Source organism: Phyllobates terribilis, unplaced genomic scaffold, assembly GCF_046119375.1.
Source record: "Phyllobates terribilis strain yellow unplaced genomic scaffold, ASM4611937v1 Scaffold_12__6_contigs__length_324123572, whole genome shotgun sequence".
NCBI lineage: Eukaryota > Metazoa > Chordata > Amphibia > Anura > Dendrobatidae > Phyllobates > Phyllobates terribilis.
Window position 1 is genome coordinate 219079661 of NW_027362772.1, and position 72089 is coordinate 219151749.

General features: G+C 47.1%; 1 protein-coding gene across 1 annotated transcript; it reads left to right on the forward strand.

The window, feature by feature from the left end:
- Positions 1-8472: 8472 nt before the first annotated feature.
- Positions 8473-31980, forward strand: TRAPPC4 (trafficking protein particle complex subunit 4). Its single transcript, XM_073656675.1, has 5 exons — positions 8473-8704; positions 24998-25172; positions 25317-25420; positions 28558-28684; positions 30351-31980. Exons 1-5 carry the CDS (start codon positions 8530-8532, stop codon positions 30427-30429), a joined length of 660 nt encoding a protein of 219 aa, XP_073512776.1. The 5' UTR covers positions 8473-8529; the 3' UTR covers positions 30430-31980.
- Positions 31981-72089: the final 40109 nt, after the last annotated feature.

Below are 72089 nucleotides of genomic sequence, written 5' to 3' on the forward strand. Positions count from 1 at the left end.
CACTACATATACGGGCACTGACACTACATATACGGGCACTGACACTACATATACGGGCACTGACACTACATATACGGGCACTGACACTACATATACGGGCACTGACACTACATATACGGGCACTGACACTACACATCCCAGCACTGACACTACATATACCGGCACTGACACTACACATCCCAGCACTGACACCACACATCCCAGCACTGACACTACATATACTGGCACTGACACTACACGTCCCAGCACTGACACTACACGTCCCAGCACTGACACTACACGTCCCAGCACTGACACTACACGTCCCAGCACTGACACTATACATCCCGGCACTGACACTACATATACCAACACTGACACTACATATACCAACACTGACACTACATATACCAACACTGACACTAAACATCCCAGCACTGACACTATACATCCCAGCACTGACACTACACGTCCCGGCACTGACACTGCACGTCCCGGCACTGACACTACATATACCGGCACTGACACTGCACATCCTGGCACTGACTGACACTACACATCCCAGCACTGACACTACACATCCCAGGACTGACACTACACGTCCCGGCACTGACACTACACATCCCAGCACTGACACTACATATACCAACACTGACACTACACATCCCAGCACTGACACTACATATACCGACACTGACACTACACATCCCAGCACTGACACTATACATCCCAGCACTGACACTACACATCCCAGCACTGACACTACACATCCCAGCACTGACACTACACATCCCAGCACTGACACTACATATATGGGCACTGACACTACACATCCCAGCACTGACACTACACATCCCAGCACTGACACTACATATACCGGCACTGACACTACACATCCCAGCACTGACACTACACATCCCAGCACTGACTGACACCACACATCCCAGCACTGACACTACATATACTGGCACTGACACTACACATCCCAGAACTGACACTACACGTCCCGGTACTGACACTGCACGTCCCGGCACTGACACTGCACGTCCCGGCACTGACACTACACATCCCAGCACTGACTGAGACACTACATATACCGGCACTGACACTGCACATCCCGGCACTGACACTACACATCCCAGGACTGACACTACACATCCCAGGACTGACACTACACATCCCAGCACTGACAATACACATCCCAGGACTGACACTACACGTCCCAGCACTGACACCACACATCCCAGCACTGACACTACACATCCCAGCACTAACACCACACGTCCTGGCACTGACTGACACCACATATACTGGCACTGACACTACACATCCCAGCACTGACACTACATATACCGACACTGACACCACACATCCCAGCACTGACACTACATATACCGACACTGACACTACATATACCGACACTGACACCACACATCCCAGCACTGACACTACATATACCGACACTGACACTACACATACCGACACTGACACTACACATCCCAGCACTGACACCACACATCCCAGCACTGACACCACACATCCCAGCACTGACACTACATATACCAACACTGACACTACATATACCGACACTGACACTGCACATCCTAGCACTGACACTACATATACCAACACTGACACTACATATACCGACACTGACACTGCACATCCCAGCACTGACACTACACATACCGACACTGACACCACACATCCCAGCACTGACACTACATATAACAACACTGACACTACATATACCGACACTGACACTACATATACCAACACTGACAATACATATACCGACACTGACACTACATATACTGGCACTGATACTACACATCCCAGGAGTGACACTACACATCCCAGCAGTGACACTACACGTCCCGGCATTGACACTACACGTCCCGGCACTGACACTACAAGTCCCGGCACTGACACTACAAGTCCCGGCACTGACACTACAAGTCCCGGCACTGACACTACATACACCGGCACTGATACTACACATCCCAGCACTGACGCTACACATCCCAGCACTGACGCTACACATCCCAGCACTGACACTACATATACCGGCACTGACACTACATATACGGGCACTGACACTACATATACGGGCACTGACACTACATATACGGGCACTGACACTACATATACGGGCACTGACACTACATATACCGGCACTGACACTACATATACCGGCACTGACACTACATATACGGGCACTGACACTACACATCCCAGCACTGACACTACATATACCGGCACTGACACTACACATCCCAGCACTGACACCACACATCCCAGCACTGACACTACACATCCCAGCACTGACACCACACATCCCAGCACTGACACTACATATACTGGCACTGACACTACACGTCCCAGCACTGACACTACACGTCCCAGCACTGACACTACACATCCCAGCACTGACACTACACGTCCCAGCACTGACACTATACATCCCGGCACTGACACTACATATACCAACACTGACACTACATATACCAACACTGACACTACACATCCCAGCACTGACACTATACATCCCAGCACTGACACCACATATACCGACACTGACACTACACATCCCAGCACTGACACTATACATCCCAGCACTGACACTACACATCCCAGCACTGACACTACACATCCCAGCACTGACACTACACGTCCCAGAACTGACACTACACGTCCCGGCACTGACACTGCACGTCCCGGCACTGACACTGCACGTCCCGGCACTGACACTGCACGTCCCGGCACTGACACTACATATACCGGCACTGACACTGCACATCCTGGCACTGACTGACACTACACATCCCAGCACTGACACTACACATCCCAGGACTGACACTACACGTCCCAGCACTGACACTACACATCCCAGCACTGACACTACATATACCGACACTGACACTACACATCCCAGCACTGACACTATACATCCCAGCACTGACACCACATATACCGACACTGACACTACACGTCCCAGCACTGACACTACATATACCAACACTGACACTACATATACCGACACTGACACTACATATACCGACACTGACACTACATATACCGACACTGACACTACATATACCGACACTGACACTACATATACCGACACTGACACTACATATACCGACACTGACACTACATATACCGACACTGACACTACATATACCGACACTGACACTACATATACCGACACTGACACTACATATACCGACACTGACACTACATATACCGACACTGACACTACACATACCGACACTGACACTACACATACCGACACTGACACTACACATACCGACACTGACACTACACATACCGACACTGACACTACATATACCAACACTGACACTACATATACCGACACTGACACTACATATACCGACACTGACACTACACGTCCCGGCACTGCACGTCCCAGCACTGACACTACATATACCGACACTGACACTACACGTCCCGGCACTGCACGTCCCAGCACTGACACTACACATACCGACACTGACACTACATATACCGACACTGACACTACATATACCGACACTGACACTACATATACCGACACTGAAACTACATATACCGACACTGAAACTACATACACCGACACTGACACTACACATACCGACACTGACACTACATATACCAACACTGACACTACACGTCCCGGCACTGCACGTCCCAGCACTGATACTACATATACCGACACTGACACTACATATACCGACACTGACACTACACGTCCCGGCACTGCACGTCCCAGCACTGATACTACATATACCGACACTGACACTACATATACCGACACTGACACTACACGTCCCGGCACTGCACGTCCCAGCACTGACACTACACATACCGACACTGACACTACATATACCGACACTGACACTACATATACCGACACTGACACTACACGTCCCGGCACTGACACTACACGTCCCGGCACTGACACCACACATCCCAGCACTGACACTACACATCCCGGCACTGACACTACACGTCCCGGCACTGACACTACATATACCGACACTGACACTACACATCCCGGCACTGCACGTCCCAGCACTGACACTACATATACCGACACTGACACTACATATACCAACACTGACACTACATATACCGACACTGACACTACATATACCGACACTGACACTACACATACCGACACTGACACTACATATACCAACACTGACACTACATATACCGACACTGACACTACATATACCGACACTGACACTACATATACCGACACTGACACTACATATACCAACACTGACACTACATATACCGACACTGACACTACATATACCGACACTGACACTACACGTCCCGGCACTGCACGTCCCAGCACTGACACTACACATCCCAGCACTGACTGACACTATACATCCCAGCACTGACACCACACATCCTGGCACTGACACTACATATACCAACACTGACACTACACATCCCAGCACTGACACTACATATACCGACACTGACACTACACATTCCAGAACTGACACTACACGTCCCAGAACTGACACTACACGTCCCGGCACTGACACTACACGTCCCGGCACTGACACTGCACGTCCCGGCACTGACACTACATATACCGGCACTGACACTGCACATCCTGGCACTGACTGACACTACACATCCCAGCACTGACACTACACATCCCAGGACTGACACTATACGTCCCAGCACTGACACCACACATCCCAGCACTGACACTACATATACTGGCACTGACACTACACATCCCAGCACTGACACTACACATCCCAGCACTGACACTACACATCCCAGCACTGACACTACATATACCGACACTGACACTACACATCCCAGCACTGACACTATACATCCCAGCACTGGCACCACATATACCGACACTGACACTACACGTCCCAGCACTGACACTACATATACCGACACTGACACTACATATACCGACACTGACACTACATATACCGACACTGACACTACAGATACCGTCACTGACACTACATATACCGACACTGACACTACATATTCCGACACTGACACTACATATACCGACACTGACACTACATATACCGACACTGACACTACATATACCGACACTGACACTACATATACCGACACTGACACTACATATACCGACACTGACACTACATATACCGACACTGACACTACATATACCGACACTGACACTACATATACCGACACTGACACTACATATACCGACACTGACACTACACATACCGACACTGACACTACACATACCGACACTGACACTACACATACCGACACTGACACTACACATACCGACACTGACACTACATATACCAACACTGACACTACATATACCGACACTGACACTACATATACCGACACTGACACTACACGTCCCGGCACTGCACGTCCCAGCACTGACACTACATATACCGACACTGACACTACACGTCCCGGCACTGCACGTCCCAGCACTGACACTACACATACCGACACTGACACTACATATACCGACACTGACACTACATATACCGACACTGACACTACACATACCGACACTGACACTACATATACCGACACTGACACTACATATACCGACACAGACACTACATATACCGACACTGACACTACATATACCGACACTGACACTACACATACCGACACTGACACTACATATACCGACACTGACACTACATATACCGACACTGACACTACATATACCGACACTGACACTACACGTCCCGGCACTGCACGTCCCAGCACTGACACTACATATACCGACACTGACACTACATATACCGACACTGACACTACACGTCCCGGCACTGCACGTCCCAGCACTGACACTACACATACCGACACTGACACTACATATACCGACACTGACACTACATATACCGACACTGACACTACATATACCGACACTGACACTACATATACCGACACTGACACTACATATACCGACACTGACACTACATATACCGACACTGACACTACATATACCAACACTGACACTACATATACCGACACTGACACTACACATACCGACACTGACACTACACATACCGACACTGACACTACATATACCGACACTGACACTACATATACCGACACTGACACTACACGTCCCGGCACTGACACTACACATCCCAGCACTGACACCACACATTCCAGCACTGACACTACACATTCCAGCACTGACACTACACATCCCGGCACTGACACTATACATCCCGGCACTGACACTACATATACCGACACTGACACTACATATACCAACACTGACACTACATATACCGACACTGACACTACACGTCCCGGCACTGCACGTCCCAGCACTGACACTACACATACCGACACTGACACTACATATACCGACACTGACACTACATATACCGACACTGACACTACACATACCGACACTGACACTACATATACCGACACTGACACTACATATACCGACACTGACACTACATATACCGACACTGACACTACATATACCGACACTGACACTACACGTCCCGGCACTGACACTACACATCCCGGCACTGACACTACACATACCGACACTGACACTACACGTCCCGGCACTGACACTACATATACCGACACTGACACTACACGTCCCGGCACTGACACTACATATACCGACACTGACACTACATATACCAACACTGACACTACATATACCGACACTGACACTACATATACCGACACTGACACTACATATACCGACACTGACACTACATATACCAACACTGACACTACATATACCGACACTGACACTACATATACCGACACTGACACTACACGTCCCGGCACTGACACTACATATACCGACACTGACACTACATATACCAACACTGACACTACATATACCGACACTGACACTACATATACCGACACTGACACTACATATACTGACACTACATATACCGACACTGACACTACACATACCGACACTGACACTACATATACCGACACTGACACTACATATACCGACACTGACACTACATATACCGACACTGACACTACACGTCCCGGCACTGCACGTCCCAGCACTGACACTACATATACCGACACTGACACTACACGTCCCGGCACTGCACGTCCCAGCACTGACACTACACATACCGACACTGACACTACATATACCGACACTGACACTACATATACCGACACTGACACTACATATACCGACACTGACACTACATATACCGACACTGACACTACATATACCAACACTGACACTACATATACCGACGCTGACACTACACATACCGACACTGACACTACATATACCGACACTGACACTACATATACTGACACTGACACTACATATACCGACACTGACACTACACGTCCCGGCACTGACACTACACATCCCAGCACTGACACCACACATCCCAGCACTGACACTACACATCCCGGCACTGACACTATACATCCCGGCACTGACACTACATATACCGACACTGACACTACATATACCAACACTGACACTACATATACCGACACTGACACTACACGTCCCGGCACTGCACGTCCCAGCACTGACACTACACATACCGACACTGACACTACATATACCGACACTGACACTACATATACCGACACTGACACTACACATACCGACACTGACACTACATATACCGACACTGACACTACATATACCGACACTGACACTACATATACCGACACTGACACTACACGTCCCGGCACTGACACTACACATCCCAGCACTGACACTACACATCCCGGCACTGACACTACACATACCGACACTGACACTACACATACCGACACTGACACCACACATCCCAGCACTGACACCACACATCCCGGCACTGACACTACACATCCCGGCACTGACACTACACATACCGACACTGACACTACACATACCGACACTGACACTACATATACCGACACTGACACTACATATACCGACACTGACACTACATATACCGACACTGACACTACATATACCGACACTGACACTACATATACCGACACTGACACTACACGTCCCGGCACTGACACTACACATCCCAGCACTGACACTACACATGCCGGCACTGACACTACACATCCCAGCACTGACACTACACATCCCAGCACTGACACTACACATCCCAGCACTGACACTACACATCCCAGCACTGACACTACACATACCGACACTGACACTACACGTCCCGGCACTGACACTACATATAACAACACTGACACTACACGTCCCGGCACTGACACTACATATACCGACACTGACACTACATATACCGACACTGACACTACACGTCCCAGCACTGCACGTCCCAGCACTGACACTACACATCCCAGCACTGACTGACACTACACATCCCAGCACTGACTGACACTACACATCCCAACATGCCCTGGGACTCTCTCGCTATAGTACAGCTCGGAGGCTCCTAGCTTTTCTCAGTGATAAGATTTCTCCATAATAAAACTACATTTCCCATCAGCCTCTGGACCCGGAAGTGACGTTTGGGCTACAGATCAGATGACCGCAAAGACCACGCAAACATGGCGATCTTCAGTGTGTATGTGGTGAATAAGGCTGGCGGCCTCATCTATCAGCTGGACAACCAGAGCCCGCGCGCAGAGACGGAGAAGACGTTCAGTTTCCCGCTGGATCTGGTTCTGAAGGTGCACGATGAGCGGGTGCTGGTGTCATTCGGACAAAGGGACGGAATCAAAGGTGAGAGATGGGAGCGGCCTGTACGGTTGCATCTAGTTTGGAGTTGATTATTTGTGGTCCTCAAACAATCAACTCCATTCTATCTGATTCACCATTGAGCCGTTTGGAGTTGATTTTTTGAGGCCTCATTTTATCAGCTCCACTCTAGACGGCTCACTACTGAAGTGACTGGATCAGAGGGATATTCTGTGGTCCTCATTCCAGCATCTCCACTCTAGGTGGCTCACTACTGAAGTGACTGGATCAGAGGGATATTCTGTGGTCCTCATTCCAGCATCTCCACTCTAGGTGGCTCACTACTGAAGTGACTGGATCGGAGGGATATTCTGTGGTCCTCATTCCAGCATCTCCACTCTAGGTGGCTCACTACTGAAGTGACTGGATCGGAGGGATATTTTGTGGTCCTCATTCCAGCATCTCCACTCTAGACGGCTCACTACTGAAGTGACTGGATCAGAGGGATATTTTGTGGTCCTCATTCCAGCATCTCCACTCTAGGTGGCTCACTACTGAAGTGACTGGATCGGAGCGGATATTTTGTGGTCCTCATTCCAGCATCTCCACTCTAGACGGCTCACTACAGAAGTGACTGGATCGGAGGGATATTCTGTGGTCCTCATTCCAGCATCTCCACTCTAGGTGGCTCACTACTGAAGTGACTGGATCGGAGGGATATTTTGTGGTCCTCATTCCAGCATCTCCACTCTAGACGGCTCACTACTGAAGTGACTGGATCAGAGGGATATTTTGTGGTCCTCATTCCAGCATCTCCACTCTAGGTGGCTCACTACTGAAGTGACTGGATCGGAGGGATATTCTGTGGTCCTCATTCCAGCATCTCCACTCTAGGTGGCTCACTACTGAAGTGACTGGATCGGAGGGATATTTTGTGGTCCTCATTCCAGCATCTCCACTCTAGACGGCTCACTACTGAAGTGACTGGATCAGAGGGATATTTTGTGGTCCTCATTCCAGCATCTCCACTCTAGGTGGCTCACTACTGAAGTGACTGGATCGGAGGGATATTCTGTGGTCCTCATTCCAGCATCTCCACTCTAGGTGGCTCACTACTGAAGTGACTGGATCGGAGCGGATATTTTGTGGTCCTCATTCCAGCATCTCCACTCTAGACGGTTCACTGGTGAGGTGACTAGATCGGAGTTGATCTTTTGATGATCTCTCTGCAGCTTCTCCATTCTAGACAGTTCAGTTTCTACAGTGATGTTCCTCAAAAAATCACCTCCAATGTCCAGAATGGAGCAGATTCCCGGATCCTCATAGCCTGCAATGTAGTGGAATTGGAATGTACACACATTGTAGATATATATCAGCTTTATAATTGTAATGATTTCATGTTTTTATTTTTTAAGTACTTGCTCAAACTGTTATATTTATTACGTATTTCCAAAGGGCAACATTTTATTTTTTTCATGATTAATCAAACTTGCATTTTATTATCGCTTTTTGTAATATAAATAATCACACAGCGCTGATCGTTCAGTTTTACGCGGGGAGTAACGTAACAGAGCGCAGCAACAGAGTCCTCATAATTTACAACATTGTATTGGAGTGGATTTTTTGAGGACCTCATTTTAGTAACTCCATTCTAGCTGATTCACTAGAGAGCCGTCTAGATCGGAGTGGGTATTTTGAGGATCTCCCTGTAGTCTCCAATCTGTACAGTTTGGTGCTGAGGTGACTGGAATTGAGTTTTTCAAAGAGTGAGCGGAGCTTCGCGGGGAGAAACATAACAGAGCGCAGCAGCACAGTCCTCATAATTTACAACATTGGATCGGAGTGGATTTTTTGAGGACCCTCATTTTAACAACTGCATTCTAGCTGATTCACTAGTGAGCTGTCTAGATCAGAGTAGATTTTTAGATGATCTCCCTGTAGCCTCTATTCTGTACAGTTCATTGCTGACCTGACTAGAATGGAGTTGCTGGAGCAATGTCCTCATAGGATCAAATCCAATCTAGACGGCTCATGACTAGTGTTGAGCGATACCTTCCGATATCGGGAAATATCGGATCGGATTGGATCGGACCGATACCCAAAAAATATCAGATGTCGCCGATTCCGATACCGGAAACCAATGCAAGTCAATGGGACACAAATATCGGAATGAAAATAAATCCTTTCTTTCCTTGTAGGTTAATTCTACATGAAGGAAAACAACTAAGAATAATGTAGAATGTATTACATGAAAAGCCGGCAATTCATCAGCGGCATACACCAGTACCCGACAATTTAGAACAGAAAGAATAGAGCATTACACATAGATTAGATAGATAGAAACATGTCAGTCACGTATATATGAAGTACAGTGACAGTGTTGCTTACTGTACTTGTCATTTAGTGTTAAAGGATTTATTAAAAAAAAGAATAGTGTTTTCATGCACCTTCTCTTTAAAAAAGCCGGCCGGCAATTCAGCATCGATACCCGACAATTTAGAATAGAAAGAATAGAGCATCACACATAGATTAGATACATAGAAACATGTCAGTCACATATATAATAAGTACAGTGATAGTGTTGGTTACTGGACTTGTCATTTAGTGTTAAAATAAAGGATTTATTAAAAAAGAAATTGGCGTGGGGTTCCCCGTAATTTTAGTCTCTAGCGGAGTTTAAGCAGACGGCTGGGGCAGATGTTTGAAGCCTGGGAAGGGGGTAATACCCACGGAGCTGCCCAGGCTACTAATATCAGCCCCCAGCTGAATACCTAGCCTTTACTAGTTATTAAAATGGGGGACCCCCAAAAAAATGACGTGGGGTCCCCCCTATTTTAATAGCTAGCCAAAGCTAGGCAGACAGCTGGGGGCTGATATTAATAGCCCAGGAAGGGTGCCATGAATATTGGCCCCCTCCCAGGCTAGAAACACCAGCCGTCAGCCGCCCCAGAAATGGCGCATCCATAGGATGTGCCAACTCTGGCACTTAGCTTCGCTCTTCCCACTGCCCTGTAGCAGTGGCAGTGGGGTAATAGGGCTGGGGTTGATGTCAGCTTATAATGCCAGCTGACATCAAGCCCAGGTTAGTAATGGAGAGGCGTCTATAAGACACCCCCATTACTAACCCCATAGTCAAAGTTAAAAAAAAAACAACACCCAGAATAAAGTCCTTTAATTGAAATAAACACACAATTCTTTATTGTTCTAAATTAAACCATACTTACCATCGCGCCCATTCCAGCTGAAGCCAATGTCTTCTGCAATAAAAGTAAAATAATAAAGCAACATCATCCTTACCTTTCCATGATTCCCACGACAGCTTCAGCTCTGCTACATTCACATGACAGGCTGGATCGCAGCTAAAAGCTGCCATCCAGCTTGCCATGCCGCAGACACTGAGAAGCGCAGGCATGCTTGTGCTCCTCAGTGTCTCGCTGTGACGGCATAAAGATGAGCCGAGGTCATGTCCAATGAACTGAGCTCACCTCATGCACGTCACTGACAGCGTGGGAAAATTCTCCTGCGCTTGCAGTCAGCGGGGACAGAATTCTCCTGCTGAAGCGCTGAGAGCAGGAGAATTTTCCCACGCTGTCAGTGACGTGCATGAGGTGAGCTCATGTCCAATGAACTCAGCTCACCTCATGCACGTCACTGACAGCTTGGGAGAATTCTCCTGCCGTCAGCACTTGAGCAGGAGAATTCTCCCACGTTGGGATGGCATTGCTATGACAGGCTGGATCATAGCTGAGCGCTGCCATCCAGCTTGTCATCCTTCAGAGACACTGCAGAGCGCAAGCATGCCATATTTTTGTATGCCAGCCAGGTACAGCATCCAGGAACGGGCTGCCCCCAACCACCAGATGCCTATTTGTACCTGGCCGGACACAACAATATAGGGAAGCCCTTTTTTTTTATTATTTCATGAATTTCATGAAATAATTAAAAAAAAAAAAATACGTGGGGCTTCGCCCTATTTTTGTGTCCAGCCAGGTACAACTAGGCAGCTGGGGGCTGGAATCCGCATCGCAGGGAGGCCCAAGCTTTCTCGGGCCCCCCCCCCCTGCTGCAAATTGCAGTCCGCAGCCACCCCAGAAAATGGCGCTTTCATAGAAGCGCCATCTTCTGGCGCTGTACCCAACTCATCCAGGGCCCTGGTGCGGTGGCTCACTGGGTAATAAAGGGGTTAGGGCCAGCTAGGCATTATCAGCTGGCCCTAAGCCCGAAATTCATGGGGTCTCGCCAATATTAGACATGACCGCCATGAATTTCTAGTAAAGTATTTAAAAAAAACACAACACCCAGATTAAAGTCCTTTAATTGAAATAAACACACAATTTTTTAATGTTCTAAATTAAACCATACTTACCATCACGCCCATTCCAGCTGAAGCCAATGTCTTCTGCAATAAAAGTAAAATAATAAAGCAACCTCATCCTTACCTTTCCATGGTTCCCACGACAGCTTCAGCTGTGCTACAGTGACATGACAGGCTCTATCGCAGCCGAAAGCTGCCATCCAGCTTGCCATGCCGCAGACACTGAGAAGCGCAGGCATGCTTGTGCTCCTCAGTGTCTGGCTGTGACGGCATCCAGATGAGCCGAGGTCATATCCAATGAACTCAGCTCACCTCATGCACGTCACTGACAGCTTGGGAAAATTCTCCTGCCCTCAGCTTTTCAGCAGGAGAATTCTCCCACGCTGGGATGGCATTGAGTTGACAGGCTGGATGGCAGCTGAGCGCTGCCATCCTTCATAGACACTGCAGAGCGCAGGCATGCTTGCTCTGCAGTGTCTCTGAAGGATGACAAGCTGGATGGCAGCGCTCAGCTGTGATCCAGCCTGTCATCTCAATGCCATCCCAGCGTGGGAGAATTCTCCTGCTCAAGCGCTGAGCGCAGGAGAATTCTCCCACGCTGTTAGTGATGTGCATGAGGTGAGCTGAGTTCATTGGACATAAGCTCACCTCATGCACGTCACTGACAGCGTGGGAAAATTCTCCTGCGCTCAGTGCTTCAGCAGGAGGATTCTCTCACGCTCACTGCAAGTGCAGGAGAATTTTCCCACACTGTCAGTGATGTGCATGAGGTGAGCCTAGTTCATTGGACAAGACCTCGGCTCATCTTTATGCCTTCACAGCGAGACACTGAGGAGCGCAAGCATGCCTGCGCTTCTCAGTGTCTGTGGCATGGCAAGCTGGATGGCAGCTTTTGGCTGCGATCCAGCCTGTCATGTGAATGTAGCAGAGCTGGAGCCGTCGTGGGAACCATGGAAAGGTAAGGATGATGTTGCTTTATTATTTTAGTTTTATTGCAGGAGATCGTTGGCTTCAGCTGGAATGGGCATGATGGTAAGTATGGTTTAATTTAGAACATTAAAGAATTGTGTGTTTATTTCAATTAAAGGACTTTATTCTGGGTGTTGTGTTTTTTTTTTAACTTTGACTATGGGGTTAGTAATGGGTGTGTGTTATAGACGCCTCTCCATTACTAACCTGGGCTTGATGTCAGCTGGCATTATAAGCTGACATCAACCCCAGCCCTATTACCCCACTGCCACCGCTACAGGGCAGCGTGGAAGAGCGAGGCTAAGTGCCAGAATTGGCGCATCCTATGGATGCGCCATTTCTGGGGCGGCTGACGGCTGGTGTTTCTAGCCTGGGAGGGGGCCAATATTCATGGTACCCTTCCTGGGCTATTAATATCAGCCCCCAGCTGTCTGCCTAGCCTTTGCTAGCTATTAAAATAGGGGAGACCCCACGTCATTTTTTTTGGGGTCCCCCATTTTAATAGCTAGTAAAAGCTAGGTATTCAGCTGGGGGCTGATATTAGTAGCCTGGGAAGCTTTGTGGGTATTACCCCCTTCCCAGGCTTCAAACATCTGCCCCAGCCGTCTGCTTCACCTCCGCTAGAGACTAAAATTACGGGGAACCCCATGCCAATTTTTTTTTAATAAATCCTTTATTTTAATACTAAATGACAAGTACAGTAATCAACACTATCACTTCTTATATATGTGACTGACATGTTTCTATGTGTGATGCTCTATTCTTTCTGCTGTAAATTGTCGGGTACCGATGTGTGCCGCTGCTGAATTGCCGGCCGGCTTTTTTAAAGAGACGGTGCATGAAAACACTGTTATTTTTTTTAATAAATCCTTTAACACTAAATGACAAGTACAGTAAGCTGAGCGCTGCCATCCAGCTTGTCATCCTTCAGAGACACTGCAGAGCGCAGGCATTATGGGAACTTCCGATTCCGGTATTCGATATTCTAAAAGTATCGGAACTCCGATACTGCGAATATCGGTCGATACCCGTTATTTCAGTATCGGAATGCTTAACACTACTCATGACTGAAACCTCCAGAATGGAGTTAATTCCAGGAGCTCCTCATAGATTCCAATCTAGTGGCATAGGAATTATAGATGGATGTATGTATGTATGTATTGTTACTTTTTGTGACATACATAATTACACACAGCACTGATTGTTCAGTTTTGCCAAAATTTGACTTTTACTGTATTTCCACCAATCACAGCCACAGCAGCGACATTTCTGAAGAGTGGGCGGAGCTAGACAACATTTATGTGATAATTTTTGCCACTTTTGTGATGTAAATTATGATAATGTTGTCGGCTGCGCTCCGTCACGCTCACGACCTCCCTGCATATGTCCACCCGCTCTTCAAAATGCTGGTGCTGGCCAGGACTGGTGGACAAACAAGAAAAGTAAAATTTTGTCAAACATGAACAATCAGAGCTTTGTGTAAGATTTTAAACTATGAAAAGTGATAATATAAAAAAAAAACTAATTTTTTAATTTAACAAAAAAAAAGTGGTCCAGCTTTCTGCCTCTCACCTTTTATTAATACTGGCATGCAAAATTTATTTCTTCATGAATTGTGGCTGTAATCTTGTAAAATGTCTGCCAAGAAATAATAAAACACCCTGCAGCAACTCCAATCTAGATGTCTCAGCACAGAGATGACAAGATTGAGCTGCTGCACTGAGGTCCATGATTTGTGGGCACAATGTACTGTGTATGAGGACGTCCTCTGTACAGAAACTCCATTCTACAACCCCTGGCAAAAATTATGGAATCACCGGGCTCGGAGGATGTTCATTCAGTTGTTTAAAGTTGTTGAAAAAAAGCAGATCACAGACATGGCACAAAACTAAAGTCATTTGAAATAGCAACTTTAGGGCTTTAAGAAACACTAAAAGAAATCAAGATTAAAAATGTGGTACTCAGTAAGGGTAATTTTTTTTTCAGACCAAGCAGAGGGAAAAAATTATGGAATCACTCAATTCTGAGGAAAAAATTATGGAATCACCCTGTAAATTTTCATTTCCAAAACTAACACCTGCATCAAATTAGATCTGCTCGTTAGTCTGCATCTAAAAAGGAGTGATCACACCTTGGAGAGCTGTTGCACCAAGTGGACTGACATGAATCATGGCTCCAACACGAGAGATGTCAATTGAAGCAAAGGAGAGGATTCTAAAACTCTTAAAAGAAGGTAAATCGTCACGCAAAGTTGCAAAAGATGTTGGTTGTTCACAGTCAGCTGTGTCTAAAATCTGAACCAAATGCAAACAACATGGAAAGGTTGTTAAAAACAAACATACTGGTAGACCAAGGAAGACATCAAAGCGTCAAGACCAGAAACTTAAAGCAATATGTCTCCAAAACAGGAAATGCACAACAAAACAAATGAGGAACGAATGGGAGGAAACTGGAGTCAATGTCTGTGACCGAACTGTAAGAAACCGCCTAGAGGAAATGGGATTTACATACAGAAAAGCTAAACAAAAGCCATCATTAACACCTAAACAGAAAAAACAAGGTTACAATGGGCTAAGGAAAAGCAATTGTGGACTGTGGATGACTGGATGAAAGTCATATTCAGTGATGAATCGCAAATCTGCATTGGGCAAGGTGATGATGCTGGAACTTTTGTTTGGTGCCGTTCCAATAAGATTTATAAAGATGACTGCATGAGAGAACATGCAAATTTCCACAGTCATTGATGATATGGGGCTGCATGTCAGGTAAAGGCACTTCGGAGATGGCTCTCATTACATCTTCAATAAATGACCAAGTTTACATTGATATTTTGGACAGTTTTCTTATCCCATCAATTGAAAGGATGTTTGGGGATGATGACATCATTTTCAAGATGATAATGCATCCTGCCATGGAGCAAAAACTGTGAAAACATTCCTTGAAAGAAGACACATAAGGTCAATGTCATGGTCTGCAAATAGTCCGGATCTCAATCCAATTGAAAATCTTTGGTGGAAGTTGAAGAAAATGGTCCATGACAAGGCTCCAACCTGCAAAGCTGATCTGGCAACAGCAGTCAGAGAAAGTTGGAGCCTGATTGATGAAGAGTACTGTTTGTCACTCATTAAGTCCATGCCTCAAAGACTGCAAGCTGTTATTAAAGCCAGAGGTGGTGCAACAAAATACTAGTGATGTATTGGAGTGTTCTTTTGTGTGTTTGTTTTTCATGATTCCATAATTTTTTCCTCAGAATTGAGTGATTCCATAATTTTTTCCCTCTGCTTGGTCTGAAAAAAATTACCCTTACTGAGTACCACATTTTTAGTCTTGATTTCTTTTAGTGTTTCTTAAAGCCCTAAAGTTGCCATTTGAAATGACTTTAGTTTTGTGCCATGTCTGTGATCTGCTTTTTTTCAACATTAAACAACTGAATGAACATCCTCCGAGCCCGGTGATTCCAGAATTTTTTTGCCAGGGGTTGTATACACCTTTTGATCACTTGTTTATAATATTTTTTGCAGATTTATTTATTTTCTGTTATGGGGTATAATAATTTTATAGCTTGGGTCATTACAGATGACCGATAACAAGTGTGCACTTTGTTGGCTTTATTTTAGTTTATTTATAAAAAAACATTTTTATTGGCACTAAAAAATTTAAGCCAATATTTAGAATTTTTTTTGTTTTCTTTTACACTTTAGCCCCTTTTTGTAATACGATCTTACTATTAGTAATTTTGGCCAACATCTTGTAGTAATGTCCCCATCATGGTCCCTTATCTTGTGCTTATGTCCTCCATCTTGTTTTATTGTCCCCCATCATGGCCATCTTATAGAAATATCCTCCAACCTGGTCCCCTTCTTGTAGCAATCTCACCATTCGGCTCCCTATCTCATAGTAACGTGTCCCTTCCTGGTCCCCTTTTTGTAGTAATGTCTCTGCAGTAATGTCAAGATCCTGATCCTCATCTTCTAGTACTGTTCCCATCCTGGTCCCCTGCAGACATTAGCTGCTGGCCTGTGATTGACCCACAGTTGGCATTGGTATAGCTGAGCAAAGAGCTTGTCTGTGCACGGCGCCTGCAATATTTTTCACTGAAAAAGTGCTGACGTGCCACAATCCTCAAGGTGTATGGTGCCTGCGGGCTGCATGAAGCAGCCCCTGTGGCCAAATGTTTGAGACCCCCGCTCGAGTCTATAAAGCTACAGCTGCCAATCAAAATACAGGGTGCCATGATATACTGAGGGGCTGCGATTGGTTTGATTAGTTAGTCTGTGATGACAGAGTCTCTTTACCCCCTGAGTGATTTCAGACCAATCACCTATTCTGTGGAGAAGTGATAAAGATTTACAAGACAGTGACTTGAAGGGTCAACGTGATATTTGAAATTTTTTCTCAACATTTTATTTCAGTTATATTTTCAAGCAGATCAGGGGGTGTTCATATCCTGAGCCGACCATAAGCTGCCACCAAAAAACTCACTGTCTTCACCGAGGGGTGCGCAGTTCAGGCAAAAGAAACGTATACACAGTCCATAATATGGATATCCATGGAAAACGGAGGGTTTGTAGTGATCGATGGGTTATTGTATTGTGGGGTGGCTAGGTTCTGCTTGAAAGTATAAGGACATTCACAAATGAAAAAGATATCATACAAGGTTTACTTAAATCTTGCAAATGAGAAAACAGGTGTACTGGTGTGATAATTATAATACAGGTGCATCTCACTAAATTAGAATATCATCAAAAAGTTAATTTATTTCAGTTCTTCAATACAAAAAGTGAAACTCCTATATTATATAGAGTTATTACAAACAGTGTGATCTATTTCAAGTGTTTATTTCTGTTAATGTTGATGATTATGGCTTACAGCCATTGAAAACACAAAGGTCATTATCTCGGTAAATTAGAATAATTAACAAAAAACACCTACAAAGGCTTTCTAAGCATTTAACAAGGTCCCTTAGTCTGTTTCAGTAGGCTCCACAATCATGGGGAAGACTGCTGACTTGACAGATGTCCAGAAGGCAGTCATTGACACACTCCACAAGGTCCCAGAGTCTGGAGGAAGAGTGGAGAGGCCACAATCCAAGCTGCTGGAGGTCTAGTGTGAAGTTTCCACAATCAGTGATGGTTTGGGGAGCCATGTCATCTGCTGGTGTAGTTCCACTGTGTTTTATCAATACCAAAGTCAGCGCAGCCGTCTACCAGGAAATTTTACAGCACTTCATGCTTCCCTCTGCTGACAAGCTTTTTGGAGATGGAAATGTCATTCTCCAGCAGGACTTAGCCCCTGTCCACACTGCCAAAAGTACCAATACCTGGTTTACACAACAGTATCACTGTGCTTGATTGGCCAGCAAACTCACCTGACCTTAACCCCATAGAGAATCTATTATAGATGATCTATGGGGTATTGTCAAGAGGAAGATGAGAGACATCAGACCCAACAATGCAGACAAGCTGAAGGCTGCTATCAAAGCAACCTGGGCTTCCATAACACCTCAGCAGTGCCACAGGCTGATCGCCTCCATGCCACGCCGCATTGATGCAGTAATTGATGCAAAAGGAGCCCCGACCAAGTACTGAGTGCATTTACTGACCATACATTTCAGTAGGCCAACATTTCGGATTTTAAAATAATTTTTCAAGCTGTTATAAAGTATTCTAATTTACTGAGATAATGACTGTTGTGTTTTCATTGGCTGTAAGCCATAATCAACATTAACAGAAATAAACACTTGAAATAGATCACTCTGTCTGTAATGACTCTATATATGAGTTTCACTTTTTGTATTGAAGAACTGACAAAGTAACTTTTTGATGATATTCTAATTTAGTGAGATGCACCTGTAGATAAAAGGGTTTAACTTGAATTGACGTCATAGCACAGACCTGCATCAACTCAGCTTAAACAGAACAAAACCCATAGGACCCTATTCATCATAGTTTTTACTCCAGAATTCTGTTATAAAATGCTCAATCGTATAATTTGGATGCAACTGAAGACTATGTAAAAACGTTACAACTTTTTCCTTTCTAATGCCATTTTTATCGGTAAGTGGGCAGGGTTGTGATGACTGCTGTTTGGCAACTTCATCATGAGCAGCGGTGGTCGCTACAAATCCTACTCCAGTAAGTGGCATAGCATGGAGGCGCTGTCCAGCCATCAGACGCTTCTGATGAATATGTCTCTTAATGAATCAGGAGCTGCGTCCTTCACCTCCGCCCTCTCATCAAGACATTAATCAGGTGCATAGTTCTTTAAGGCGACAATGCAGCAATTTAGCTCGAGTAGTTAATATTTTGTATGCATTTATATACATAAATGACATAGCCGAGTGCTGTGATGGCCTATTTTTATTAGTCCCATACAGAATCCATGAATGGACGGACAGACCTGTGCTATGCATATGTGAAAATTATTTTATTTAACATGGACATAGTCTTTCCTAAGTAACATTGGGGTCCCTGGTGGTCCTAACCTCAGCAACTTATGTTTTATCCAATATGACTGTAGCAGTGTGTCCCTCCCCAGCCTGTGTTCATGTACTCTATGTAATGTAACCTGCTTTAGTGTAAGGGGTGTAAGGCTATGTGCCCACGATGCAGAAATGCTCAATTTCTGCATCTCCCTGGCAGAAAAAACACATGCGGATTGTACATGCGGATTGTACATGCATTTTTCCTGCCAGGGACAAGCGGATGTGAAGCGTTCTTCACTTGCATTTCCGCATGCGGGTTAACAAGCGCTTTCCAAGCGATTTTAGCATCACTTGGAAAGTGCTTGACAACTTGGTCACACTATATAAATCCATGCAACCGGCATGGATTTATATACTGTGACCGAAAGAATGGTAAAAAAAAAAAAAAAAAACCTATACTTACCCTCTGATGGCCCCCGGAGTCTTGCTTCACTCCGTCCTGGCTTGCCGACAGCTCGTGGTACACTGAAGGACCTGCCGTCACATGACTATGACGTCAGCGCAGGTCCTTCAGTCCACAGCGCGCTGCCGGCAAGTGAAGACAAGGACACCACGGGCCATCAGAAGGTAAGTATAATATTTATTTTTTATTTTATTCCTTTTTCTTACAGGTACTATGGTACCCGGGTCTGGAGGAGAGTCTCCTGTCCTCCACACCCTAGTACCATCCGCACATTGAAACGCATATTATCCGTGTGTGCAAATGTGCTGACACGGATAATATGCGTTTCAATGCGATGCTGGAGGGTCTCAGGCTGCGGCCAGATCCTCCCGGCGTGTGTGGATTGATAGAAGCTGCCACGTGGGATTGTGTTGTGTCCCTCACCTGCTGGATACATTGAACTCATCCAAGGACTATTTCTATATTTTCCCTGGCGGGAGGCGCCCCGGGACTTGTTTCTGCTGTTATATAGCAAAAACGAACCAAATACAGAGTATATGGCAAAGAATCAAAAAACTTTATTGTAAACAATATACAGAAAAGACAAACCTGATTAAAAAGGACGACACACAGACAACCAAACTGGGTGACACTTATACAACATAATAACAGATGTTAAATATCTATTGGGACAAAGTGCAATAAGTGCTAGTATTCAAGTCATTTATGCACTGGTACAAAATTATGGCATATTTCATCACTATGGATATGTACCATGTGCCCTATGGCCTATAGTGCCCTATGAAAAAATGCTAAAGAATTATATTGCACTCTTACCCATATTAGATGAGGTCTCAGCACCCAGAATAAACAAAGACCCCAATGCGTGTTTCGCGTGGTATATCCTATAGCTTCCTCGGGGGGATTGTTTAATAGGACCTTCCATGTCTGTTTAAATATACTTTAGGGCCTGCGGTCACGTGACCGGAATGGACCAATCATCTCCTGGACCATCAGCGCATGCGCGCTGAACCACCTGAGCCAGATTCGTCATGCATGGCCATCAAGGTGAACCATTCATGACAGGGAACCTGGACTCGTTGCCATGGCCCCCCAACATGCGCAGACACCATGCAGATGCCGTGCATGACGCAGAGGCAAGGGGAGGCACAGCACCCACGCGCTCGCCAAAGAGAACAACACAGCAACGCATTTAGACAAGTATAGTAACGCAACTACTTAATAATGCAAAAATGTGTTAGAGTAAGCAGTATCATTTTCCTATAATTGCAACACGATTCTGTCAGTAGGAAAATAAATTTTCTTGGTCCAATTTAATTGTTGCTCGTAGTATCCTCATATTGATTAACCATATGTAGGTGATCCATATAGATGGTACATACAGACTATGGAGGGAGAACGTTACAAATAACAAAGAAAACAAATTAAAATCAACACATACAATTGTTTAAAAATACCACAAAGATTATATCTAATAAAGAAATGGGGTGAAGCTCAGGGCCTCATTAAGGCCATTTGGCGTCATTGTTCCCAGTTCCACTATCCATTTGGTTTCCCTTTGAGCCAGAAGCTTTTTTACATTTCCACCCCTAATGCCACTATGGATGACATTGATACCACATACCATAAATGTTTTAGGATTTCTCCCATGACAGATTTTAAAATGGCGTGCTATCGTCTTTAAGGAGGTTGTGTTGGCCACCGTCCTCATACCCCATGCCACCTCACACCAGCCCCCTGGATGCCCCTCTACATACCCCAAGCCCCTCACACCCGCCACACAGCCCCCTAGATGCCCTTCTACATTCCCCATGCCCCCTCACACCAGCCACGCAGCCCCCTGGATGCCCCTCTACATACCCCATGCCCCCTCACACCAGCCACGCAGTCTCCTGGATACCCTTCTACATACCCCATGCCCCCTCACACCAGCCCTCTGGATGCCACTCTACATATCCAATGCCTCCTCACACCAGCCACACAGCCCCCTGGATGCCCCTCTACATATCCCATGCCCCCTCACACCAGCCCCCTGGATGCCGCTCTACATACCCCATGCCCCCTCACACCAGCCCCCTGGATGCCTCTCTACATATCCCGTGCCTCCTCACACCAGCCACACAGCCCCCTGGATGCCCCTCTACATATCCCATGCCCCCTCACACCAGCCCCCTGGATGCCGCTCTACATACCCCATGCCCCCTCACACCAGCCCCCTGGATGCCTCTCTACATATCCCGTGCCTCCTCACACCAGCCACACAGCCCCCTGGATGCCCCTCTACATATCCCATGCCCCCTCACACCAGCCCCCTAGATGCCGCTCTACATACCCCATGCCCCCTCACACCAGCCCCCTGGATGCCTCTCTACATATCCCGTGCCTCCTCACACCAGCCACACAGCCCCCTGGATACCCCTCTACATACCCCATGCCCCTCATACCAGCCACAAAGCCCCCTGGATGCCCCTCTACATACCCCATGTCCCTCACACCAGCCAGACAGCCCCCTTTATGCCTCCACAGCATTTATTCACATGGTCAGTTCTCCCGACCTCAGTCCTCACAGCACAACGCTGAACACGACCTCCTCATCACCAGTCCTCCTGTCCCGGCACTGCTGCAGCTGCAGGTGGAATAGTGTCCACTGGACTGAGAAGGCCCCGCCCCTTCCGGTGAAATCATGATAGAATGAAATCACTCCTCCCCCTCAAGAAATCAACTCCAATCTAGACGCTACCGTACCGGCACTGCCCGCTGTATGCTGAAACTGTGACATCAGGGAGCGAACGGAGGAGCGACACTTAACCAATCAGGTTGCTGCTGACAGTACAGTCATCACCATATATGAATGAGAGCTGCAATCTGAATGGCTAATCAATAGAACAGTGCAGAGTTACCTTTATTGTTCTTTCCACTTGTCTCTGGATCTCTGGTAGATTTTTGATCAGTGACGTCCAGTCCTGACCAGAGAGGATCCCTGTGTGCGGGAGCGATGTCTGACACAGGGATGGTGCATGCAGACATGTAGATTCCGTCTCATCCGTGCGCTATCAACGAGCACCGACTGACGAGACACAAGTCGTTCAGCGCTCGTACACCTGCCTGTGCCAGCACCTGGTGATGGAATTAAAATGATCACTGAGATTATGGCTCTGCTTGTGTGATCGCTGCTCGTATGACGGCCCTGTGTCTCCCCCTCCCCCCCCCCCGTCATCGCCGCCCATATGACAGCCCTGGTCTCCCCCCCCCCACCCCCCCGGGGTTCGCTGCCCGTACAATGGCCCTGTCCCCACCCCCCCATGTGATCGCCGCCCCTACGACAACCCTGTCTCCCAACATGATCGCTGCCCGTACGACAGCCCTGTACCCCCCCACCGGGTTCGCCGCCCCTACGACGACCCTGTCCCCCTTCCCCCGTGATCGCCGCCCCTAGGATGACCCTGTCTCTCGTCTCTCCCCCCCCCCATGATCGCCGCCCGTACGACGGCCCTGTGTCCCCCCCCCCCCCGTGATCGCCGCCTGTACGACGGCCCTGTCCCCCCCCCCCCGTGATCGCCGCCCGTACGACGGCCCTGCCCCCTCCTGTGATCGCCGACCCTGTCTCCCCTTGTGATCGCCGCCCGTACAACAGCCCTACCTCCCCCTGTGATCGCCTCCCGCACAAATTCCCTGTCCATCCCCCGTGATCGCCGCCCGTATCACGTTATCAGAAGAGCATTATTCCCTGTTTGCATCGGACAATGTGCTGCCAATAGCAATGATTTTTCCGATGGAATAAATGATCCGATCTCTCGATGAATAGACGTTGGGCTCATTTGTTGGGAGATTGCCGTCATGTTGTTTGCAGCATCAGGTAATCCAGGAGGAGCGTCCCTAGTAATGTCCCTAATCTGTGTGGTACCTGCTCCATGGTTATCTGTGACAGTGAAGAGCACATGGAGAAACAGCTGGATTTCCTCATCCCGCGTCTCCCGTCCACAGTGACCCTATAGGAATAAGCGTCTCAATTTATATCAATTGACTGTAATATGTGGCCCAAAAGTGAAGTGATGGATGTCCTCTGTGGCCCCGCAATGTGGTGGTCTCGCTCCTCTGCCTTATAGATGACTGCTCATTTCATGAGAGCTTATCTGACCATTATGGTGTCCGTCTTTCTCTTTCCAGTGGGACACGCCGTACTCTCCATTAATGGGATAGATGTGAATGGCAGATACACCGCAGAAGGGAAGGAAGTTCTGGAGTACCTGGGCACCCCCTCCAACTACCCCCTCTCCATCCGCTTTGGACGACCCCGGCTTACTTCCAATGAGAAACTTATGCTGGCCTCCATGTTCCACTCGTGAGTGATTGATGTGTGTGGGATATGCCACCGGGGTGCGCAGCATTTCCTGGTCTGACTGCCATACTGCCAGATTGTGAGATTGAGACCCTCCGAAGGACCACAGTTAGATCTGTAAGTTCCGGCTTTATTCTCTGCCTGCAGGCTGTTTGCCATCGGATCTCAACTCTCCCCAGAACCGGGAAGTTCTGGAATAGAAATGCTGGAGACTGACACCTTCAAGCTGCACTGCTTCCAGACCCTGACAGGTGAGCTGACGTTCCTGCACGTCTCTACTGGGAGGACAGGAGATGGGATTTTGTATTACAGGCGTTATTCAGGATTTTACATTGTTCTGTCCTCTCGGCATGGTGCTGCGCTGGCAAACAGCACTACATTCTGCACATCTAATACTTATGGCCCATTCCGAGGACTGTACAACCTTTATAGCCCCTGTAAGGATCTGTTCGATTGGAATTGATTTTGGATAGGTTTCATACTCTTCTTTTCAATAAGTCGGAATTTGCACCAAACATCGCTCTGCGTTTCTTCTACTTCTGTTATGATTTCCTGCTAGGTTTTTATGTTTTTTCTTAGATTTTGAAATTTGGGTTTCAGGAAAAAGAGAGGGATGTGATTTTTTTTTTTTTTATATATGTGTGGATTTATATATATACAGTTGAAACCAGAAGTTTCCATACACTATATAAAGAGATGCATATGCATGTTTTTCTCAATACCTGACATGAAATCAGAATAAACCTTTCCCGTTTTAGGTCAATTAGGATTACCATCATTTTTAATATTTGCCAAATGCCAGAATAATGAGAGAGAGAGAGAATGTTTTAAGGCATTTTTATTACTGCAAAGTCAAAAGTTTCCATGTACTAAGATTACTATGCCTTTAAACAATTCTGGAATGCCCATATGATGAAGTCATGTGTTTGGAAGCTTCTGATACGCTTTTGGCAACATCTGAGTTAATTACAGACACACCTGTGGATGTATTTTAATGCACACCTGAAAAACACTGCTTCTTTGTGTAGCATCATGGGAAAGTCTAAAGAAATCAGCCAAGATATCAGGAAGAGAATTATGGACTTCTGGCTCATCCTTGGGTACAATTTGAAGATACCTGAAGGTGCCTCGTCCATCTGTACAAACAATTATACACAAGTACAAACAAGAAGGGAATGTCCAGCCATCATACCGCTCAGGAAGTTCTGTGTCCCAGAGATGAACGTGCTTTGGTCCAACATGTGTATATCAACCCAAGGACCAAAGCAAAAGACCTTGTGAAGATGATGGCGGAAGCTGGTAAGATTGTGTCAATGTCCACAGTGAAATGACTACTGTATCAACATGAGCTGAAAGGTCACTCTGCCAGGTGAAGCCATTACTCCAAAATAAACATTAAAAAGCCAGATTAATGTTTGCAAATACACACAGGAACAAAGACCTTCATTTTTGAAGACATGTCCTGTGGTCTGATAAAACTAAAATTTAACTTTTTTTGGCATAATGACCATCGTTACGTTTGGAGGAAAAAGGGAGAAGGATATCCCAAATGTTTGACCCAAGTCATTCAGTTTAAGGGCAATGGTACTAAATGCTAATAAAATGTATGTAAGCTTTTGACTTTGCAGTAAGTAATAAAAATGCCTTAAAACATTCTCTCTCTCTCATTATTCTGGCATTTGGCAAATATTAAAAATGATGGTAATCCTAACTGACCTAAAATGGTAAAGGTTTATTCTGATTTCATGTCAGATATTGAGAAAAACATGCAGATGTGTCTTTTTATATAGTGTATGGATACTTCTGGTGTCAACTGTATATCTATAAAATGTATTTTTTATTTGTCTCCCTAGACAACTTGATCCTGCAGTCGCTCGTTCCCTTATACATTACACTAGTTATAGGGCAGGTCTGGACATAATCCACACCCGGACTAGGAGCAAATGATGCACCAGAGAAAGCGTCCTCCATCAATGTGTGAGCCTTACATGTCACTTCAGCTTTTATCTCCTTCTCCTGCAAGTCATGAGATGTGAGCCCACCTCAGTGATAGTTACCGCAGTGCCCCCCTTCCAGAAGTCATAGCAGCCCCCCAGTATTTATGAACCTCCTCTCTTTTCCAGGCTGTCACCATGAAGCTCCAAGGCGTCCTCTTCACCCCAATCCTTAGCCCCTGATTGTCTCCACAATTCTTCCCTTTCTCAATACATTTAGCTTGAGCTGCAGTTGAACTGTTAAGAGTGCAGCTTCATGTATCCAACACTAGGTGGAAGCACTCACCACTGATTGCCTATAGAGTTGGGCACAAATCCCGGGCACCAGCGCCCGTCCTTCTCGCCTCTATGATGCCGTTTAATGTCACCTGAGTCTCTGCAATGATTTTTTTTTGCCCTAGATGAGAATTCTTCTATTGTTCCTGTGTTGTATGGTCTAGTTTCCTCAGAAATGGGATTTGTCATGGGCACAGACTTATTTAAACAGCCCAGCACCCGGCCATTTCCCCTTGTTCCTGAATAAATACATTTTCAGATTTTTTTCGTACATGCAGTTTAAAGAGCTTTACTTTTTTGGGGGATATTCAAGTACTTTATTCATCTTTTTTCATGACACATGGGGCCTAATGTTTGTTATTTTCACATTCTCTTCTTTTATTGTATTTTTTTGCCTATAACGGCCGATATCCATAGGAGAGTAAAGGAAGTACGTGTATCTTTTTTACATTTTTCTTTATAGCCACAAAAATACTTTTTAAATGTTCCCATTTCCATAATAATTATTTTATATATTTTTTTTTTGTTTTTAACAGCAGGGGCAGGGCTAGTAACATCAATTTGGCAGCACCATTTTCTTGCTTTTATTTATTAATGTATTTATTTTTCATTTATTTCACACATTGTGCTCCCCATAAGGACCTGAAACACCTTTCAGGGCAATTCAACATTTAAATGCTTTTTTTTTTTTTTTAAATCTAATATTCCCCTGTAACCAGGTCTGGTATATTAGCCGCGGTTACAGGGGAAATTCAGCTTCCTGCTGCATAGCAGAGCTCAGTGAGTCTCCTAGGACCTGGCAGCTCCTGCTCCCTCTCTGCACCCAGCGATCCCATGATCACTAGGTCAGGAGGAGAAAGTGACATTAGTCCTTCCCATTATTGTGTATACAGCGATCAGTAAGACAAAGACGGTAATAAACCCCCTCCGCTCTCTCTGTTGGGAGTCCGGCCGTGTCTGACAGCCGGATCCCTGCTCCTGCAGCTCCATAATCACTTGAAGCTCCTCTACTATGCAGGAAAGTTTTAGAAAAATATGGGCCACATATATAATGTGAGTGTGTATACATATTGCTCCCTGTTACTGAAATGTATTATCTGTCGGCTCTTTCTTTGAAGGTATAAAGTTCATGGTGCTTTCGGACCCACGACAGGCTGGCATAGATTCATTGCTCCGCAAGATTTATGAACTGTATTCTGACTTCGCTCTTAAAAACCCATTTTACTCCTTGGAGATGCCAATTAGGTAAGATAAACCCCTTACTCTGTAATATATGGGGCGTCCGTGTGCACCAGAACAGGAGTCTCTTTCACTGCACTGTGCGGCTCATAGAGAGCGGTGAACCATTGTCCATATGTCCTAATAGATCATATTAAGAGACGTCTATTACCTTGAACCCCTTTGCGTATCCTGTCGTACATGTACATGCCAGTCAGGATGCACGTGTATGGAGTGGGCCACAATGAATGCCTTAAAGGGGTTGTCTACTACTTTTACACTGATGCCCTATCCGTAGGAGGCGGATGTGCAGTACACCGCGGCGGCCACTACCACTTGATGGCGGAGCCCCGCAGGTGAGCACTTCCGGCCGGCGGCCACCACCGCTAGCATGGCCACAATGAATGCCTTTAAGGGGTTGTCTACTACTTTTACACTGATGCCCTATCTGTAGGAGGCGGATGTGCAGTACACCGCGGCGGCCACTACCACTTGATGGCGGAGCCCCGCAGGTGAGCACTTCCGGCCGGCGGCCGCCACCGCTAGCACCGATAACAGCTGATCGGCGGGGGTGCATCAATGTAAAAGTAGTGGACAACTTGTTAAAGAATGAAACCTGAAAAAACAACTGTGGAATTGACATTTTTTCAGTTTCATTGCACTTCATATTGTTTCATTCATTTTGAATGGTCTCATCCAAAATACAACTGGTCCCATAAAAAAACAAGCCCTGATACAGCTGTGTCAAAGGAAAAAAATATTATGGCTGTTGGAAGAAGGGGAGGAAAAAAGTGGAAAATCACCCAGCCCTGACGGGGTTAAAACAAACCTGACAGCTGATACCTGCTGCCCGGGAGCACAGGCAGCTGGTATCAGACACTAGTCTGTCATTTCAGGCAACGTTGTACGTTTAGACAATGTGGCAGGGGACTACGTCTTTCAGGGACTAGTCCAAGAGGCTGCTCCCTTGCAGGTTCTCCCTGCCCCTCTACTCTTGATTGACAGGTCTCTACCTATACACACTTGTATGTAGAGATCTGTCACTGAGGTGGAGCATAGAGAAGTTGCTGGGGACCAGCCTCTTTGACTAGTTACCCGAACAGCATAGTCCCTGAATGGCTTGTAAATGTATTTCTCCAAAACGCCACAGCATTTCATACCTGAACATACCTGCCCGAAATGCTGGATTCATGCTGCCCATTATCCAGGCGGCATGAATCAGCTATCAGTTTCCCAATAAAAGGGTAATTATCAAGTTAGGAAGTTATTCACTATATATGAGATATTTTGGGATCGTAGAAAACTTTCTGATCCCTGGGGGGTCTGACTGCTGGGGCCCGCACTAATCCCGAGAACCGGAGCTCTGAAGAGCCCTGTGTACAAGAAGTGGTGTCGACCCTGTGCACTGCCGCTACATTCATTCTTAAGTGATAGGCGAGCGCTGCATTCAGCTGGTCTTCGGCACTCCCATAAGAATGAATGGAGCAGCAGTGCTCATTCACACAGGGCTCTTCAGAGTCATGTTTCTTGGGATGGGTGTGTGTCTCAGCGGTAAAGCCTCTAGTAATCAAGAAGTTATCCCCTATCCCACAGATCCCTAACTTGAGGATATCCCTTGAAGCATTTTCCATTGATAAAGGGGTTTGGGAAAACTAAAAGCAATTTCTCTACATGTTGTACCTGTTTCTTTTAGATGTGAACTCTTTGATCAGAACTTGAAGTCCGCCCTGGAAGTAGCAGAAAAAGCCGGGACGTACGGACCCAGTTCTTAGCATCTGAAATCAATCTGACCGTACAATAAGCGGGAGCAAGGATCGCCGTTTGTGGGAACCTTAATGGCAGCACGTCTGCAGTGCCCCCTTCAGGAGTTACACCTGCACTGTCTATGCTTGTATATACTGTAAAATTGGTAACTTATGACTATGGGTTCAATAAGTAAATGTGACCTACCATCTTCTGTGTCTAAGCTGATCTGTCAGTAAGGAACTCTGGGCATTTCGGTTGTCTGAAAATGGTACAATGTACAACATGCCACGTGTGTGATCAGACTTGATGCCAATCATAATAACATTGAACTTGGATTTCTGACCATCTAAGTTTCCTTTTTATGTTCTGTTTTGCGGATGCAGCCTTTCAGACCATCTAAAATATACTTAATGGGAATCTATAGTGGGATCAACCCTCCTAAGCCGTCTATATGGGCATGCGGGTCATAGGAAGCTGAATACAATTATACCCTGATATCTGTGATCTGATGTCTTAGTCCAGAGAATCCACTAAGATCTGTATCCGGCCCATAGACCTTATTTTAAATGAAAGGGAGCGTTACCCGTGTGAAACATGTAATGACTGACAGTCTGATCTCTCTGTAGAGCTGTGTGTAGTTGCAATTAAAACAGTACAGCAGAACTTAACTTTGTCTCACTACAAACACATTTTCTGCAGCAGTTATCCTCTCATATAGCTGTCGGCTCTGCTGCAGAACTGTATCTGATTATAATTCACACAGTACAGCAGAGATGAACCTTGTCTCGTTACAAACACATTTGCATCTCTCTTCTCACAGTGCTGACAGCTCTGCTGTACTCCTCCCTCCAGCGCTGGCTGCAGAAGCACACAGGACAACTGCAGCTGCAAATGTATTTGCATTGAGACATAGTTAATCTCTGCTGTACTGTTAGTTCTGATCTTGCTGCAGTGCTGTGTGTGAGAACAAAGTGTCAGCCTTTACATGTCTCACACTGATAACTCCTATCATTTACAATAAGCTCTGGAGACAGATTCTCATGCAGATCAGTGTCCGGCCTATAGGCTGGAACAGCTCATTTACATATAAGAAAATAATAGATTCTCTGGAATAAGACATCAGATCTCAGGGTATCATTTTATTCAGCTTCCTATGACCTACATGCCCTTATAGACGGCTTAGGAGGGTTGATCCTACTGACAGATTTCCTTTGACATTCCTAGCAATCCATATTGTGTACATAATATTACAACTCTTTGCTGTACTTACATGTATGATATCAGAGTGTAGTTAAAATATCCAGAGGACCCTGGTCTGGTGGCCATGTCAGTAGTCTGTGGCTTCCGGACCAGATACCGGATTAGTAGGACATCATGTGTATGTCATGCCGCAATGATGATGTTGTGTCAGGTTTACTAATCAGAAGAAGCACTGCAAATGCGGGCAGGGGAGGAGGTTTGGTGGCTATGGACTACTGACATGGCTGGTGGACAATCATGGCTGCTGCAAATCTTTTTGCTCAACTCTAATATTAATGTCACTATTATGCAATAAAATCTGATGTTAATTAGTTTTATTCCTGTGACTATATCATGTTTTCACTGTGATAATGCCCGATCCTTATCACAGACTTCACTGGAGCTTCTTTTCTGAAGCATCACCTGGAACATGGAGAGGAGCCTTTCAGCAGCCACATTATATTTTACAATTCCTATATTTGCAATACTATGACCACTAATGGATGTAATGGTGCAGAATCCAGTGTGTGCGTCCTCCAGGTCGGGATTGTAAGCTAAATGCAATTACAGCACTAAGGCAAAAGCCAATGGCTGGAGATGTCTCGCTTACGTCTACAGCAGACTTCACTTATAGTTTTGATGACTTTAGAAACTGGATAGATAAGGAGAACTGCTTGGACAATGGCGAAACACACAACATTTTTTTTATGAGTCTCCATCATTTTTTTTCACCATTTAGATAATAAAAACCTTACACAATCACTAAAATTGTACTGACCTGGAAAATCATGTTAACAAGTCATTTGTACCATAACATGCCGGCTGTGAAAACAAAACCCAAAATACAGTTTTAAGGTTCTTTTTTCCTGCAATTTCACCAATTTTTTTAAAAGTTTTTTACTATATTGAATGGTAAAATGAAAGGTGTGTTTCAAGACTGCAACTCATTATGGCTCCAGGGGAGAAAAAAACAAAAAGCACAACAATGAAAAGGGGTTAAAAACATTACACTGTTTCATTTATTTTGCGACTCACTGGCGAACAATTTATAATCTATTATTCGTGTCAGACTGTTTTCTTGTCAACTGGTCTCTACAGGGAGGGCAATTTATATGGATACACCTAAATTAAATGGGAATGGTTGGTGATATCAACTTCCTGTTTGTGGCACATTAGTATATGGGAGGGGGAAAACTTTTCCAGATGGGTGGTGACCATGGCGGCCATTTTGAAGTTGGCCATTGTGGATCCAACTTTATTTTTTTCAATGGGAAGAGGGTCATGTGACACATCAAACTTATTGAGAATTCCATAAGAAAAACAATGGTGTGCTTGGTTTTAACATAACTTTATTCTTTCATGAGTGTTTTACAAGTTTATGACCACTTATAAAATGTGTTCAAAGTGCTGCCTATTGTGTTGGATTGTCAATGCAACCCTCTTCTCCCACTTTTGACACACTGATGGCAACACCGCAGAAGAAATGCTAGCACAGGCTTCCAGTATCTGTTGTTTCAGGTGCTGCACATCTCGTATCTTGATGGTATGGTGTGGTATATGGGGTACAAAGATAGTGGGGCCATTCTTCATCAATGGAAACCTCAATGCCACTGGATATCTGAAATTGCGACATGATGATGTGTTGCCCTCTTTATGCACTGCAGATGGCACGTTCCCTGAGTTTTTCCAACAAGATGGTGCACCACCACATGATGGGGGTCAGGTCCGAGCATTCCTACATGAACAGTTTCCTGGAAAGTGGATTGGTTGTCATGGGCCAGTTGAATGGCCACCAAGGTCTCCTGATCTGACCCCCTTAGACTTTTATCTTTGGGGTCATCTGAAGGCAATTGTCTATGCTGTGAAGATAGGAGATGTGCTGCATCTGAAACAATGGATACTGGAAGCCTGTGCTAGCATTTCTTCTGCGGTGTTGCCATCAGTGTGTCAAGAGTGGGAGAAGAGGGTTGCATTGACAATCCAACACAATGGGCAGCACTTTGAACACATTTTATAAGTGGTCATAAACGTGTAAAACACTCATGAAAGAATAAAGTTATGTTAAAACCAAGCACACCATTGTTTTTCTTATGAAATTCTCAATAAGTTTGATGTGTTACATGACCCTCTTCCCATTGAAAAAAATAAAGTTGGATCCACAATGGCCAACTTCAAAATGGCCGCCATGGTCACCACCCATCTGGAAAAGTTTTCCCCCTCCCATATACTAATGTGCCACAAACAGGAAGTTGATCTAACCAACCATTCCCATTTAATTTAGGTGTATCCATATAAATGGCCCACTCTGTACATGCTGAATGTGAGTCCTCGGTGTCCAGGATGCTGCTGTCTATACTAGATCTCATGTATCAGCACATTTTCATTCCTGGAGTGAGTTACCCTTCATGGATTTTCACTTTATATGCAGCCTGTTTTTTCTACCTACCCTGAAAACATAAATGTATTCACACTGTAATGTGCTGTGTACAACAACACAGCACAGTGCTAGAGAAAATAGCATGGAGGATGACTATTTGTTCTGGTAACAATTATGGCATCTGTGTACACCATTGTGTGACATCATCATACAGATACTGAGAATTACACACACTATGCAGGACAAGAAAAGTGGTATTGTGCAAAGCGTGTGTGTATTTGTATGTGTATATGGGCCCAAGAGGTAAGGGGCCCACCTCTACTGCCAAAGCCTGTGGAATTGTGCATTATGAGGAGCTCTTGTGCTGCCAAGAGCCCAAATATTGTTGTTGCACAGGGGCTAAGTATTTGATACTCTGCTGATTTTGCAAGTTTTCCCACCTACAAAGAATGGAGAGGTCTGCAGTTTTTATTGTAGGTACACTTCAACTGTGAGAGACAGAATCTAAAAATAAAAAAACAGAAAATCACATTGTATGATTTTTACATAATTAAATTGTATTTTATTGAATAAAATAAGTATTTGATCACCTACAAACCAGCAAGAATCCTGGTTCTCCCAAACCTGTTAGTTTTTCTTTAAGAAGCTCAGCTACTCTGCACTCATTACCTGTATTAACTGCACCTGTTTGAACTCATTATCTGTATAAAAGACACCAGTCCACACAATCAATCACACTCCAACCTATCAACCATGGCCAAGACCAAAGAGCTATCTAAGGACACCGGGCACAAAATTGTAGACCTGCACAAGGCCATCCCAGTGCTAAAGGACAATAGGCAAGCAGCTTAGTGAGAAGTCAACAACTGTTGGCACAATTATTAGAAAATGGAAGAAACGCATGATGACTGTCAATCTTCCTTGGTCTGGGGCTCCATGCAAGATCTTGCCTCGTGGGGTAAGGATGATTCTGAGAAAGGTCAGGAATCAGCCCAAAACTACAAAGGAGGACCTGGTCAATAACGTAAAGAGAGCTGGGACCAGTCTCAAGCATTACCGTTAGTACCACTACACCATAATGGATTAAAATCCTGCAGGGCACGCAAGGACCCCCTGCTCACACCAGCACATGTTCGCCAATGATCATCTGCATGATCCAAAGGAGGCACAGGAGAAGGTCATGTGGTCAGATGAGACCCAAATAGAACCTCTTGGTATCAACTCCACTGCACTGTATTGAATGGAGGATGGATGGGGTCATGTTTCACGAGATTTTGGCTAACAACTTCCTTCCCTCAATAAGAGCATTGAAGATGGGTCATGGTTGGGTCTTCCAGCATGACAATGACCCGAAGCACACAGCCAGGGCAACTAAGGAGTGGCTCCATAAGAAGCATTTCAGTGTCTTAGAGTGGCCTATCCAGACTCCAGAACTGAACCCAATAGAAAATCTTTGGAGGGAGCTGAAACTCAATGTTGCCCAGCGACAGCCCCGAAACCTGAAAGATCTGGAGAAGATCTGTATGGAGGAGTGGGCCAAAATCCCTGCTGCAGTGCGTGCAAACCTGGTCAAGAACTACAGGAATCGTCTGACCTCTGTAATTGCAAACAAAGGTTTCTGTACCAAATATTAAGTTCTGTTTTTCTTATGTATCAAATAGTTATTGAATGCAATAAAATGCAAATTAATTATGTAAAAATCATACAATGTGATTTTCTGGATTTTATTTTTAGATTCTGTCTCTCACAGGTGAAGTGTACCTACGATAAAAATTACGGACCTCTCCATTCTTTGTAGGTGGGAAAACTTGCAAAATCGACAGTGTATTAACTACTTATTTTCCCTACTGTATGTACAGTATATGAATATATATATCTGTAAGGAGGCGGTGTTCACACCGTGCAGTAACTGAGGCAGTGACCCAAGCAAGTCCAACATAAGCAGCTTTTATTCAGCAACTCACGGGTAAACAGAAAGTCCTCCGGTTCGCAGCCGGGTTAACATGAGTCCATAAACAATGTTTGCCGTGGGCAACGGCCGCGCCGGCCCGCTCAGAGCCTGACAGGTGCAGAGCCTTCCCAGGCGTGGGTTCAGCTACCCACAGGCCCGCCTAGCTGGTCCCAACACTGAACACCACTAACCTTAATGCAGGGTTTTTAAAGGACCTGTGGCAAGAGCCACTGGAAAACCCGGGTTGGAGGGAGGAGGCCGCCCCCACTGCCTTCTTGTAGCCTCCTCCTAGAAATGAAGGCCCTGCCGGGTTTTACTTAATCTGCCTTAGCCAAATAGCCTGACCAGGTCAATGCTCACCTTCATTCCTGCATTGCAGGTGTATCTGTGACTGCAATGCACTTCAATGGGTTTAATAGGTCTCTGTACACATTCTGGGGGATATATAATTTCCCTCATATACGATCCCAGTCACTGCCTCATATATGGTAAAAGTTGTTTCGTGGCATATATGTATTATATATATACACTGCTCAAAAAAATAAAGGGAACACTTAAACAACAGAATACAACTCCAAGTAGATCAAACTTCTGTGAAATCAAACTGTCCACTTAGGAACCAACACGGATTGATAATCAATTTCACATGCTGTTGTGCAAATGGAATAGAGAATAGATGGAAATTATTGGCAATTATCAAGACCCCCTCAATAAAGGAGTGGTTCTGCAGGTGGGGACCACAGACCGCATCTCAGTACCAATGCTTTCTGGCTGATGTTTTGGTCATTTTTGAATGTTGGTTGTGCTTTCACACTCGTGGAAGCATGAGACGGACTCTACAACCCATAGAAGTTGCTTAGGTAGTGCAGCTCATCCAGGATGGCACATCAATGCGAGCTGTGGCAAGAAGGCTTGCTGTGTCTGTCAGCGTAGTGTCCAGAGGCTGGAGGCGCTACCAGGAGACAGGCCAGTACACCAGGAGATGTGGAGGGGGCCGTAGGAGGGCAACAACCCAGCAGCAGGACTGCTACCTCTGCCTTTGTGCAAGGAGGAACAGGAGGAGCACTGCCAGAGCCCTGCAAAATGACCTCCAGCAGGCCACAAATGTGCATATGTCTGCCCAAACGGTTAGAAACCGACTCCATGAGGGTGGTATGAGGGCCCGACATCCACAGATGGGGGTTGTGCTCACAGCCCAAAACTGTGCAGGACGCTTGGCATTTGCCACAGAACACCAGGATTGGCAAAGTCGTCACTGGTGCCCTGTGCTCTTCACAGATGAAAGCAGGTTCACACTGACCACATGTGACAAACGTGACAGAGTCTGGAGAAGGCGTGGAGAACGATCTGCAGCCTGCAACATCCTTCAGCATGACCGGTTTGGCAGTGGGTCAGTAATGGTGTGGGGTGGCATTTCTTTGGAGCACAGCCCTCCATGTGCTCGCCAGAGGTAGCCTGACTGCCATTAGGTACCGAGATGAGATCCTCAGATCCCTTGTGAGACCATATGCTGGTGCGGTTGGCCTTGGGTTCCTCCTAATGCAGGACAATGCCAGACCTCATGTGGCTGGAGTGTGTCAGCAGTTCCTGCAAGATGAAGGCATTGAAGTTATGGACTGGCCCATCCATTCACCAGACCTGAATCCGATTGAGCACATCTGGGACATCATGTCTCGCTCCATCCACCAACGTCACATTGCACCACAGACTGTCCAGGAGTTGGCGGATGCTTTAGTCCAGGTCTGGGAGGAGATCCCACAGGAGACCATTTGCAACCTCATCAGGAGCATGCCCAGGCATTGTAGGGAGGTCATACAGGCATGTGGAGGCCACACACAACACTGAGCCTCATTTTGACTTGTTTTAAGGACATTACATCAAAGTTGGATCAGCCTGTAGTGTGTTTTTCCACTTTAATTTTGGGGGTGACTCTAAATCCAGGCCTTTATTGGTTAATAAATTTGATTTCCATTGATGATTTTTGTGTGATTTTGTTGTCAGCTCATTCAACTTTGTACAGAACAAAGTATTCAATGAGAATATTTCATTCACTCAGATCTAGGATGTGTTATTTGAGTGTTCCCTTTATGTTTTTGAGCAGTGTATATGTATAATATACAGTACAGACCAAAAGTTTGGACACACCTTCTCATTTAAAGATTTTTCTGTATTTTCATGACTTTGAAAATTGTACATTCACACTGAAGGCACCAAAACTATGAATTAACACATGTGGAATTATATACTTAACAAAAAAGTGTGAAACAACTGAAAATATGTCTTATATTCTAGGTTCTTCAAAGTAACCACCTTTTGCTTTGATGACTGCTTTGCACACTCTTGGCATTCTCTTGATGAGCTTCAAGAGGTAGTCACCGGAAATGGTTTTCACTTCACAGGTGTGCCCTGTCAGGTTTAATAAATGGGATTTCTTGCCTTATAAATGGGGTTGGGACCATCAGTTGTGTTGTGCAGAAGTCTGGTGGATACACAGCTGATAGTCCTACTGAATAGACTGTTAGAATTTGTATTATGGCAAGAAAAAATCAGCTAAGTAAAGAAAAACGAGTGGCCATCATTCCTTTAAGAAAAGAAGGTCAGTCAGTGCGAAAAATTGGGCAAACTTTGAAAGTGTCCCCAAGTGCAGTTGCAAAAACCATCAAGCACTACAAAGAAACTGGCTCACATGAGGACCGCCCCAGGAAAGGAAGACCAAGAGTCACCTCTACTTCTGAGGATAAGTTTATCCAAGTCACGAGCCTCAGAAATTGTAGGTTAACAGCAGCTCAGATTAGAGACCAGGTCAATGCCACACGGAGTTCTAGCAGCAGACTCATCTCTACAACAACTGTTAAGAGGAGACTTTGTGCAGCAGGCCTTCATGGTAAAATAGCTGCTAGGAAACCACTGCTAAGGACAGGCAACAAGCAGAAGAGACTTTTTTTGGGCTAAAGAACAAAAGGAATGGACATTAGACCAATGGAAATCTGTGCTTTGGTCTGATGAGTCCAAATTTGAGATCTTTGCTTCCAACCACCGTGTCTTTGTGCGACTCAGAAAAGTTGAACGGATGGACTCTACATGCCTGGTTCCCACCGTGAAGCATGGAGGAGGAGGTGTGATGGTGTGGGGGTGCTTTGCTGGTGATACTGTTGGGGATTTATTCAAAATTGAAGCCATACTGAACCAGCATGACTACCACAACATCTTGCAGTGGCATGCTATTCCATCCGGTTTGCGTTTAGTTGGACCATCATTTATTTTTCAACAGGACAATGACCCCAAACACCCCTCCAGGCTGTGTAAGGGCTATTTGACCAAGAGGGAGAGTGATGGGATGCTACGCCAGATGACCTGGCCTCCACAGTCACCAGACCTGAACCCAATCGAGATGGTTTGGGGTGAGCTGGACCGCAGAGTGAAGGCAAAAGGGCCAACAAGTGCTAAGTATCTCTGCGAACTCCTTCAAGATTGTTGGAAGACCATGTCCGGTGACTACCTCTTGAAGCTCATCAAGAGAATGCCAAGAGTGTTTAAAGCAGTCATCAAAGCAAAAGGCGGCTTCTTTGAAGAACCTAGGATATAAGACATATTTTCAGTTGTTTCACACTTTTTTGTTAATTATATAATTCCACATGTGTTAATTCATAGTTTTGATGCCTTCAGTGTGAATGTACAAATTTCATAGTCAAGAAAATAGAGAAAAATCTTTAAATGAGAAGGTGTGTCCAAACTTTTGGTCTGTACTGTATGTCTATGCACAGGTGCATCTCACTGAGTTATAATATCATCAAAAAGTTAATTTATTTCAGTTCTTCAATAAAAAAAAAAGTGAAACTCGTATAGAGTTATTACAAACAGTGATCTATTTCACGTGTTTATTTCTGTTAATGTTGATGATTATGGCTTACCGCCAATGAAAACACAAAAGTCATTATCTCAGTAAATTAAAATAATTAACAAAAACACCTGCAAAGGCTTCCTACGTGTTTAAAAAAGTCCCTTAGTCTGTTTCAGTAGGCTCCACAATCATGGGGAAGACTGCTGACTTGACAGATGTCCAGAAGGCAGTCATTGACACACTCCACAAGGTACCAGATTTCCAATTTTCATTTGGAAATCAAGGTCCCAGAGTCTGGAGGAAGAGTGGAGAGGCCACAATCCAAGCTGCTCGAGGTCTAGTGTGAAGTTTCCATAATCAGTTATGGTTTGGGGAGCCATGTCATCTTCTGGTGTAGGTCCATTGTGTTTTATCAAGACCGAAGTCAGCGCAGCCGTCTACCAGGAAATTGTTGAGCACTTCATGCTTCCCTCTGCCGACAAGCTCAATGGAGATGGAAATTTATTCTCCAGCAGGACTTGGCCCCTGTCCACACTGCCAGAAGCACCAATACCTGGTTTGCAAACAACATTATCACTGTGCTTGATTGGCCAGTAAACTCGCCTGACCTAATCCCCATAGAGAATCTATGGGGTATTGTCAAGAGGAAAATGAGAGACATCAGACCCAACAATGCAGACGAGCTGAAGGCTGCTATCAAAGCAACCTGGGCTTCCATAACACCTCAGCAGTGCCACAGGCTGATCGCCTCCATGCCACGCCACATTGATGCAGTAATTGATGCAAAAGGAGCCCCGACCAAGTATTGAGGGCATTTACTGAACATACATTTCAGTCGGATAACATTTTGGATTTTAAAAACATTTTCAATCTGTTGTTATAAAGTATTCTAATTTACTGAGATAATGACTTTTGTGTTTCCATTGGCTGTAAGCCATAATCATCAACATTAACAGAAATAAACACTTGAAATAGATCACTCTGTCTGTAATAACTCTATATAATATAGGAGTTTCGCTTTTTGTATTGAAGAACTAAAATAAATAAATTTTTTGATGATATTCTAATTTAGTGAGATGCACCTGTGTATACAGTGGTGTGGAAAAAGTGTTTGCCCCCTTCCTGATTTCTTATTCTTTTTCATGTTTGTCACACTTAAATCTTTCAGATCACAAAAACAAATTTAAATATTAGACAAAGATAACACAAGTAACCACACAATGCATTTTTTAAATTAAGATCTTTATTAAGGGAAAAAAAAATCAAAGCCTACAGGGCCCTGTGGGGAAAAAAGTGATTGCCCCCTAAACCTAATAACTGGTTGGGCCAGCCTTAGCAGCAACAACTGCAATAAAGCGTTTGCGATAACTGGCAGTAAGTCTTTTACAGTGCTCTGGAGGAATTTTGGCCCATTCATCATCGCAACATAGTTGTAATTCAGCCACATTGGATGGTTTCTGAGCATGAACCACCTTTTTAAGATCATGCCACAGCATCTCAATCGAATTAAGGTCAGGACTTTGACTAGGCCACTCCAAAGTCTTAATTTTGTTTTTCTTAAGCCGCTCAGAGCTGGTCTTGCGGGTGTGTTTTGAATCATTGTCCTACTGCATAACCCAAGTGCACTTCAGCTTAAGGTCATGAACAGATGGCCGGATATTCTCCTTCAGGTTTTTTTGGTAGACAGCAGAATTCATGGTTCTATTTACCACAGCAAATCTCCCAGGTCCTGGAGCAGCAAAACAGCCCCAGACTAGAGATGAGCGTTGTTCTACTCGAACTGTTTGCCAATCTCAAATTCGAGCTGTTTTGGGCGGTGTTCGAGCCGTTCGGCGAACACGAACGATTTGAGAAAAATTCGGCTGTTCGAGGTTATGTTCGATAACTGTTCGTGCACCAAAATCATAACTGGATTTTTTCTCAGTAATGATGAAAATTAATGTTAATACGCAGTTTGAGTGTACAGCGGGGTGGGGGGAGGGGCAGGGGATGGATCTCTGCAGGAATACTGAAGATCTCCATTTTTTTTTCTCTTTCCCGCATTTACAGTGGGGAGGTGCAATCTGTCAGCCTATCAGCAGCGCACACACGGAGCGAAGTGCTTTTTTTCACACAAGCAAGGGCATGTGTCATTGGCAGTGTATGTCACATGTCCTTGCCCTATACGACCAAGCCATTTTCCCCGTCGCCACCATTTTCTCACTGCAGCAGCTGCGTGTTAGACGGCACCGCTGTTGCTGTGTGCGCTATACCTTGTTAATTTCAAGCCAATTTTCGCACAAATCTACAGATAGCTTGGGAGTAGGGAATAGTTGTGATTGCAGTCCTTTTAAGGACTAGGTTACAGCATTTCCTACGACTTTTATCAGGCAGGTCTGTGCTCTTAAATAGATAGATTGTGGGAGTAAAGACTAATTGTAATTGCAGTCCTTTTCAGGACTAGGTTACATCAGTTCCTATCAGTTTTTGCCAGGCAGGTCTGTGCCAGTGCTGTGCAAGTTTTTTTCACAGCATTTGGCTGAATCTAGCAAAGCTAATCCTTTTTGGCCTATTGCAGAGTGTGTTAGTCAGTGGAGTAGCCTATCTGTGTTGCAAGATATACCACCTGTGTATAGAATACCAATTTTTTTACTGCACCTAGTGAAGTAAAATCTTTTGGGCATAGCATCATTCTATTAGTCCATCTATACTGACCTCCATCAGGTTGCAAATTGAATATAATTTTTTTCTGCATCTAGCTCTGAAAAAATATTTGGGCTTCTAGCAGTGTGTGGGACTTGTTCTATTAGTCCATCTATACTGACCTCCATCAGGTTGCAAACTGAATATAATTTTTTTCTGCATCTAGCTCTGAAAAAATATTTGGTCTTCTAGCAGTGTGTGGGACTTGTTCTATTAGTCCATCTATACTGACCTCCATCACGCTGCAAATTCAAAATAATTTTTTGTCTGCATCTAGCTCTGAAAAAATATTTGGCCTTCTAGCAGTGTGTGGGACTTTCTCTATTAGTCCATCTATACTGACCTCCATCAGGTTGCAAATTAAAAATAATTTTTAGCTGCATCTACCTCTGAAAAAATATTTGGGCTTCTAGCTGTGTGTGGGACTTGTTCTATTAGTCCATCTATACTGACCTCCATCAGGTTGCAAACTAAATATAATTTTTTTCTGCATCTAGCTCTGAAAAAATATTTGGCCTTCTAGCAGTGTGTGGGACTTTCTCTATTAGTCCATCTATACTGACCTCCATCAGGTTGCAAATTAAAAATAATTTTTATCTGCATCTAGCTCTGAAAAAATATTTGGCCTTCTAGCAGTGTGTGGGACTTTCTCTATTAGTCCATCTATACTGACCTCCATCAGGTTGCAAATTAAAAATAATTTTTTGTCTGCATCTAGCTCTGAAAAAATATTTGGCCTTCTAGCAGTGTGTGGGACTTTCTCTATTAGTCCATCTATACTGACCTCCATCAGGTTGCAAATTCAAAATAATTTTTTGTCTGCATCTAGCTCTGAAAAAATATTTGGCCTTCTAGCAGTGTGTGGGACTTTCTCTATTAGTCCATCTATACTGACCTCCATCAGGCTGCAAATTAAAAATAATTTTTATCTGCATCTACCTCTGAAAAAATATTTGGCCTTCTAGCAGCGTGTGGGACTTTCTCTATTAGTCCATCTATACTGACCTCCATCAGGTTGCAAATTAAAAATAATTTTTTGTCTGCATCTAGCTCTGAAAAAATATTTGGCCTTCTAGCAGTGTGTGGGACTTTCTCTATTAGTCCATCTATACTGACCTCCATCAGGTTGCAAACTGAATATATTTTTTTTCTGCATCTACCTCTGAAAAAATATTTGGGCTTCTAGCTGTGTGTAGGACTTCTTCTATTAGTCCATCTATACTGACCTCCATCAGGTTGCAAACTGAATACAATTTTTTTCTGCGTCTACCTCTGAAAAAATATTTGGCCTTCTAGCAGTGTGTGGGACTTGTTCTATTAGTCCATCTATACTGACCTCCATCAGGTTGCAAATTGAATATAATTTTTTTCTGCATCTATCCCAGCCAATAGTTTTGGCCTAATACCACAGTTTGGCCACTCAGCTCTGCTCGGTTCCCATCCATTGTTTTTTTGTGCAAACAACTCCAGAGTTGTGAATTAGTTAACCACCAAAATGAGTGGAAAAAGGCTTGCTGCTGGTGGAAAGGGGAATAGGCGTGTTGGGAAGGGGAAAAAAGGTTGTGTCCGTGGGGTAGGTGTTAAAGCAACAGTAACATCTGCAGAAGAAAGACCATCTTCCAGCCAAACTAAAATGTCTACTTCTTTTAGCGGACAATGTGATAAGATCCCTTTCTTACGGCCACGCCAATCGCTGCAAATTCCAGATGAGGCACAAAAACAGCAGGTGCTTCAACGGATATCAAGTGCTCCTTTAAGTGGGCTCTCCTCCACATCAACTTCAACATCACAAATACTCCAGTCCTCAAAGGTGTCACCCCAATCGCACTTGCTTCCTCACAGCTCCCAAATCTCCAGCTGCCCGTCTGAGTATGAGGTAGAACAGATGGTTGAGTCTGCAGAGCTGTTTACTCATACTATAGCCTGGGAATCAGAGGTCGACTCCAGTGCTTCTGTGAATCCAGACGAGGAAATGATCTGCACTGATGCCCAGAATCTTTATGAGTCGGATCCAGGACCAGACGCAGAAGGTTCTGACCATAATGTAGACCCTCATTCCCAAACTGTAACTCCTGTTGGTGGAGACAATGAGGAAGACGATGATAAGACTCAAATACCTGATTGGAGCGACAACTTTAGTTTTTTGTCAGGGCAGGAACAGGTTGGCTCTGAGGACGACGGGTGTGATAACGCACAGGGTGATGATGATGAGGTTGGAGATCCCACTTACTGTCAACCCACAGTCAGCCAAGAGATGAGGTCAGCAGAGGAGGTGGAGGAAGATGCTAGTGACGACGAGGTCAGGTTGCGCCTTCCTGGACAGAGACGTAGTACTGGAAGCACGTCAACAACTGCATCCTCAAACACAACTCTGCCTCTCACCACAAGTCGTGGTGGCTCTTCAGGTCGCATGGGTGCTAAGCCTTGCATAGCCTGGGCATTTTTTCAGATCGATAAAGATGACCCAACTCGTGTTATCTGTAACATTTGTCAGCAAAAGCTAAGTAGAGGCCAAAAAATACATAGTTTGAGTACTTCATGCATGAACCGGCACATGGACATGAAGCATAAGTTGCAGTGGGAAGCTCAGTGTGCTACAATGCGGCCTAGCCGGCCGGGCCAACCACCGTCTGCCATATCTTGTGCATCCGCGGCCTCTTCATCCTCTGTGACTGGGGGGACAGCAGTCACACCTGTTTTGGGGCGCAGACCTGCCACCTCTTTACCCGCAACAGCCAGCGTGATTGGCAGGTCATCATTTTCTTTGGAGGTGGTAACACCAGCTGGTGTTGAGCGCTGTCCGACATCGATAGCACCACCTTTGGATCAAGGCAACCTAACATGTCCGCCTGCATCTTCCTCACAGACCGGCAGTTTGCCGGGGACACCCTTATCAACCCCGTCTAAGCACAATAGCCAGCCCTCGGTCCCTCAGATGTGGACAAGTAAAAGACCATTTCCTCCTAGCCATGAGAAAGCTAAGAGGTTGAATTTCACCATCTGCAAGCTCTTGGCTACAGAAATGCTGCCTTTCCGCCTGGTGGACACAGAGGATTTTCGAGACCTTATGTCCGTCGCAGTGCCCCAGTACCAGATGCCCAGTCGGCACTACTTCTCAAAGAAAGGTGTGCCTGCGCTCCACCAGCATGTCACACACAACATCACCGCTTCTTTGAGAAACTCTGTGTGTGACAGGGTGCATTTCACCACAGACACTTGGACGAGTAGGCATGGACAGGGGCGTTACATGTCGCTGACTGGGCACTGGGTAACTATGGTGACAGCAGGACAAGGGGCTGCTGTCCAAGTCTTGCCGTCCCCACGAGTTGTGCGTCAATCCTCTTTATGTCAAAGTTCCTCCACTGCTTCTGCCTCCTCAACCTCCTCTCGGTCTTCCACCTGCACCCAAAGCCTGTCTGGTCATGCCACAAGCTTTCTAACTGCGCAGAAGGGATCCTGCACACCTCCTTACTATGCTGGCAGTAGGGCTCAACGTCATCAGGCGGTTTTTACTTTGAAATGTCTGGGAAATGTGAGTCACACAGCTGAGGAGTTGTGGTCAGCTCTGGAGAATCAATTTCATGAATGGTTGTCTCCACTGGACCTGAAACCAGGGAAGGCCGTGTGCGACAATGCTGCAAACCTGGGTGCGGCCCTTCGCCGGGGCAATGTCACACACGTGCCTTGTATGGCTCACGTGTTGAACCTGGTTGTCCAGCAATTTTTAGCCCACTATCCCAGACTAGATGGCCTTCTGCAGAGGGCACGGTCGCTGTGTGCTCACTTCCGCCGTTCGCATCCCGCAGCTCAGCGACTTACATCTCTACAGAAGTCGTTGGGCCTGCCACTTCACCGGCTAAAATGCGATGTGCCTACCCGGTGGAATTCAACTCTGCACATGTTGCAGCGACTGTGGCAGCACCGACAAGCCCTGGTGCAATACGTTCTGACGTATAGCCTGGGCCAACGAGATCCAGAGGTGGGGCAAATCACGCTGGAGGAGTGGTCTCAGATCAGGGACCTATGCACCCTTCTGCACAGTTTTGAAATGGCGACGAAGATGTTTAGTGCTGACGATGCCATTATCAGCATGACTATTCCGGTGATTTACATGCTGGAGCACATGTTAAACAGAATTCAGAGTCAGGTGGTGGCACAAGAGGAGGTGGAGGAAGTAGAGGAGGAGGAGTTGTATGCGGAAGGGCTAACATCTGCAAGGTCCAGACGGTCGGCAGCACCAAGGCGGCAGGCATGTGAGGGTGGGGGAGATGGTTTTACCAGGGCGCATGGTAGCAGCCAAACTTGTGAGGAAGGTGCAGGAGCCCAGGAAGAAGTGGAGGACGAACTGATGGAAGACTCATCAGATGAGGGAGACCTTGATCACATTTCTGTTGTGCGAGGTTGGGGGGAGAGGACAGAGGAAGGAAGCATGATTGTTACCTCGCCACCAACACAACAGGGACTTGGTGCTCCTGGATGCGCAACACACATGAGTGCCTTCTTGCTGCACTACCTGCAACATGACCCTCGTATTGTGAGAATTAGAAATAATCCTGACTACTGGGTTGCCACACTGTTAGATCCCCGGTACAAAAGTAAATTTGCAGAAATTATTCCTGCCATAGAAAGGGATGCACGCATGCAGGAGTATCAGCAGAGACTGTTGCAGAATCTTACATGTGCTTTTCCACAAAACACCAGTGGTGCACGTAGTGAATCTCACAGTTCCAACTTGCCAACCGTGGGACCGTCAAGTGTTCATCACTCAAACCGTAACAGAACCACAGTATCTGCTGGTAACATCAATTTTGCGGAATCATTTCACCACTTTTTTAGCCCATCCTTTGCAAGGCCACAGGAGACAAGAAGTCTGACACATAGTCAACGCCTAGAGACAATGGTACAGGAGTATCTCCAAGTAAACATTGAAGCCATGACTGTGTCACTGGACCCTTGCTCTTTTTGGGCTTCCAATCTGGATAAATGGCCGGAGCTAGCCACTTACGCCTTGGAGATCTTGTCATGCCCCGCAGCCAGCGTTCTGTCTGAACGTGTGTTCAGCGCTGCTGGTGGTGTGCTGACAGATAAGCACACGCGGCTCTCCACTGATAATGTAGACAGACTCACGTTCATAAAGATGAACAAATCATGGATTCGAAATGACTTTTCTACCCCTGTGTCATCCTGGGGAGAGTAAAAGCTTGATGATTGGTTAAAATCACCCTACCAACCGTTTTAAGCTTTCAAATTACTAATCATGTTTATCTGTATCTTGGCTGGAAAATAATTTGGGCTTTGTAGCAGTGTGCAGCACTGATTCTATTAGGCCATCTATAATAAGCTCCACCAGATTTAAAATTACTAATCATGTTTATCTGTATCTTGACTGGAAAAGAATTTGGGCTTTGTAGCAGTGTGCAGCACTAATCCTATTAGGCCATCTATACTAAGCTCCACCAGATTTAAAATTAATAATAATTTTTAGCTGCATCTAGCCTGGAAAATAATTTTGGGGCTCCGAGATGCGCAAGACACATAAGTGCCTTCTTGCTGCACTACCTGCAACATGACCCTCATATTGTCAGAATTTGAAGTAATCATGACTATTGGGTTGCCACACTCTTAGATCCCCCAAACTTTTCGATCAACCTTTTCATTTTAATAAAGACCAAAAAAATGGTCATTTTTGAAATTATAAGCATTAGCAGGTTATTAGAAACTGAAATCAAACAGTTTTCAACTCAAAACTTTATTCTAGGTGATGTTACATTTTCACATAGGACCCCTTGTTCGAAAGGAGCTTCTGAACTCTCTCGTCCATTGAATTTGTCAGGTTTTGGATGGTTTCTGCTTCAATTGTTTTGCATGAGGACAGAATACCCTCCCAGAGCTGTTGCTTAGATGTGAACTGCCTCCCGCCATCATAGACACTCCTTTTGATGATGCTCCAGAGGTTCTGAATGGGGTAGAGGTCAGGGGAGCATGGGGGTCACACCATAAGTTTGTCCCCTTTTATGCCCATATCAGCCAGAGATGCAGATGTTTTATGTGCAGCATGAGATGGTGCATTATCATGCAAAAAAATGATCTTGCTGTGAAATACACGGTTCTTCTTCTTGAACCATGGCAGGAAGTGCTGTTTGAGAAAATCCACATACATTATGGAGTTCATCTTTAGCGCCTTCAGGGATCCTAAAGGGGCTGACAATCTCTCTCCCCATGATTCCAGCCCAAAACATTACTCCACCTCCTCCTTGTTGGCGCTGTAGCCGTGTTTGCGTGGGGTGTCCATCAACCAGCCATCCTCCACTCCATCCATCTGGACCATCGAGCGCTGCACGGCACTCATCCGTGAACAAAACAGTTTTGAAATCAGTCTTCATGTAATGTTTGGCCCACTGGAGCCGTTTCTGCTTGTGTGAAGTGGATAGAGGAGGTCGACAGGATGGCGTATGCACAGCTGCAAACCTCTGAAGGACCCTGCATCTTGTTGTTCGGGGGACGTTGGAGGCACCAGCAGCTTCAAAAACTTGTCTGCTGCTATGACAAGGCTTTTTTGCCGCTGCTCTTTTAACCTGACGTAATTGCCTGTAGGAAAGAGTCCTCAATTTGCCCTTATCAGCACGCACACGTGTGTACTGTGAATCAGCTACATACTTCTTGATTGCCAAGACACTTCATCCTGATCATCGCACAATGTTGATTGTAGTCATGCCTTGACCTAAACACTCCACAATTTGTTGCTTCTCAGCAGCCGACACATCCTTTTTCTTTCCCATTTTGGCAGAAAATGTAGGCTGCTTAATAATGTGAGACAGCCTTCTTAAGTAGTCTTGCCTTTCATTGGACACACCTGCTAAACTAATTAGCACAGGTGTCTGCAATTGCTTACAGTGATATAAAGAGCCCTGACACACATCACCATCAATGAGTTTAACTGACAAACAAACAAATTCTTCCCTTATCACTCCTAAACACTTTTTGCATAATAATTTGGAACACAGTGTACATGTGCTTTTCCACAAAACACCAGTGGTTCACGTAGTGAATCTTACAGTTCTAACTTGCCAACCGTGGTCTGTATGGAGTTGTTCAATAAAGGGCCCAAAATTAAGATAACATAGATGGGAGAGGTCTCTATGAATAGGAATTCCTAAGTATTTGATACCCTGTGAGGGCCAGGCAAAGGGAAAGTTGGACTGGATGGAATCCTATATGGATTTGGGGAGGGAGACATCGAGGGCCTCAGACTTCGCTGTATTGATTTTAAAATTTGACAATGTAACAAAGTGATCTATTTCAGCCATAACAGCAGGGATGGATATATGTGATTGAGTGATATATACTAGGACATCATCAGCAAATAGAGAGCACTTGTACTCGGTGCCTCCCACCTCAATCCACCTAATATTGGGGTTATGGCGAATTGATGAGAGCAGGTGCTCCGTCACTAGGATGTATAAGAGAGGGGACAGAGGACATCCCTGCCTTGTCCCATTGGTGATTGTGAACGGTGATGAAAATGTTCTGATGCACCCCCTGGGCCTTGGGACACCCAGAGCCGGACCCTTTTTGGTGGATGCTGGTGGTTGTAGTCTTCGTGGCGGCGACCCGGTTCCGTGGCTCAGGGTGGTCAAACCAGTGGCGGAACTATTTATGTGGTTTTGATGTTTAAATGTCCGACTACGCCACCCGTGGATTGCGGTCAGAGTGAACCGCCGCTGCAGGGCAGACCGCTGAGGCTGGTGTTGTGGGTGCAGCAGAGCGTAGCATAACTCCCCACGGGAGGAGTATAGCCTCAGGGCAGTGTATGCGGAGGATGGGGGTGATGGTGCAGGGCAGCAGCAGTAACGACACGGAGTCAGTGATGCAGTCCAGGGCCTTTACTCACAGTTCTTATTATCCAGACCACGTCTGCAGGTAACGGCTGCCCACGTCGTACTGTGCTCACCAGGTGAGGGGCTCAGACAACTCCCAGATAACTTTGGAGCGCTTCACAGGACCCCCTTTGTGTGTCCTTTGTCTGGCCTTTCTTACCAACCCTTCTGTCCGGCTGCCTCGGGCCTCCTCTTGGTAAACTTGGCGCCAGTTTCCCTGACCCTATGTGGTGCCTTCCTAGCCGGTGTAGCGAGGGGCTGCGCCACATAAAATGTCACAGCCTCCGGTTTCTAGCTGAGGGTCGTTTCCTGCCTCCACTAGTTTCGGGGACCGGTCTCCCCCTTTGGCCTGACCCCTCCACGCAGGTGGATTCGGGCGTGCGGTGGCGACTCGCCCGTCCGCACCCATGGGATCCCTTCATTCCTCGTTCCTGGAGCCTTCTCCGCTCCTCTTCCTTCCTTCTCCCTCTTCCAGGCCTGGGCCTCTGTTACTAGGCCCGCCTCCGGAGCAGAGCTCATGCAGAGCCCCTGCTCCCTGCCACTTCTGCTCAGACTTCTCTGCACTGAACTAAGATGGTGCCCACCTTTTATACTCCCTTCTCAATGCACCCAGGAACTGCTTCCTCCCTGCTCCTGCACTACAGGGTTCCCCTTCCTCAGTGTTCCCTCCCCCCACTCCAGCCAGGGACAGGGACTGTCGTGCCCATCTCAGAGGCATATTGGTCGCCCTGCCCCAAGGCAATGTGGTGTAATGCATGCAGGTGTCGGGTCCTGATCCACACTCCATCCTTACCTGAGAGTGAGATATCACACCTCTGGGTGAGGTGCAATACCTCTGTAGCAACCGAGCCCTCAGGGTGCTACAGTTCCATTTATCTTCAGCCTAGGTGACGTATTGTGATACAGGGCCGTGATTTTGGCTATAAAAGGGTCCCCTAGACCCCTACCCCAAGCTTTTTAAGAGAATCATATATGGCGTGCCAGGAGACTCTATGGAATGCTTTCTCAGCATCCAACGAGAGTATCTAATTACAAATTTTTAACTGCATCTAGCCCAGGAAATACTTTGTGCCTAGTAGCAGTGTCTGCTAGTCAGCGGATTATCCCGGCTGTTAAGCAAGCTACACCACCTGTAGTTTGGACACTTAATTTTTTCAAAGGAAATGCTTCGGGACCACGGGATACTCAGTGAAGAGCATCAGGAGGCACCCCAAGGCATAGGGGCTGGGACTGGCAGTAGGATGCCTTGCGGTGGACAGCCGAGCTCGATACTTATAAAAGCTTTTTAACTGCAGCAGCTTTAGTGGACGCTATTGGAGCTGGAATTACGCGGCTGCTGGCATGAGACTTGCCCTCCAATAGATCCTTGTAAATGGATTTAAAGTGTATTCATTCAAATTAGAGAGACAATTTAAATTAAAAAGCTTAGAGCTGCCTCCACCACAGGGGGGCTCGCTCGACCCACCAGCGGACAGGCACCAGTATTGGGAGAGGGGGGCTGGCCGTCAGGGTTCACCGCGGCTCTGGCACAAACCCGGCGACACGGAGGTGGCACGGGCAGGAGCGGACTGAACGTGTCGGCTTCTTACTTTTTGGATTTTAGAAGGGCATGACATGCCTATATCTGTGTCTCCCCCTCCTTTTACTCCTCCACCTCTTTTCTTTTCGCATGACTATATGTACTTGTCACTTTTCCATGTGTTAGTTGTGTCTTCTGAGCAGTTTGTCAGCTTTTGGACACCTTTGAAGGTGTTTTCTATGTGTTTCTATGTGTTTTTGTTTGCCTGCCATTGGTTTTAACGGTGTTCGAAGGTGTTCGACGAACAGTTCGGCGAACACACGGGTGTTCGACGAACCTAACCGAACTCGAACACTACGGGGGTGGCTCAACACTACCCCAGACCATCACACTACCAGCAGAAATTCTGAAATGCTGTGTTACTTCTACTCCAGATGTAATGGGACATACACCTTCCAAAAAGTTCAACTTTTGTCTCGTCAGTCCAAAGAATATTCTCCCAAAAGTCTTGGCGATCATCAAGAAGTTTTCTGGCAAAACTGAGACGAGCCTTTATGTTCTTTTGGCTCAGCAGTGGTTTTTGTCTTGGAACTTTACCATGCATGCCATTTTTGCCAAGTTTCTTTCTTATGGTGGAGTCATGAACCCTGACCTTAACTGAGGCAAGTGAGACCTGCAGTTCTTTGGTTGCTGTTGTGGGGTCTTTTGTGACCTCTTAGATGAGTCGTCACTGCCCTCTTGGGATAATTTTGGTCGGCCGACCACTCCTGGGAAGGTTCACCGCTGTTCCATGTTTTCACCATTTGTGGATAATGGCTCTCACTGTGGTTTGCTGGAGTCCCAAAGCTTTAGAAATGACTTTATAACCTTTTCCAGACGGATAGATGTAAATTACTTTGTTTCTCATTTGTTCCTGAATTTGTTTGGATCGCAGCATGATGTCTAGCTTTTGAGGATTTTTTGGTCTACTTCACTTTGTCAGGCAGGTCCTATTTAAGTAGCTTCTTGATTGAGAACAGTTGTGGCAGTAATCAGGCCTGTGTGTGGCTAGGGAAATTGAACTCAGCTTCCCAAAGATGTATTAAACCACAGTTAATTTATGTTTTAAGCGGGTGGGTGGGGCAATCACTTTTTCACACAGGGCCTTGTAGGTTTGGATTTCATTTTCTCTTAATAATAAAGACCATAATTTAAAAACTGCATTTTGTATTTACAGTACTTTAAAATTAGTTTTGTGATCTGAAACATTTAAGTGTGACAAACATGCAAAAGAATAAGAAATCAGGAAGAGGGCAAACACTTTTCATACTCACACACTGCTCAGTACCACTTCTCTTGTCCTGTACACGGTACACATATATATATTTTATATTACAGTGCTCAGCAATAATGAGTATCCCCCCCGTGAAAGAAAGATATTAATCATTATGTTACTGAATACAAGAACAATTTCCAAATGTTGACAAGACTGAGTTTCGTAGAACATGTTTTTGACCCATAACATGAAAATAAGGTTAATAATTTAACTTTAATTACAAAATTATTATTATTTATTATTATAGCGCCATTCATTCCATGACGCTTTACATGTGAAAGGGATATACATAGCACAGATAATTACAATAAATTTGAACAATACAAGTTGTCGACTGATACAGGAGGAGCGAGGACCCTGCCCGCGAGGGCTCACAATCTACAGATCTTCAGTTTTACTCAAATTAGTTGTTGCAAAAATGAGTACACCCTACATTAAAAACTACTACTATTTTGTATGACCCCCATGATTTTTAAGGATCGCACCAAATCTTCTAGGCCTGGAATGAACAAGTTGATGACATGTTGCACCATGTTTTTCCATTCATCACAAACTCACTTTTTAGATCCTGGATGATGAATGTAGAGTGATGACTACTTGTCTCTTCAGAATTCCTCATAGGTGTTCGGTTGGGTTCAGATCAGAAGACATAATTGGCCACTAAATCACTTTCACCCTGTTCTTCAGAAATACAACAGATGTGTGTTTTGGATAATTGTCATGTTGGAAATGTGCACGTCTACCAAGGGCACAGAGTGATGGTAGTATCTTCTCTTTCAATATAGAGCAGTACATCTGTGAATTCATGACACCGTCAATGAGATGTAGCTTCCCAACACCAGCAGCACTCATGCAGCCCCACATATAGACACTGAGACCGTCATGGTTCACTGTAGACACCATGTATTTTACAAAATTCATTTTTCTAAATGCATGGTGCACACCAGGATATAAAGAAGAACTCCATTTCCTAATCCATCCTAAATATCTATGTAATGTATTGTTAGCACTTCAATCTTCTCTCCCTCACCGCACCCCCCCAATACACATGTATGACTGATTCGGCCGAGCGTGCATGTGCTTTCTTTAGGATACTGAGCCTCTCAAACCAAAATCAGCAATTTCAGATAAATTAGCTTTAATGTGAATGGGCACAAGAGAAATGGACTTTTTTTCTGAGATGAAACTTAATTTTCTACCGTACATTATTTTATATATTTTTCATTCACCTATGGGGCCTATGTACAGGGGGAGCCTGGTGCCGAATGGCCTCATCCCCTGCTTGCCGTATATGTACAGTATAAGATGATTTATAAGGAGCAGACTCACAAGCTGAGCCCACTCTATATCCACTGGGTGCCGGCTGTTCTACACCTGCTGCAATTCAAGCTAGCTCAGTTTAACCCCTTAGACTCCATAGTGACCAGCAACTAAGCAGTTAGATAGGAGGTCTCTGTCATCTCCACCAGGTTGCTTAATAGCTGCCGGGGGCCAATGGGAGATTCCAATTCGGACCTTTGCTATTGGGTCTGAGGGTCTCTATGTGACGCGCCCCTGGGCCTGTGTCGCGCTGCGTTGCGCACGCGGGAGCTTACCCGGAGCCGGATCTGTTTAGGGTTGTAGTCTCGTGGCGGTGACCCGGTCCGTGCCCAGGGAGTCAAACTGGACGGCAGTCTGTTAGCGGTAGAAAATGGTTGATGACTACGCCGCCCGTTGAATGCAGCCAGGGGGCTGCTGCTGCAGGGCAGACCGCTGAGGCCGGTGGAAGGATGGTGCAGCGTGATAGTATAACCCCCAACGGGAGGGGTATGGCCTCAGGGCAGCCGACGTGGATGATGGGGGTAGCAGGAACCACTCAGAGACGGTATGGTAGCGTTCAGGGTCTTTACTGGTAACAACGATAGACCCTCCCGGAGTACTTGCTAGCGAACGGGGCCTGGTCAGTCCTTGAGCAGATGGGATCTCCCCTGGCCAGGCGTAGTTGTAGGCCTCCCAAGCTGACTGTACTCTTCTGGCTACCTTGCTAGAAGCTGATGTAAGTAGCCCACGTCCCTGAGTGTACCGTGTGGTGCTCACCCGTATGGCCGGTGACTCGGGGCCTTCTAATGGCTTCCGCTCCACGATGGCGGTGCTGGTCCCACGCGTGTGACCGGGCCTTCGGGCTTCTGGGCCAGGGGACCTGAAATCCCCTGCCTGACGGATTCTGCTGCTGGGTAGAAGTTAGTCCCCACAGCCTCGGACTCCGGGTCCGGTAAAGAATCTTCTTAGTCAGGGCGAGCTCTTTAGCTGCCAGCCCCTGACTCCTTGTGACTCTGCTGCTTCCTATGCTGCTCTTGTCTCTACTCTTCCTGGACTCACTAACCCTGCCTCAGCCCCGGGTTTATACAGGGGAAGTTCTTCCCCTCCCAAGGCTGGGCAGGAGGTGTGGCATGCACAGGATCCCTGACCAAAGGACCTCCCACCTGCTCTCAGACGTAATATCTCTATCACTGTGACAACCAGACCCCTGGGGTGTCACACTCCCCCCTAGTGAAATTTAGTACTCCGGGACTAAACACTTTTTAGAAAAATATAACAAGGTATATCAAAGAACAATAAAATACAATAAGGAAACACAATAAGATGGTCACGGATGTCCGCAACCGGGTGCAGTCTTTGAAGAAAAGCAAAGGTGTCCATTTCACCAACACAGGGAGACGTAACCAGGTAGGGGTCTGTCCTACCCCGAGTCCTTAACAGTCTCTAGTCCATCCTGGGTTACGCTCCAACTATATACAAAGGATTCCCGGTAAATCCACCGAAGACTCCTAAAAACAACTAGAAACACAAAATTACACACAAGCAACAATAAACAGGTAAACATTGTAAAACAACTTAAACATTTAGATCCTTCAACGTGCGGGTAACTGGCCTCTAGTGGCCCTAGTGGACCTACGGAGCTGACTGTCTGGCCCTGAACTACAGGGTGTAGGAGCTGTCAAGGGTAAACTGGGCAGCTGTCTACCGGCTCTTTGTCTCACTAGGGGTACGGCAGGCTCACTATAAGCAGAGGGTGGATTCTCCTGTTCCGCTTGGGTGGAGTCTTCTGCCTCCTGGACCGGCTGCTCTTCCAGCTCTACCCGTTGCTCCGTAGGTTCTTGGGATGATGGTTGGAGGAAGGTGAGTACGGGTACCACAACTGCACCATTGACTTGAGTCCAAGACCGAGGGAAGTCCCCGAGCACGGTACTAACCATATCTTCCCTTTCTTCCACGGGTCGATGGTCTTCCTGTTCCTCCTCAGGGTTCCTCAGTTGTTCGGGGCACTTCTTCAGGTGGTCCCGGGATACAATGGCTGTGGTTTCCCCTCCGTCTTTACTGATGGTACAGACCTTCGGGTTCTCGTGGCTTGAGGGCAGTACGGTGTACGGGTCCTTCTCCCACTGGTCGTCCAACTTGTGGAGCCGTCTCTTCCTCTTCAAGACCTGCTCTCCGGGTACCAGGGGAACAGCGGGAGCATACTGGTTGTAAGTCTTCTCTTGTCTTTCCCTAGCCTGACAGAGACTTCGCTCCACACTCTCCTGTACTTTCCGGTACTGCTGCTGCCTCTCTGTGTCCCAGTCTGTTTCTGGTGAAGTGTCCTCGGGCGTCAGGACTCCCATTTCCAGGTCAACAGGTAACTTACCAGGTCTTGCCCTCATTAGGTAAGCCGGGGTACAGTTGGTGGAACCTACCGGGATGTGGTTGTATAGGTCCACCAGATCGGGCAACTTCTCAGGCCACAGACTGCGTTCTTCCAGGGGCAACGTTTTTAGAAGATCCATTACCACCTGGTTCATTTTATCACAAAGTCCATTAGTTTGCGGATGGTAGGGTGTCGTCCTTATCTTCCGGCAGCCATACAGATTGCAGAATTCCTGGAAGACCTCCGCTTCAAAGGCAGGTCCCTGGTCCGTCAGCACTTGGTCCGGGTACCCGTGTGGACGGCAAAAGTGCTGCTGGAAGGCTCTAGCTGCTGTTCGAGCCGTTAAGTCCTTGACGGGGACGACAACCAGAAACCGGGAGTAATGATCCACGATGGTTAACGCGTAGACGTAGCCACTTCTGCTGGGGGTCAGTTTTACATGATCCAAGGCTACCAGTTCCAACGGTTGCCGGGTGACGATGGACTGCAGGGGAGTCTTCTGGCTGGCCCGGTCCTTCCTTCTCAGATTGCACGGGCCACAGTCTCTGCACCACTTCTCGATGGTTCCCCTCATGCCTACCCAGTGGAACCGCTCGCGCAGCAGGAACTCCAGCTTTTTCCACCCGAAGTGTCCAGCTCCGTCGTGGTATGCCTCCATCACCATGGCTGCGTCTCTTCGTGGCACCACTACTTGCCAGAGTAGTTCATGCGTCCTGGAGTTAACCATTCTGCGGCACAACTTCCCCTTGTAAAGGAACAGTCGACTCTTCTCTGCCCATAGTTGTTTGGCTTCCTCTGGAGCGTCTGATTCCAGGCTAGCCTCCGGGCGAGTCAGCATCTCCTTCACCAGTCGGACGGCAGGGTCGCTGTCTTGCGTTTCCGCCCAGTTGTAGTGAGGTAAGGGGTTCAACGTAGCAGCCTGCTTACTCCTTACCCGGTGGGAATACTGGATAGTCCCATGACGGTGGAACGCAGGGAGTTCAACTTCTTCCAGTCCCTCCGGATCTTCTCCTCCGTCCGGCAGGTTGGGCATCCTGGACAGGGCGTCCGCGTTGGTATTGGAGCGCCCTGCCCGGTATTTAATTGTGAACTCGTAGTTGGACAGACGGGCCATCCACCTCTGCTCCAGGGCACCGAGTCTTGCCGTGTCCAGGTGTGTCAGCGGGTTGTTATCCGTGTATACGGTGAACCGGGAAGAAGCGAGGTAATGCTTAAAGCGCTCGGTGACTGCCCATACCACGGCCAGGAACTCTAGCTTAAATGAGCTATAATTCTCGGGATTCCTTTCGGTGGGTCGCAGTTTTCGGCTGGCATAGGCGATTACTCGCTCTTTCCCCTGCTGAATCTGGGACAGTACGGCTCCTAGCCCGACGTTACTGGTGTCGGTGTAGAGGATGAAGGGCTGGCTATAGTCTGGATACGCCAAGATTTCATCCCCCGTGAGGGCCATCTTCAGCTGGCGGAAGGACTCTTCCTCTAGCTCTTCCCATTTGAAGGGCGGCTTCTGGTTCTTGGCCTTCCGGGACTGGCCTATCAGGAGGTCCTGCATAGGCGCCGCCTTTTTGGTGAAACCGGGAATAAACCTTCGGTAGTAGCCTACCAACCCTAGGAACTGCCGCACTTCTTTTACGCTGGAAGGGCTTGGCCATCCTTTGATTGCGGTGATCTTATCGGGGTCGGGAGCCACTCCGTCAGCGCTCACCACGTGTCCCAGGTATTGCACCTTTGGTTTCAGGAGGTGACACTTGGAGGGTTTCACCTTTAGGCCGTAACTCGCCAGAGCTTCGAACACCTCCGCCAGGTGTTTCAGGTGGTCCTCATAAGTTTTTGAGTATACGATGACATCGTCCAGGTACAACAGGACCGTCTCGAAGTTTCTGTGGCCCAGACAGCACTCCATTAATCGTTGGAAGGTTCCTGGGGCGTTGCAGAGTCCGAACGGCATGCAGGTGAACTCGCTAAGTCCCATCGGGGTGGTGAATGCGGTCTTCTCCCGGTCCGCCTCTGCTACAGGAACCTGCCAGTACCCGCTAGTGAGATCCAAGGTAGAGAAGAAGTTAGCAGATCTTAAAGCAGCCAATGACTCCTCTATCCTTGGTAAGGGGTACGCATCCTTGTGTGTGATACGGTTGATTTTCCGGTAATCTACACACATCCTCATGGTGTTGTCTTTCTTTTTGACTAAAACTAGTGGGGCTGCCCAGGGGCTACAGCTATCCCGGATTACCCCAGCCTCCTTCATGTCTCTAAGCATCCCCTTGGCGTGTTGGTAATGTGCAGGGGGTACGGGTCGATACCTCTCTTTTATGGGAGGATGATCTCCCGTGGGGATGCGGTGTTCTACCCCCTTGACTCGCCCGAAGTCTAACGGGTGTTTACTAAACACTCTCTCATACTCTTGAACCACCCGATAGACTCCTTGTTTCTGGTGTGAGGGAGTGGAGTCAGTACCCAGATGTAGTTGCTGACACCAGTCCTCCATGTCTTTCTTAGAGCCGTTACCTTCCTCCGGGTGAGATGGAGGCAAGGGTTCCACAGATTGTATAGAATTTTGATTAGTGGTATATAATTTGGCTAGCGTGGCATACCGGGGCAGGTACACTTCCCTCTCCCCGATATTTATTATGCGAACGGGCACCCTCCCATGGCGTACATTGACCACCCCCCGTGCTGTCAAAATGGTGGGCCTACTGTCTGAGTAAACTGGTTCTACCATTGCCTGGTAATCTCTACCTCTCAGACCAATAGCTGCCCGGCACCAAATCATCATTTCACTTTTTGGGGGCATGGCAATAGGAAAAGGGTCACACATTCTTACGCTACCAATCTCACCGCCGGAGAGTTCCACTTGTTGCCGTTGCATCAGTGCCCGGATCTCTTTCTGGAGCACCCGCTGCTCGCCGGAGCTGGCATTCTTGGCAACCTGCTGTAAAAGGAAAATCACCTCTGCAAGACAATTTTCAATTACATTAGTTCCTAGAGTTATTTTTGGGTGACTCTCATGTTTGTCAATATCTACAATGATCAGTCCCTGTGCGGCCAGTTCGACTCTACCAATTTTGATGGTCACCTCTTTAAATCCGATCTGTGGCACGGGCTGACCATTGCTGGCGATGATACTCAAGTCGTCGTCAGGGTAGCAGGTAATATCCGAGTCATTCCAGTACTGCTTGAAGAGCACGTACGGGATGGTGGTGACCTGTGACCCGGTGTCCAGTAGGGCACTCATGGGAATGCCATCCAGTACCACAGGCAAGACTGGACGTCCTCCCACATATCTGTCGCGCCAGTTCGATGGGCCTGGTGATCTTTTTCCTGGGGGTTGGCCCTCTACCCCAGGTTGTGCCCGTTTAAAGAACAGTACCTTTCCATATGTCCGGGTTGATTGCAGCGGCGGCAGATGGGTCGTCCGTCCTCGCTGTATCGGTCACTGGGTCTTCCTCTGGCCGGTGGGGTCCTCCTTGGTCGACGCCACGGGATGTCCTCCGGTCCGGATGCCAGCTGGATCTTCCCTGGAGTGGAAACCTGTAAAGACTGCACAGTTCGGGTTAGCGCAGCAACGCTTTTAGCTAGCTCTTGGACCTGATGGTGTAGGTCTGGAGCCGGGTCATTGTCCAAAGCCTGCGCATCAGCTCCCACAGGCCCTGCTGACAAGGGCGCCGCCTCCTGGTAGTAAGTGGTAGTGGGGCGTCTGTGGGTCACAACGCCACCTGGTGCCGGTTCTCGGAGCACCCGGATGGCTCTGTCCTTGAACTGTGCAAATTCTAGATGAGGGTCCTGTAAGGCCATTGCCCGCAACTGGGTGCGGTGGGCATTGCAATATAAACCCTCTATAAATTGTTCGGTCAACAGCCTGTCCTCGTTTCCCACTCCATTAGGGTCGGTCTGCTTAATGGCCCTCAGGGCCTCTTGTAGGTTGAGTGCATAGTCCCTTATACTCTCATGCGCTCGCTGCTTGCACCCGTAGAATCTAAGTTTAATCTCGGCTGAGGTGCGGGTATCAAAGGTGTCCTTCAGCCGGGTTAGTATCCCTGCGACAGTCTTCCTCCCAGGTGGCCAGGATTTTACTTCCCTTTTGGCTGCCCCAGTTAGTTGGGCCACCAGGATGCTCACTTTTTGCTCTTCTGTGAGGGGGTACACCTGGAAGAGGCTATCCAGCTTTTCTCTAAAGTCATGCAGGGTATGTAACTCCCCTGAGTACTGGGGTAGCCAAGCTGCTCCCGGGATATAGGGCATGGTGAAGGGCATAACTGCAACAGCGGTAGCGCTGGCGGGGGTTGAGGCAGTGGAGCTCTCCTCCGTATCCGACATCTTCCTCCCCCCTAGTGGACCGTGGCCTACCTTGCGATGATCCTGTTCCGTAGGCCGCGGCTCCGCAGTGGATCGTCAGGGTTGAGGACCTTCCGTCGCGCTCCTGTGACGTCGGCGTCTGCTGGGCTCCTTCCAGGACCTTACGCAACGTCCGGACGTGAGGCGGGGCTTCAGTTCTCGCGCGCTTTCGGAGTCCACGCCCCTCTTCTTCCCGCGCGGCGTCCTCAAGATGGCGTCCAATGGCGGGAAAACTCCACGGATGGCGGGAAGAAGGCTGAAGATGGCGCCGGATGGCGGGAAACTTCACCGATGGCGGGAAGTTTGAACAGTCTTTGCTTTTCAGGCACGCAGTACCCGGTGGTTGCGGGCACGTGATCCTGCCGACTACGCCAAAGTTGACGCGCCCCTGGGCCTGTGTCGCGCTGCGTTGCGCACGCGGGAGCTTACCCGGAGCCGGATCTGTTTAGGGTTGTAGTCTCGTGGCGGTGACCCGGTCCGTGCCCAGGGAGTCAAACTGGACGGCAGTCTGTTAGCGGTAGAAAATGGTTGATGACTACGCCGCCCGTTGAATGCAGCCAGGGGGCTGCTGCTGCAGGGCAGACCGCTGAGGCCGGTGGAAGGATGGTGCAGCGTGATAGTATAACCCCCAACGGGAGGGGTATGGCCTCAGGGCAGCCGACGTGGATGATGGGGGTAGCAGGAACCACTCAGAGACGGTATGGTAGCGTTCAGGGTCTTTACTGGTAACAACGATAGACCCTCCCGGAGTACTTGCTAGCGAACGGGGCCTGGTCAGTCCTTGAGCAGATGGGATCTCCCCTGGCCAGGCGTAGTTGTAGGCCTCCCAAGCTGACTGTACTCTTCTGGCTACCTTGCTAGAAGCTGATGTAAGTAGCCCACGTCCCTGAGTGTACCGTGTGGTGCTCACCCGTATGGCCGGTGACTCGGGGCCTTCTAATGGCTTCCGCTCCACGATGGCGGTGCTGGTCCCACGCGTGTGACCGGGCCTTCGGGCTTCTGGGCCAGGGGACCTGAAATCCCCTGCCTGACGGATTCTGCTGCTGGGTAGAAGTTAGTCCCCACAGCCTCGGACTCCGGGTCCGGTAAAGAATCTTCTTAGTCAGGGCGAGCTCTTTAGCTGCCAGCCCCTGACTCCTTGTGACTCTGCTGCTTCCTATGCTGCTCTTGTCTCTACTCTTCCTGGACTCACTAACCCTGCCTCAGCCCCGGGTTTATACAGGGGAAGTTCTTCCCCTCCCAAGGCTGGGCAGGAGGTGTGGCATGCACAGGATCCCTGACCAAAGGACCTCCCACCTGCTCTCAGACGTAATATCTCTATCACTGTGACAACCAGACCCCTGGGGTGTCACATATGTACGCCCCTGTATGACCTGATTATTTTCCTGTGGGTTAAGCAGGTGGACTAACAAGATCTGTGTCCTCCCAGTATTCTTCTCTCTGCATATCATACCATAAGTATCCATATTCATACATGCCATTTTCTGAAAATCATATTTATCTGTTTTCTAAATGTTTTTATTTTGGATCATGATTAAACAAATGAATGGGAAATTTGTATTAAAGTAACTGATCGGCTGCAGTGGTCACCCAATGGCCTTTGCTAGAAGAGGAAGCCAGGAGATTGGCGGGGGACAGTGGCAGCAGTACCGAGGAGCAGCTGGGGTCTGTAGACGAGTTTGTGTTTTGCTTTATTTCAGGACCACCGTGAGAAACCGGTTCTGCAGTGGCTGAGGTTTCTATAGGGAATAATGCGCACATTAATATAAATGATAAAATGATTATTATTCCTAGGTGTCTATTATTCTTACAATGTATGCATGTCATTTGTTTTGTTGTATGTGTGTATATAGAGGACATATAACAGATTGGACAGTCAGCCATATGACAGCGCGTTGTTGCTCTCACATGTGATGTCACAATGACATAGAATGCTGTGAGGTTATACAATCTCACAGTGACATCAGTGCCATTTTCAGAGTTGATGTATTTGCGGAGACTCCACTTTGGTCTTGGAAGCACGAGCTAGATTGTTTTGTACGTCTAGTATTTACTTCCACAGCTTCTTACTGTTATTTGGGCACTATAACATCTGTGCCATCAGAGAACTTAGTTCTTTTACATTTCACCATCTCAGCCCCGGGTAACCAAGCCATGACTTCCCGGGAGCTTCATCAGCTAAATGCTGACAACGACACATGGATGAGCCGACCTGAAAATCAGGGTAAGTGACAGAATATTCCGCCTTATAGGGGCTTTTCAGAGAGTTTTCCCTGGGGTAAGATGTTTTATAACACACAGTGTGTCCTCCACCCTCCATTCATATTCCTTGGGGGCCAATCAGGGCCAGTTTTGGACAAAGTGGGACCGTGGGAAAAAGTTAAAACTGGGGCCCCAAATGCTAACATATTTGCACCCCTGCTTTGTGATGTCTTAAGAGAAGGGATACTGAAACTGAGCAGGATTATGTAGTCCAAAGATGAAATAATTTTTGCTTCTCTCCCTGAATCCCAAAGCATCAGCTGGTTCTATCCCTTTGGCCAAAAAGTGTTTTTTTTTTAAATTTAGCATAATAATAGTAATCTTTTTCTTTATAGGTCAGGCCATAATCCTCCACTATTGATGAAGATCTTCTCAAAGCGATGAGAGAAGGCTAATCACCAATGATGGACATCAGGCAACCCCCACTGCCGTCACCGCGAGTGGGAGATGCGCCAGAGCTCCTCTGCGACAGAGAGCACAAGAGAACAGGGAAAGAAGCCGCTCGCCACTAAGACCGGTCCCTGCAGAGCCCTCCAGACCCAGGGAGCTTCCAGCACCAAGCCGATCTGCTGTACTGCTACACCAGGACAACTGTCTGGTTGACCCCATCATTCAGCTGCAGGGAATGGGAATGGTGACACCTCGGCCACAGATGCAGCCACCATCCCCACCTGCACAGTATAATCTGGTTAATATTCTGCAGCGAAGGCAAGCTCTGCGAGCTAGGAACTTCCCAACAAGGAATATAAAATCTCAGGAGGAGGCCGAATCTTGTGCCATCTGTATAATGGATTATGAGATTGGAGAGGAAGTCGTAGTTCTGCCATGCAATCATTCCTACCATCACGGTTGCATCTCTACATGGCTCCACTCCAACCCTCGCTGCCCCCTATGCCGTAGTCACTGCTTCCTTTGAAGCTTCAGAACATCTTAAAGATTCAAGGAATGAGTTAAGATTGTGGCAGTGATACTGGAAGAGACCATGAGTCCATTCAGCAGCTATCTAATGGCAGCAGTGTTGTCAGTGCTGCTCCTCTGGACTCCATTGCCTGATTGTTCTGTTAGGGCTTACCTGGTGAGATGGGTTCACTAAGCCAAGGTGAGCACAAGGACTGAAGGCGATGGCACATGGTACAGACACGGATGTCGCCATACATTACATCCACTGGCAAAATATTAATTCAAATAAATATCATTTGCCATCTTTATGTCCGGCTGTTACTCTTTACTGTATAGAATTAGGTTACACGTCTGAATATTGGGTACGGTGCTGGGTTCTGTTGGACTGTAAAGGTATGTTCACACAATGTCATATACATGCAGATTCTGCCTGAAACCCGCCTGAAAAAGAGCTTGATAAATGGCAAATAGAATGAATATATACACAGCAAAGTCAAAACGCCTTGCTGAGAATATGTCCCGTCTTTTTTCACTTCTTTTAACCACTTCAGATTTCAACAGCAGTGAAGAGGCTAAAAGACGTGACCGGGCCATTCTTCAGATGGAGCCACTATCTTAGGTATAAAAGTAAAGAAAAAGGACATTGACAGCAAAGCCGCCACAGAAATGACAAGAAAGATGGCAAAGAAGTCGCTTCAGGAAACACGCCACCATTGTTTTCCTGAAGTGTCATCTGCTTCAAAACTGATGCGGATATTTTGGCTAATAAAAAATGTTGTTTGATGGGTCACACAACATTTCAGATGGGTCAGTAAACATACCCCCAGTATTTTGTACACCTTATTTGGAGGGCAGCCTGCATCTTCTATACTTATATAGTGGACCTCAGGTCGCTGTACAGAGGCTTGCACCCAATATTTCACAGTGCAGCTGTTACTGTCTTTTCCTACCTATCTATATACTGTTGTTGTCTTACGGTGTGTCACTGCCATGCACCGTCCATGACGGGCTGGACGACGTCAGCTGCCGGCCTCTGATTGGCCTTTGGAATGGATTGTAGTGCAGGGAGCCAGTAGGACTCGGAGACACATCCCCCCTATAGCTTGTTATATACAGTATGAACCCCCTATAGCTTGTTATATAAAGTATGAGCCGCCATAGCTGGTTATATACAGTATGAGCCCCCCATAGCTGGTTATTTACAGTATGAGCCCCCATAGCTGGTTATATACAGTATGAGCCCCCCACAGCTGGTTATATACAATATGAGCACCCCATAGCTGGTTATATACAATATGAGCCGCCCATAGCTGGTTATATTTAGTATGAGCCCCCATAGATGGATATATATATATATATAATTAAAAAAATAAACACAACACATACTCAGCTCGCTCCCGTACCCCAAACGCTGTGTTCCAGATGGTACCCGGGACCATTCCTGCTCTGCCTGACGTCATGAGCCAGGGCGGGCCCAGCATCTGCGCGCGATAGTGACAATATGCGGCCGCAGCGGCCGGCTAGGAGTGGCTGGGTCGTGATATGAGTGGGAAAATAGACGCCTGCTGCCGCGGGCCCGCAGCGGTAACTTAAATAACACATGGGATTGCCAATTATAATGGGAGCAATTCATGGACCCCCCGGAGCCTCAGGCCCTGGGCGGTAGCCCAGATTGCCCTCATTATAATCTGCCTATGCTCACCCTGCCTCTTGATTGCTGCTGGCTCTCTGAGGAACACTGACCAATCTTCTATCAGTCTGATGCTCATTGGTCAGTGCTCTTCTCCTGCATGACACGCCCCTTTGACCTGTATTGGTGTCAGTTTACGCCAACACAGTTCAATGCAGCAGTAGCAGGAGATCCAGGGCTCTAAGCAAAACGTTCGGGGCTGGAGCCCCAGATCTTTGATGGTAGGGATGCCCCTGACCAGCATTCTGATAGGGGACATGGCAGACCCCCATCTACCTCCGCAGTCATCTGTTAGGGGCCCCTATAAATATTAGGTTAAGTTCAAATAATATTTTATTTGAGGATTTTACCCATAGACTTGAATGAGATGAGGAAAATCTGCAGAGAGCAAACACTTTTTGTATTTTTATTGCATTTCTGCAGTGAAAAGTTAATAAATGCACATGTAACCTGCACATGACTGTATCAGTGAGGTCCACGTAACAGCAAGCCTAAAAATACAGTGTGGATGTGGCCACGGGGGGATCTGAGCCCACAATCCCAGCACCGCCTGGTCACTAAGCTCTGAGCCACCAAACCTGTAGGAAAAAGTGTGCAGCGGAGAGATCACTTTGTGTCACGAGTTCCAGTTATGTATCACTACATATGAGAACTCTCAGGTAAGGTGGGCTGCCTTGTAAACCATGTAATCGTATGTGCACATGGCAAGTACCTGGATCACTAAGTACGGTAATCCCCAAACAGATACCTGCGTCACTCCCGTGCTCTCCATGCAAATGCCTGGATGACGACCTCAATCTCTGCTCCGCACACAACTATACAGGAAAACTTCAGCTCTATTTATGGGCCTGTAATGGAGAATTTTTTTACCTTAGGGAGACAAAAAAAAAGCAAAACTCAAAAGTAACGTGCTGACAATATGACCCGCCCCTGCTGACAAATTAACCCGCCCCCCCTGACAAATTGACCTGCCCCTGCTGACAATTGACCCACCACTGCAGAATATTTAGGAGAAATGGGTTGAAAAGTCATTGGTTGTTTCTTTTTGACACTGGCTCATTTGCATATCTCGGTGAGCGAGCGCTCTGATTGGCTGGCTGTAGAATGCTGCATCTGCAGCTACTAGGCATTGGAGGGCGGGTGCATAAGAAGGGCGGCGCCACCATGAAGGAGTTAAAAAACTAATATTAATTTCCCCCTGTTTCACCATTGGACCAATTATCAGTATCACGGTTTTTATTTGGAGCGGATGGGAGGGGAAAGATGGTGGAGGTTCAGGAGTCGCCCGTGTGCTGCATGTGACTCACCCCCTGGGCCGTGGGGCACTCGGATCCAGGCAGTAGGGGAACGATGGGAGTAGTAGTGGCAACCCGGTTCCGTGGCTCAGGGTGGTCAGGCCAGTGGTAGTCCGTTATGTGCTGATGTTTATGTCCGACTACGCCACCCGTGGATTTGCGGTTATTAGGAACCGCCGCTGCATGCAGACCGCTGGGGCTGATGAGGTGTGCAGCTAGGGTAGTGTGACTCCCCACGGGAAGAGTGCGGCCCCAGGGCAGTATAGTGGATGGTGGGAGTGATGGTAGTGAGGGTCCCAGTGCCGGTAGTGCTGGAGACGCGAAGGAGCACACAGACAATAGGTTGCAGTCCAGGGTCTTTACTGAAACAGGTAAACTGACCCATAAACAGTCCCAGCTAGGAGGGGACCTGGATGTCTGAGAGCAACGGGGAAATTGGCCCTGGTCAGGGTGAGGGTGTAGGCCTACCGTGCTTTCTGCGCTCCTTCTGGCTATCTCCTCGTTATAGGGTAACAGCCCACGTTTCCGAGCTTTCCGTGTATTCTCGCCTGTATGGCCTGCGACGTGGGTTCCTTTCTGCTCCCAGCCTTGTACGGCTTTACTGGTCCCTTCGGTTGTGGCAGGGCCTCCAGGCTTCTTAGGCCAAGGAATATACAGTCCCTTGCGGACTGGTTCTCTGCTGGGGGATGTGGAATCCTTCCAGCCTCAGACACCAAAGTCTGGTAAGGTCAGTCTCTGATTTGCCAAGACAGGCTCTCTTCGCCTCTCGTCTCTGGCTGGTGGCTCTCCTACTGCCACACTTCCTCTTAGGTGCAATCAACTTTCTGTCCCTGCTCCACTCTGGGACACGTCTCAGTGCTGAGACAGGTCATCCAGTTCTCCCTAACCCTGCCCCCAGCACCAGCTTTTATAGGGGCAGCCTGCTCCCCCTACTGGCCTGAGACAGGAGGCATTGCATGCTAATGTTCCCCTGACTAGAGAACTCCCCCCTGCTCTCAGACACAGCTTTAATTACACTTGTGGCATCCAGGCCAGGGTGACACATTCCCCCCTAGTGAAATTTAGTACTCCGGGACTAAACAGTAAACAAAGACAATATGCATAACAATAAAACATTAATAGACAGACGACGCACAAATTGAGTTCTTAAGGTCACAGTGTGGCCTGTGACCGGGTGTCCATATCACCAATACATCGGGGAGCCTTAACCAGGTGGGGGTCTGTCCTACCCCAAGTTCTTCACAGTCTTAGTTCATTCCTGGGTTAGGCTCCGAACGCAGTCCATACAAGGTCCCGGTTATAAAAAGTCCATAACCTTTGAGTCCTTATGGTAGCTGCAAGAAACTGAAACACAGAATTAACAAACATGCATGTAACTTGGCAAACAATTCAACATTTGGTAACAGGGTTATTTACAATTTTTGCGTGCTCTATATTCTCCAGCGAGCGGGTATCTGCCCCTTTGTGCTCCTGGTTGATCTCCTTAACCCACTGTCTGGTGGTGGACTGACCTGGCTTTCCCCACTAGCGTTAGGGGTACAGCTACCAGCTGGGTGTACAGGTAGGGCAGGCAGCTGTCTGCGGGTCCTTTGGCTTACCGCAGGCATGGCAGGCTCACTGTCAGCAGAGGGTTGACTCTCCTGGGCTGCTGGTACAGGCTCTTCTGCCTCTGGAACCGCTTGCTCCTCTTCACCTTCCGGCTCTGGTGTTGGTTGTTGCTGTGCCGGTTGCAGGAAATGCAGGACAGGTACCACTATGGCATCATTTATGCGAGTCCAGGACTGAGGGAACTCTCCGAGAACGGTGCTGATCATTTCTTCCTTGTCCTCTGCGGGTTCAAGGTCACTCTGATCCTCTTCTGCACTACGTAGTTGCTCGGGGCACCTTTTGAGGTGGTCTCTGGAGACGACACTAGTGGTTTCTCCTCCGTCCTTGGTGATTACGCACACCTTTGGGTTGTCGTGGTCAGACTGCAGTACGGTGTAGGGTTCCCTTTCCCACTGGTCGTCCAACTTATGTAGCCTTCTCTTCGGCTTCAGGACTTGCTCACCAGGTTCTAGGGGACCAGCAGGGGCGTGTTGATTGAAGAGTTTTTCTTGCCTCTCTCTCACCTGGGCCAGGCTCTTCTCCACACTCTCCTGTACCTTCTTGTACTGCAGTTGCCTTTCCGTATCCCAGTCCGCATCTGGGGAGGTGTCTTCAGGTATTAGGACTCCCATCTCCAGGTCTACGGGCAGCTTACCTGGTCTAGCTCGCATCAGGTAAGCCGGGGTGCAGTTTGTAGCATTCACCGGGATATTGTTGTATAGGTCTATCAGGTCCGGCAGTTTTTCTGGCCACAGGCTGCGTTCCTCCAGGGCAACGTCTTCAGGAGATCAATGACTATATTGTTCATCTTCTCACACATCCCGTTGGTTTGGGGGTGGTAAGGCGTTGTACGAATCTTCTTACAGCCATAGAGGTTGCAGAACTCCTGGAAGATTTCAGCCTCGAACGCTGGACCCTGGTCTGTCAGGACCTGTTCCGGATACCCGTGTGGACGGGAGAAATATTGCTGGAAGGCTCTGGCCGCTGTTTGGGCTGTCAAGTCCTTTACCGGGACCACCACTAGAAAACGGGAATAGTGGTCCACGATTGTCAGGGCATAGATGTATCCAGACCGGCTTGGAGCCAATTTGACGTGGTCCAGAGCTACCAGCTCAAGAGGCTGCGTGGTGACGATGGGCCTCAAGGGTGTCTTCTGGCTGGTGCGGTCCTTCCTCCTCAGGTGACAAGGGCCACAGTCTCTGCACCACTTTTCTACAGCTCCTCTTATGCCGACCCAAAAGAACCTTCCTCTTAGCAGGAACTCCAGTTTCTTCCAACCGAAGTGTCCCGCTCTGTCATGGTAAGCCCCCAGGACCATAGCTGCATCTCGCCTTGGGACCACGACTTGCCAGGTCAGCTCGTGCGTCCGGTGGTTGACAATCCTTCTGCACAACTTGCCTTCGTAGAGGAACAGCTTGCTCTTCTCCTTCCACAGCTGCTTGGCTTCCTCTGGGGCATCTGGATCTACGCGGGCGTCTTCCTGGGTCAGCAGATCTTTCACCAGGCGGACTGCAGGGTCACTATCTTGGGTTTCGGCCCAGCTGTGGTGAGGTAGGGGATTCATCATCACAGTTGTTAGATCCTCCTCCTTCACGCGGTGAGAGTGTTGAGCGGCTCCATAGCGGTGAAACGCGGGGAGTTCTACCTCTTACAGCTCTTCTGGGTCTTCTTCACCTTCAGGTAAGTGAGGCATTCTTGATAGGGCGTCCGCGTTGGCGTTGGTTTTGCCTGCCCGGTACTTGATCACGAAGTCATAGTTGGAGAGACGGGCCATCCACCGCTGTTCCAGGGCACCCAGTCTTGCATTGTCCAGGTGTGTCAACGGGTTGTTGTCCGTGTACACGGTGAACTTCGCGGAGGCCAGGTAATGCTTGAAGCGTTCCGTCACGGCCCACACCACCGCTAAGAATTCTAGCTTGAAGGAGCTGTAATTCTCCGGGTTCCTCTCGGTGGGCCTCAGCTTCCGGCTGGCGCATGCGATCACCCGTTCTCTGCCCTGTTTTGGGACAGTACGGCTCCCAGTCCCACATTACTGGCATCTGTGTGGAGAATGAAAGGCTGGCCGTAATCAGGGTAGGCCAGGATCTCATCCCCCGTGAGGGCCATCTTTAGCTGGCGGAAGGACTCCTCTTCCGGTTTAATCCCCCTTGAAGGGTGGCTTTTGACTTCGGGACTTAGACTGTCCGATCAGGAGGTCCTGCATAGGAGCTGCCATCTTAGTGAACCCGGGGATGAACCTTCGGTAGTAGCCTACCAACCCGAGAAACTGTCTCACCTCTTTGATGTTCGAGGGGCTTGGCCAGCTCTTGATTGCCGTGACCTTGACAGGGTCGGGGGCCACTCCTTCCGCGCTTACCACGTGCCCTAGGTACTGGACCTTCGGTTTCAGCAGGTGACACTTCGATGGTTTCACCTTCAGGCCATAGCCTGCCAGGGCTTCGAACACCTCGGCCAGGTGCTTGAGATGGTCCTCGTAGGTCTTCGAATAGACGATCACGTCGTCCAGGTAAAGGAGGACCGTCTCGAAGTTTCGGTGCCCTAGACAGCATTCCATCAGCCTCTGGAAGGTCCCTGGTGCGTTGCAGAGCCCGAAGGGCATACAGTTGAACTCACTCAGTCCCATCGGGGTGGTGAAGGCGGTCTTCTCCTTGTCAGCCTCTGCCACAGGAACCTGCCAGTACCCGCTAGTAAGGTCCAAAGTAGAAAAGAAGTTAGCAGATTTTAGTGCGGCTAAAGACTCCTCTATTCTAGGCAGCGGATATGCGTCTTTGTGGGTGATACGGTTGATTTGTCTATAGTCGACGCACATTCTCATGGTGCCGTCTTTCTTTTTCACCAGAACCAAGGGGGCTGCCCAGGGGCTACAGCTGTCTCTAATGACCCCAGCTTCTTTCATCTCTCTTAGCATGCCCTTTGCGTTCTGATAATGTGCAGGGGGTACAGGCCTGTGTCTCTCTTTAATTGGTGGGTGGCTCCCTGTGGGGATGTGGTGTTCTATCCCCTTTACTCTGCCGAAGTCTAGCGGGTGCTTACTAAAGACTCTCTCGTACTCCTGTACCACCCGGTAGACTCCTTGTTTTTGGTGCAGGGGAGTGGAGTCAGCACCCACATGGAGTTTCTGGCACCAGTCCTCCTTTTGTTTCTGGGAGCCATTACCC

Coding starts and splice junctions, on each gene's coding strand:
- TRAPPC4 (XM_073656675.1), top strand. CDS start 8,530: ATGGCGATCTTCAGTGTGTATGTGGTGAATAAGGCTGGCGGCCTCATC. Junction 8,705..24,997: donor ACAAAGGGACGGAATCAAAG/GTGAGAGATGGG, acceptor TTCTCTTTCCAG/TGGGACACGCCGTACTCTCC. Junction 25,173..25,316: donor CTGGCCTCCATGTTCCACTC/GTGAGTGATTGA, acceptor CTCTGCCTGCAG/GCTGTTTGCCATCGGATCTC.